General features: G+C 41.3%; 1 protein-coding gene across 1 annotated transcript; it reads right to left on the bottom strand.

The window, feature by feature from the left end:
• Window positions 1-4,945: 4,945 nt before the first annotated feature.
• RASSF3 (Ras association domain family member 3) lies at window positions 4,946-58,267 on the bottom strand. Its single transcript, XM_068998516.1, has 5 exons — window positions 57,933-58,267; window positions 11,086-11,193; window positions 9,372-9,639; window positions 8,180-8,295; window positions 4,946-7,800 (listed from the first exon to the last, which is right to left on the bottom strand). The coding sequence occupies exons 1-5, from the start codon at window positions 58,059-58,061 to the stop codon at window positions 7,651-7,653; spliced, it is 771 nt and encodes a 256-aa protein (XP_068854617.1). The 5' UTR covers window positions 58,062-58,267; the 3' UTR covers window positions 4,946-7,650.
• Between the last annotated feature and the right edge of the window lie 2,699 nt (window positions 58,268-60,966).

The raw sequence follows: 60,966 nt of genomic DNA, 5'->3' as shown, positions 1-60,966 counted from the left end.
GAGGGAACAAACTGAAATGCAACCCTTACTTGCTTGCAGTTCCTTGGAAACTGGTGCCATTGAATAAATGGAAAACAGAAAGCACAGTGGAGAAACTGCTCTTCATAATTAAGACCAGCATCTGCTGCCCCAGGAAAGAGGAAGAATAAAATCCCACATAAGGCTTTTTCCAAAATGGGAACTGTGACCAACACTAAGATAGATGCTACTTCCTCACCTCAATCCCTGTTACAGAGTTGAATTTCTTTAATGATTCTATTTAAAAATACTCCATAACTTTCCTGAACTACAGAAGAAGGTGACTTGGTACACCTTTAACCTATTTAAGTCTGAGGCTTTCACAGGCTATTAAAACATGTATTTCTGCATTTTATTTGCATTTCTGCTTAACCAGGTGGTAGCAGTTTAATTTCTCCTTCAGCAAGGAGGTAGCAGTGTTCCATTAAATAGACAAAAATATTTAATGGGTGCCTGAAACATTGCTATTATTCTTTTGATGTTCCAGCTTATGAAAACTGTGAAGTTTACTGTAGCACCACAAAAAAAGGGCAGCTCTGTATTACTTAGATACATGTTCCCATCAGCCAATTTTGACAGCCGCAATGACACAGCTGTCATTGTCATGGAAGCTTGCCACATCTCCTTGTTGTTAATTTCTAAGAACAAGCCCTGTCTGTGAAGAAAATTGCTGTTACAAGGCTAAAGGAATCACCTGTTTTAGAAAAAGACATACACAGCGTTGATACTTCATTCAAGGGATGGGGCAGGGGAATGCCATGATTAGAAAGAAAGGGCAGTGCCAATGTATTACATTCCAGATGCTGCTGTAGTCAGATTCAGCTGTCAGTATTTTGATAATATCCACCAGACTGTGTTTAAAGCTGTAGTCCAGTAATTGCTCACAAATCTCAAAGTAATCAGTGTCTGCTTTCTCAAGGTGTTAGTTTGAACTTATTCCAGCTGCCAAAATCCCCCCATTTTACAAAAACAGGAATAAGAGGGACTTGATAGAACACAACTGAATCACCCAGTTCCTCATTTTTCCTGTGCAAGTTCTAGGGAAAAGCCAGGTCCATGACTCTTGCTAGATTCCTATGGGTTGGCAGTAAAGGCATCAAGGATGAGACTAAAGATTCATGGGGATATTCTCATGCTGTTGATGAAAATCAGTGAAAGCATCAGAATTCATGTGATCTATCTTTCTGTCCTGAGGGTTCTGCCATGTTATCAGCTAACTAAAACAGGCCCTAGATGAAAGAAAAACATTACAATGACTGATCCAAACCAAGAACATAACTCTTCTCCTACAACATGAAAATCCTGAGCAAAATAAAAGTGTGTTGTGGGTTTGTTTGAGCTGTGATGTTTTAAGGACTAACCACATTTTTTACTGGATACCTGCTTAGTGTTTTTCTTCTCTGCTTTTAAAGTGTTCAAATTAACAAGACAAAAACCTCACAAAAATATTTCAAGTCTTTTGAAATGGTATAGTAACTTCAAAAGCTTCTCTGTCAAGTATTAAAGAAAAAACACCAGCAGCAATTAAGCCCCACCTTTAGAAAAATGTCTTCCTACCTTTGGGCTGCTCCAGGCTCTGAAACAGCACAATGCACATGAGCAGTCCTAGAGCTGCTGTTAACAAAGCACACTTTCAGTGTTAAGTCTGTTAACTTCTGGAAACATTCCTCTGATACATCTTTTATTTACATAGACTGAACTAAAGTTCTGGGTTTTTTGCATGTGAACTGCATTTTCACTCAGCCTTGTTTACATTTCAAAATGAGTGCTGTCACTTGGCAACAGGTTAAAAGATACTCTGTACAAGTTATGCTGCCTTTCTGTGCCAGTATTACCAAAAACCCACAGGTTCTGACTTTAAGTGCTCATCAGACAAACCAGAGCAGATAAAAATACAGAAGTGTCTAACATCTGCTGGCTTACATCTATGGAAAAATGTTGGAAGCAAAGAGGGCAGATTCTGAAAGTATCAGCTGACAAGTTTAGATTAAAAGAACTGTCTAGGATTACTGGTATACAGAAAGCACCTGCTTAGCTGAAGGGAGAGCTTCAGAGCCAGTGTTCTAATACAACAACCCAGCCTAGGAAAAAAAAAAGAGGCTGAACTTCACTGTCATAAAATATACTGGCATTCTAATTCCTCCTGAGACATGCTGGAAACAGCTGAAATGTCTGATCACATTCCAGATTCTGTATTTAAAGAGAGAAATCTTAGACTTGTAATGCTATTTTCTCTCATGCTATGTGCGAGGCCACACACAGTGCTATATTTAGGTTTACAGAGTTAATGAAGGGGGTTTTGCACTCCTCTCATGGATATTCGTGGTAAAGTGAAGGCAAAACAGAACTACCTTATCTGTAATATCCTGTCTTATTCATATGCAAAATGTACTCAAGAAATACAGAACCAAGATAGTACTTTACACAGCATCCTGAAAAGTTACATTTGGCAACACAGAGCATTTGCAGGATTAATCCTTGGATTTAAAAAAAACTTTTCAAAATTCCAGTTGTGAACACTGCCCTTCCAAAAGTTGTAGAGAGAGACGTAGAGAACACAACGTGCCAAAAAAAGGCACTTTTTAAAAACCACCTTTGAGGAAAGCAGGAAGGAAACAGCTTGAGGAGCCATTTGCTAGTACTGGGTGCCTCAGTGCAGGGTGAGGGTCCCTTTCAGACCTACGCCGCTACAACTGAAAACACTTCTAATTTCAGCTTGCACAAGGGCAAACAAGGACACTCCAGAATTACCTCTCACCTTGCTAGCACATAACACAAGAAGGTGCTTTTCAGATAAACATGTCCTTGCCTATGTTATATTTCCTTGAAAAACACCACAAGACTAGTGCCAGCAGCCTGGCTCGGCCTCTGAAGTGCTCAGCTCAAACTGCTCTGGATTGGGCATTGCCTACTTCTCCATACTGGCTACTGCAGCAATCTCTCTTACCAACTCGCACATCAAGAGGGAAGTCCTCAGTTCACAGCACTAAACCTGTGTTGTAAACAGCAGATCACAGCGTGTCTCCTCTGTCTGGCTTGAATTTTCACCACAGTCCCTGCTTCTTGCCCAAGGAGATGTAGCAGATGCATAACTTCACCCATTTGGAAGTCATGCACTTGCCTTCGTCATCAGCAGGAAGAGGAACCCTTTAGTTGTCCTGTAAGGATTCTTTGTTCACTCTGCAACTTTTTATTCACTTGATCCAACTAAGGAGGAGGTGACTTCTCAAAATGACACCAAATTAATTACAAAGTAGATGTAAGAAACAAGGTAACATTGGACTAGAAAGTTAGTTAAAGTAATAGAACTTTATTCCAGATACAAGTAACAAGGTATTATCTTTTTTCTTTTTTAAAAGAATTTGTTAAAACTAGTACTTCAGACTAAATTAAGGATTCTGTGGAGCTTTCAGGTCCAAGCCAAAAGTATACAGACTCTTAGGAGTTTTTATTTTCTGAAACGAATACAAACACAAAATTGCCATAATCCTAGAGAGCTTTATTCCTTATTAGTCTGAGGTATACTAACATTTCCCTACATGAATGTATGAATACTGGACTAGTCAGCATTGTTTTGCTCAAAAGTAATTTGTTAAAAAAAGTGTTTCTATTTTCCAGTTTTATAGGAGAAACAATTTCTCCTGCATATGAACTTATACAGTGTAATTTATATGCTCCTGCAAGATGAAAAGTGTAGGAAAATTTTTGAAAGCACAGTTACTTCCCAAAAAATACAAGTATGCTATTGAACCTTAAAATGAGGAGGAGAACATACCTGAACAGCTCTAGATCAATGGGAGATGGTAAGAAGTGAATGCTGAGAAAACTTGCAGGGACTGCAGCTGGAAATCCCCATGCTGGGAACCTGGGAAGGCAAGGAAACGGTTCTATACTCACACACTCAGGAGGAGGGCAGGAAGGGAACAGAGTCTGGTGGGGTTTTTTGTAAATGTTAAATGTGAGTGCTAAAAATTTGGCCTGCAGGAAGACAAAGCAGACTGACAATCTGTCCATCCCCGCCATGGTGAGGAGTGGCCCCACTGCTCCACGAACACTGCTGCTGTCCTGCTCTGCCTCTGCACTGAACTTGTCAGTCTCCAGGTGGATGATTCTGTCCCCAAACCACCAAAACACACGAGGTTTCTTTTGCTGAGTTGTATTTCTAGTAGTACATAACTGCCACAGGCAGAGCCCAGTCACTTGTGTGGTCAGCAGCTTCACTGACTGCAGTATCGTTAAGGCTTTTATCCGTCCCACCCTGCCTGAGTGCTGAAGTATTTGCTGTTTGCAGCCCTTACCAAGTGCAAACATAGCCCTAATGTGGTTGTGGCACACACCAAGCTGTGAGGTCTCACATGAACCAGCCTTCAAAGCCAATGGCTGAGCCAACTGCCATCTCCTCTGCTGTGCAGCCACAGTGCCCAGGGAAGTGCCACAAGAGACCAAAGCAAACAGCTCAGCAGCTCCCTCCTACCAATTCAATCAGGGAGGAATAAACCACTTTTAAGAAACACTAAATAAGTAACCGGAAAATTAAACATGGATGCTACCAAAGAAAACCACTAAATCACCACTAAAGATAAAAAGGAGTGAAAAGCATTTCCTGGGGAGGGAAGACCAGGGTATCACCTCCAGCCTTGGTGTACTGGCCTCATTCTGCAAGGTGTTTTTAACAGAAGGAAACCACTCGCCCCTGGGCTGTCCCACCCAGCACCACTGCGCTCCCCTCTATGGAGGGGTCAGCTCCGTGAGCCCTGCCACCCTCAGCTCCCTCCCTCTCTCCCAGGCAACCCTTAATTTGTGCTAAAGGCCAGCTGTGTCTGCCCACAGGCCTTACTGCTGCTTTACAAGGAAATCCATTTGGCCTCAAAGAGATCACAACACCGTCAGGTAAGGGAAAAACCAGACACACGTCACGTAACCGAAGTATTGCCAACTTCAACTTTAATAATGGAACCATCACTTTTTTTGCCATTTCAGTAATAACTTTAAGGGGAATAAAAACTTCCCTACAAAAATAAAACTAAGCTTGTTAAAATTATAAATAGTTTAAATGTTTGTATTTAAAGACATACATTTTAATGTTTCCCTGCATTTCCCCTCCCTCATCATTTCATCATTCTGGTACCATCATATAGTGACAAGAAAACAGTTTTGCAACAAAAGCTTTGACAGTTCAATTTGATGCTAAAATTAAAGAAAGATAATACCGACCAGGCACGACCATTTCTTTTAAATTAAAGCTGCTGTAACCGCCAGTGTGTAGAACAAAAAAGAAGAAAATTAACTCCACACACGACATCTTACAATAATTAACTGTGGACTAAGACAAAATTAAAAGTTTATTTTGGTCCCCCACCCCCATCCCCTTCACCCCAAATCAAGACTCATAGTGCATACAACACTGATTGAGGTTTTTGGCTAAAGTAAATGCAGATGTGCCTACTTAAAAAGACTGATAGTTTAGTTCAAGTAAAACCAAAATTCACATATTTTTATACTCAACTTTAAAACTCAAACAGTGTTTAAATCTGAGCAACAAATGGTTCAATATTGACAGCAATTATGCAATGATTACATAGCTATGGGCAGATACATAAATTAGGATGTTAACAGAATACCCACCAACATGCTGCTGCATTCCTAGAAAAACAAATTGTAACAAAACACAAAAGCATTCCCTGAACCATTATAAAGTGTCTCACTTGAGGATAATGTTACTAACTCACACATGCACTACGATGTTACATGTGAAATTAAAAAACAAACAAGATATGCCTTAGATATATTTTATAGTTAGTCCTACTCTTAATTTTTCTTAACCCTTTAAAACATTATGATTGTCTCATAACCTTGCAAATTCTTTTTACCTAAAAAACTTGTGAAGAGTTTTAAAAATAATCTTACTACGGAAAGGAAACAAAGGCACAATTACATAAAATTAAGGGGAAGAACAGAAGCATCTTGGAGTTTCACACAGTATCCATTAGATGTCACCAAAGTTTTAACAATTCCTTGGGAATTTAAAACTAAGACATTAAGAACAGAGGGGAAAAAAACCCCACCACAACTTCTGCTGCTCCTCAATCCTTAGCACTCCTCCACTCCCCCAGCCCCCAGTATACAACTCATTTCCTCTCCAGCATGATAATGACTACGGTATCAGTCACTCAAATCTGCCTCATGCTTCCATGCTTCTATTGCACACCCACTTCTTTGGTTTCTTTTGAACATGCTTTTTTAGATAAATAACTCTGAAAGAACAAGAACTATATTTACACTAAAGTAAAAAGTTTTCTTGCTACATTTTTCCTACTTTTAAATCAAGTAAATCAGCAGTCTGCAGAATTTGGTAATCAGTCTTTCAATTAAGAGTTTAAAAACCATAAGAAAAAAACCTTTTGAATTATTAAAAGCAAGAGTTACTAAGCTCAGTCACCAACACAGACAATAAATATTACCTTTCTGCTGGGCTGGAAACGGGAATACAAAATTCTACTTTCTTTGCCTGACTGAGCCTTTAACAAACAAAGAAGCAGAGGAAGCTATTTCTGTCTTTTAGATATGATAATTCAAGATTATCCAGCCTAAAAATGGGTCACTGAGCCAGAGGAAAGACCTGACTTACAATAAAAACCAAGCGCATCTGTAGTTGCAGCTTATGTCTGAGCCCTCGCTAGACGGGTATTTCTCACAGAGTTATCTGAGACATGGACCACTTTTCAGAATTCAAGTAAGCAGCTTTTTAGGTTTGCAACACTTTTCAAACCCTGACTATGCCTTTATGGAACCAGCTTCTCCAAAAGGGACCTGTATGTGCAGCTCCATTTCCATTCTTACTTAGCTTTTGCTTCTCGTTCCTTCCCACTATTTCTATTATCTTTATTTCTTTTCCAGTGTGGATTTACGCAGTTAAAAACCATAAAACTTATTCACAATATTATAACATACTAAAACTTTAACCTTGTAGAATTAGTATTTTAACTATCCTCTGTGTAAATACTATTTTCATTTAAAACCTCCTCTGTCAGCTATTAAGAGTTCTTCTCCCCCAACTCTTGCCTTCTCTTCAACTTTCTCTTTACCTTCTTCAGAAAGACCACTTTAAAGCTTTCCACAAATTTCACAGTACAAACCACAAGATCTCATATGCCTTCCACCTATAACAGTTCTTTCACAAATTATACAGTAACTATTTGAAAACAGAAAGGTAGTGCAAATCAATTTCATCTCTAAGATAGTGCTCCTACTAATTCTCATCCAAATGGCTTTAATAATTATCAATTTGCACATCCTTACTTGTAAAGATACCATTAAGCAAAGAAGAAAAAAACATAAAATCTTATAGCATCCTAGGAAATTGCTTACAGTTTCACAGCTTGCACCAAGATAACTTGGGAAACTCTCTAGGCACACAGAGGGTTGCAAACTGATGTACAAACATGCAGAATCCCTTACTTGTGGGTACAAGATGCTAAGTGACCTGGCTTATGGAACTAAGTCTACCCTGGCATCACAAAACCGTCTTCTGAATAAAGAAAACTACTCTCTGCTGCTCTTTGTACGTTGGGTTTGGCATGCTCTACTGACATTTGGTAGCACACGTTTTCCTGAGAGTCCTTTGGCCCCCTTTTAACCTGGTTTCAACACCCCACGAAGGGCTTCTTCAAGTTTGCCCCTGTAAGCTGCGTAGCGGTTCTTCAAGATCTGCAGTTGGTCATTTTCCTCTTTGTCCAGTATGCGCAAGAAGTTTTGCAGTTCAGGAATACTAAAAGCTTCCCACTGGAAAGACAAAGAGCAAAGAATGGATGAGACAAACAGAAAATACATAAATCTTTTATATATACAGTATTTCTAAACAAAGTCTCAGACACTGTAGACAATTTCCAACTGAAACAGTATCAGGCGCCTTCCTTGCAAATCTTAGGGCATCTGAAAATATTTTACTCTTTTAAACTGCTTTTTTCTTCTGCAAGTAACAACAGGTCAATCTAACCACAAATGAAATGCACAAAGAAAATTAACACAAAGGCACAAAGGAAATTAACAGGGGAAAAAAGTCTGCTTCCAAAAAATGAACTGTCTGGTCAGCACAGCTCAAACAGAAGCCCACTCATCCACGAAGTTACACAAACACTGACCCAGCACGGGTGTGACATACCATGACTTCTCCAGTTTCATGCTCACGTAGAACAAAACTGAGCATTTCTGTTTTGGGGCCTGCCACCAAGCGCAGGTAGAGGGGATGTTCTCTGTCTGACAGCTTGCATGTATAAACTGCAGAAGGAAACCACAGTAATTATCATCTTTACCAGCAACATTTCAAACACTTGGAACGACTGACGCTATGACTAACGCTTGCTAATGCTTGAAGATTTCAGAAAGATGCATGTGTAGCCAAAATTTACACACTGTTTGTCTATCAGTCTACAGCCTGGTTTAGAGTGGTGAGTTTTAGGGAGGAGCTGAGCACTGACTGATGGTGACAGTGCAACACTGCACTTACACAGGAATGAAATGGCCTCCAGTCAACACAGTACACCAGGTGAATACGTGCAGGGCTGGGGTGGGGAAAAAGCCCACAAGAAAAATATACAACACACAGATCTGTTGCTCTATTTAAGCACTTACAACATCAGAGCTGTGTATTCCTGTTCAGATACCTTTTCCACTTAAAATTTCACACACAAAGTCTAAAAGACAACTCTGCCTGCCTGACAGCCAGAAACATCTGAACTCCTGAAACTGCTCTCAATGTCCACAGAAAGAAGGTGGATTCTAAATGCAAGAACACAACTTCAGTAAAATGCACCTTTCCCTAAAAAAGCCCTTTTCCATCTTCTGGTATTTCCATCACAACATAGAACAAACCCCTAACAGCAGCCAGTGCCCAGGGAGAGCCATGTGCATTAACACCCAGGAGCACAACACATGTGCCCATGGTCGTCACCTTGAGAGCGGTCTGCCAGCACCAGTACCTCAGGCACCACAGACACCTTTTCTTTTTAAAAACCTGTCCTGTAACTTAATCTCACAACTCTGCAGTGTATCAGGCCAGCTGAAACGTAGGGTCTGAGAAGGGAGCATAAAATAAAATAGGATGGACTGCAAAGCACAGGAGATCTGTGTAAATGTTTTAGCAGGTGACTTTGTCTTGGATGAATTATCCTCAAATACCCCCAGATATTTTGCTGTCTTACCATGCTACTTTGCATAGGGAAAAAAGACACAGTAGGAAGATTGTCCACCCCCATGTATCTGAGTTCTTCCACCTGGCTTATTTCAAGTATTACTGTAGCACAACTTCTTCCCCAAACCCTTCCACTACCAAAATGCCCAAGCTCAGCTTATACCTTGATCTTCCTTGTGACAGCGTTTATAAAGTGCAAACTTCGCAGGGTTGTCAGCCACAAAGAACTTCTTGAGCAAGGCCTCGATAACTTCCCGAACAGTGTTGGTGCTGCTGATGTGAAGGGTGTTCACGCAGCCGTCCGGCAAGTAAAAAGCCGTCTCCGTGTTGCTGGGAGCACACCTGCCCTGGCTCTGGGAGGACTGCACAGTGATGGGTCTGCATAGTTCCATCTGCACTTTGATGAAGCCAGTGTAAATCCCATTTGCGTTCTGCAGGGAAGGAAAGGCCTGAACTGTTAACATCGTCAGCAATGACCAGCTGTGACACAGCAATGGAGCAGCCACATGGAAATGCTCACTGTGGTGAACGCAGTTTAAATACCACTGCAATACACGACATCTCATAGGAAAGGTATTGTTGTGGTCGTTCAGACAGTTATTCTTTCTGGTATATCTTCTGAATATTAATTTTGCCTATTAATAACTATTGAGTATTAATTGTTTTTTAATAATAACCATTGAATTCTAAGTATATTGGGACCTCATCAAGCAACAGGTACAACATAACAGTGATAGGTTTTAACTTTAGAAGAGAGCTATGAAGTGAAAAAGATCACTAACACCCATCTTTGGCAACAGATTTACTGCAAAAATACAGAAATTATCTCCCACACTTTAGCTGTCTTTGTCAACTTTGTATGAGGTATTTAGAAGGTCAAATCATGTTGAAAAAAACCCCCAACCAACCAAAAAACAAACCAAAACAAAAAAACCCACAAAACCAAAAAAAAAAAAACCCCAGACAAAACCCCAGAATAAATGCCAATCTAATCAACATCTGAAATTGTTTATTCCAGTTTCTTCTGAAAGACAAAATAATAAAGCAAATCAAACCTTACTGAGCTAGAAAACTTTTGACAATCTGGTTTTAGGCATAGTAAGCCCTGATCCACATGCAAACACGTAACAAAGATCTTCTCAGTACATAGTCATGCTTACATGGTTTAGGATATAATGGAATTTCAAAATTTCCATATACACCCATGGGAATATGTCATGTATTAGAAAATTTGGACAGCATGACAACTGAATAACAGCGTGTGAAGCAGACAGATGCGAATTTTATTAGTATGGTCCTGAGTAGACTGGACTGAATATCAGACCTGGTTCACAATCCTTGGAAATTATGAGTCTTATGTATTCCAGTTTGTACTGTCTTTGTTTTGAGGACAGGGGGAAGAAAGCCTCTTCATGCTGAAATGACTACTCTGAAAGTTAAGTCTCCTATAATAAATATTGAGTGTTTTAATTTTTATCACTCGTTGAGCATCCTTATCAAAGAAATCTGGCAAAAATTTATCTGCAGAAACAAGATAAATATACCTTCATTTTTACCATCTGAACATTTTCAGAATTTGTCAGAAAATTCTGACAGATTTTCACCTTAGTGTCAGCTGACAGTTTACCTTAAACACATTTCAAATTACACCAGTTTGTTTTTACAACAGTTTTTTTTGATCCATATAAAAGAGTTACATGGATAAAAAGCATTTCAGACATGAGATTTAATTTGCAGATCTAAGGAAATGTCACTTAAAAAATCATTAAAACAGTTTCATATGTAAGATGCTGAGAATAAAGCAATTCACAATGCACTACAAAGTTACAGCTCAACTGCTTGCATTAAAAATTACAGGAATCCTATGCAAAACTTACCAAGGTCATCTTTAATTTATCAGTGACAGATGAATTGTAGCTTTGTATCTTCTCTTTAACTTCTTCTTTACTGAGATAAATGTGAGGTTCTCTCTCCTTCTGAACATCCTTCAAAAACAAGACAGCAGTTTTAAAATAAAAAATAAAAATAATTATTTTATGATTTTGGATATGAACATTATTACTCCAAATGGTAATTATTCCACAAAGGCTCAACATAACAGTAATTAGCTGTGCAGCAACAGAAAGGATTAACACATTAAGCAAATCAAACAGAACGTTCAGACTGAAGGGAGATGGTTTAATCAACACAGCCAAAGACACCTGTGCCCTTTTGTTGCCAACTGTTTTCCTTCTAATATTTTGCAGCAGTATGCAAAACAGCTCAGCTCATTTTATGGCTTGATTTCCTCCTGTCAGTGCCATGCCATCCTGTTAAGAACACTTAAAATTTTCATGAAATATTACTTGGGGCACAAATAGGTATTTCTGAACAAATGAGGAGTACATCTGAAAATAGCAGCACGTCCTAACAAGTAACCCTGACAATCCCAGCGTGTGCCAACAACACGATGGCATCCCTGCATTCCAATGTGACAGACAGGATGTTACACACAGGGTCACTGCCTACTACATAAACCATTGCAAGTAACTCTCCAGATACATAATGTTACACCAATTGCATGTTTTTTCCATGGGGAAGGCCTATTAAGATTTTTCAACTGTTGCTTTTATGAGATTGCTATGGATTTCACGTGCAGCAGTAAAAGACGACCCTGGAACTGGATTTTTTCCAAACAAACATTTGTTCCCAGTCTGTATTCCCACAGCAAACCAGTGTTATAAATACACTCCAGTTTCCACCACTAGCACAAACGCCATATATAGTATGAAAGAGTTCCAGCTCTCAGCTTTGATGATTTAAGGCTTCAATTAGACAAGGGAGACGCTTTGAAGAACCTCGATGCTTTCAGAGAACACCTGAACACTTTCACCCTATGGACAAACCAAGTCACAGTTCCATCTGTCCTCATAAACACATTCCAGTGGAGCATATCCTGAGAAAGGACTTCCCTGACTTCAGTGGCCAGTCCTGTATCCCAGTCTATTGGACACCACTCAGCACAACTCAGCATACACCTTTGCAGGCACTTCAGGTTTGCCAGACAGGACCCCAAAGATGAGCACATCTGCTGTGGCATTGTAAGCTTCCACTTGCCAGAAAGAATCTGCTGAACTTTTTGTGTCTCCTAATTTAAAATCAAATATTTTTAGCTCTTTTAGGCTTAGTTTTGCTTTTCCTATATGGCATTTCACTAAATGACATGCTGGAGCAGACTTATTTTCCCATAGCTATAAAAAGAAAGGTGTGGTCTGAATGGAGAACTTGAAGCCAGAAACCTTGAATTCTGATCTGGGCTCAGATACTGATTTCCTGCATACCACAGAGAACATACCTTTATTCCAAAATCAGGAAACTGAGGCAAAAAAGGAACACCAGTGAAAGACAACTCTGCCATTAGTTCCTTAAACACAGTTCTAAGATTGTGTATTGCACACTTGCCAGACACCACCTACTATATTACAAATACCAAATTACTGAACATTTTCAGAATTCAAATCTCTCTTCTCCCTAGAGAAACGAAGCCTTGTTGCCCCTCTATTTTTCATCTTCCCCCTCCCCCAAACTGTCATAATAAAGACAGACACAGCTTCATCTAAACTGCCCACTTCATCTCTCCAAAGGCTATTTCAGCTTTATAGTGTTCTATTTGGGGGCAAACAAAGTGGACACAAAGGAAAAAAAGCGGATACTAAAGGGACAGGAAAGCCTGCAGGCCTCTATTTACATCTGTATGATACATTTCAAGAACCCAAGCTTTAACTTGCAACATTCCCCGTAAGTGCAGACAAACTCCTTCACATGGATACCAGCCAAGACTCACCTCAGGCAAGCACATTGTAGAGGTCATATCTCTCCAATCTACCAACAGTATTGATACTGAATTTCCAATACTGGACACCTCAGCTTTAATGTTTATTATTAATTAATTTCTGATTGTTCAGCCAGGTACCTACCCAGCTGGAGCTGACTGTCACCATGATTACTGAGGTCACCCACAACATCCATTATCGTTAAGCAAAAACACGAACCAGGAAAGAGGAAAAAAACTCAATGTATGTTGAAACATCAACCTTAGTTTATGAAAAAACAATAAACAAACAAACAACCACTTCACATTAACTTCTGTGCACCTCAAGGTTTAATTTCACAAAAACAACTTTTAATAACTGTAGGTGACAAAAAGAACCTATTGCCTTTAATGGCAATGGCACAGGGTAAGCTCACAAGGCTGACAGCTAGGAAATTATCTGTATGCATTATTAAGGAGAAAAAAAAAAAGAGCAAGAAAAAAAACCTCAGTGAATTAGTAAGTATAAACAGACAGCAAGAAACTTTCTCCTATTTTCACATAGGATACTTTTCATATACACGTCTGTTCTCCCAAAATGACAGAAATTTGATCTGGTTAGAAAAGACACCACCCCACGAGATCACTCTAATCCTGGGGATTGCCATGAAACCAGGCACGACAAGCAAAATCCAAGCACAGCATCCAAGCCAGCTGATTTCCCACAGGCTTGCCCTGGTCATGCCCCTGTAGTCAGCCTTCTCAGGTGCAGCTCCACTATAGAGCTGTGAGCCACAAGGTATCACTGGGGCAGCTGTCATTCCCTCAAATGAGTCAGACATGATTCCATACTTGAACGTACCAGAGAAATTTCTGCCTTCTTGCACTAGCACTAGAGGCCGGACAATTTTGGCAAAGCTTAATTAAGCCCACAAAAAACACATCTGTGTGTTTATGCAAAAGCAGGGATTACCTCCTTCTGTAGCAAGCATTCTGCCAACAAATGTACCTCTAACTCATTTTCTAAACAACCAAAGCCTGTGCCTCAATTAATTTTAACAGCATGTAGTTCATAGCAAACCTCTGAACTGAATACAAAGAGGACTACTAGGATTAAAACAAACAAATGGACCCAAAATCATTCAATAAAAATACCATACATAATAGGCAGAAATGCTGTTTATGTTTACTTCAGTCACCATTTTCACCCTACTCCACCATCTTTCACCATCAAGACCACAGGCAGTGAAAAGTGAAGACATGTCCCAGAAGAGGAAAGAACTTGATGCCACTGGAAACCTAAGCCCGAGGTCTTCATGAATTATTCTGGCGATACCATCCTGCACCCCAAAAAAAAGCTGAGAGCACTCCAACTACTCATTCATCAGGGCACAGCTTCAACCAAGCAAAGAAAACCTCCTCACTAGATACACACCAGGACTTACAGAAAACCACACTGCTGTCACACAGACTGCAGAGACAGTAAATCCCACATGACTGCTGTCAACAGAAAGCTAACAAAGGAACAACTCACTGGGTTTATTATGAACAAGAAAGCCTCAGCCCGCCATGATTCACTGGGTCAGGTGCACTCTGAGTATCATTAAGCAGGACACACAGATTTGAGGCACCTGTGTCTTTTAATTTTCCTAATTATGCTTAACCAACATGCAAAGAGAAGCTGACAAGATGGTATACAGGTTTTTTTCCCTGGTTTTTTCAACTTTCCTGAAGCTGAATTGCTCTCAGTATACATTAGCACTTAAATTTTGCTATACAGCTTTGCTAGCCATGTTGGAAGTTAAAGTAAGTCTTCTTTGACCAGCATACTGAGGTGGGTAGAGGAAGACTTGGCAAACTCATTTCCCATAGGAAATAACAGGTCCTTCATAACAGGACCCACTAAAAGCCATCCCCTGCTAACTCTGCTTTTGTCTAGCAGATCAAATTCCACTTTGTTATCTCAGCAGGTAAATTTATTACCTGTGAAGACCTTGAGTCATCCAATACAACAGTAATACTTAGTCATCTCTACCATGCTTTACAACGTGCTTCTGACATCTTGCTCTTGCAATGGCCACTAAGTGGTTGAAGCTACACCTGCTCAGGGTGGGACTACTGGTAAAGTAATTACTCCTAAGTCAGCTGTTTCAAACAAAGGAGCAAGAGCACTTTGGAGGTGAGACTGGGCACAGCTTCTCAAAGTCAGTGTGTTGCTGAGGCACAAGGGAAGCATGATTAATCTCTAGGCTGATTCAGATGCAGCTGATTCAGATGCAGCTGATTCATCTCCGACTCCCTACAAAACGCCCAGCACGCACCTCAGAACAGCTGTATGTCAGGAATTGTGAAACCACCTTTCTTCAAAAGTTAGGCCTGGTGGTGAGTTTCCTAACCACAGATCCTTGCATATGTCACAGCAGCAGAGTCAAGTATAAACACAACCAGCAGAGCAGTTCACACTGGGTCTTCTTCCATCAACCAACACCTAGATGTTCCTAGGCTTAATCATATAGCACTTCTGGATGCTAGTGTGGAAAAAATGAACCTTCTCTATAAAACAATGCACAAACATTTCCATGCTATTTCTTGTAAAAATAAAATAAAATATATAGAATTGAACCTGAGCTAGGTTCTCTTCCATCACCTAGCCAAATTATATTCTTGGTAATGTGTCTGCCATGTCAGCACCCCTTTCTCCTCCCAGCCCACTTCAGTGTTTTCCTCATCAGAGCTCCTGGTCTCCTTCCATTCCCTGACGCTAATGTGATCTGCTACTTCCTCAGACCAGCAAAGATGGGAAAGATAAAAACTAGTCCCAAGGTGACAGCTGAATACATCAGAATCCGTGCAGATATATCTGGGTCTAAAGCACTGCTTTTCCAGTCTGAGCTATTAATTGTTAAGAAAATCATTCTGTCCTTCACAACACTTACAGTGCACACCATTGGCAGCCATTTGTGTTAAAGCCATTTCTCAGGTCAACCAAAGCAGGATTTCATTTTCAAATTAAATTCCTAAGCAACAGCTGTCCCTAAGAGGGAAATGAGGCAAGTGCTTTCATTTTCCCAAGGGGAATAGCTGGTCTTTCATTAGAGCTCATGATGCAATGCCTCTTCACAGTTGAGCTTCCTCCCAACAAAAAGAGCAGAAAATGATTTTTCTTTATCGCCTCCACCCCCCATGCTCATCTCATTTATTGTAGCACAGATGTTTCGAGAAGCAGCGCTCTCTTTGTAACATTTATGCTGATTGCAAAGCCCTAGCTGAGACTAGCTCAGCATGAATCCTCAAGAAACACAACTAAAACTGCACAAATTACAATTAAAGTGAACTGCAAGTCAAGTTGTGGTCCCAAAAAAAGAAGAATCACATCACATCAGGGGCTTTATGGAAGTCTAAGTCTCACGGTTGCTGCCAAAGCCTAGTCTTGCATGCAGTAAGAAAGCACTAATAAATTCAACAGCTACAAGCTGCTATGGGACGAGGATGAGAAAAAGTTTCACAAACAAAGAAAACTCCAAAACCATCAAGTCTGTATCCTCAGGATCCTTGCCTTGAGTCAAATGCCTGGTTTCCCCAAACTGCTACTGTAGCCTTCTATTCATGGAGAGATAAAAGGTCTCTCTCTTCCATCCAACCTGGTATTTTCACAAAACTTAAGAAATTAGCATCTCTTGAGGAATGGAGAACTAAAGTTCCTCTTTAATATTTCAGCCTGAAAGACATAGGAAAATATAATGAACAAAAGGTTAAACCTATCCCGGGAACTTATATAAAGCATTTTTATGAGAAATCTGAAGAACCAAAGACCTCTGGGAACTCAAGCAATCTTTTAAAGACACATCAATCCCTATCTCAGCTCTCATGTTTCACATTAATCACACACACACAGTGAACATGATTCAGTCAGATGAATGAAGATGTCCTGATCTTGCTGTAAATTGTGGCTGGAAATTTCTGAAATAAAGCACTGAGAGGTTGAAAATGAGAAATCCAGACTAATCTAAATAAATTTTTTTAAAAAGTCTTGTTTAGTCATAAAAATTTCAGCTAGTGCATCCTATTTACATTACATTTGCATTAAAGAAAGGATTTAGCTAACAGTGCTATCATACAACAACAAAAAAGCCCAACAGAGAATACAGGAAACAAAATAAAGGGAATTCTGATCTCAATTGTTACTCCTCCTACAAGCAAGAACACTCTTTCCTACTGCCTGCTAGCATTCCCACAGGAAAGACAGCAACTGAAACCTTGAAATTAAACTATTTTGAAACAAGCATCTTACTTCTCCCTCATCCTAACTCTTCTGAGAGCAGAGCAGCTTTCCAAGTGACAGCAATCTCTCCTATCCTGGGGCAAGCCTGAACTCAGGATATGTGCTCTTCCTTCATCTGAAACCCTGAGACTCACCAAATAGAGACACTGTTCACAGCCAGTCAGAGATACCAGTAGCCATAAAGATGTGAAGACCAGCTAGGGGCAGGGCAGCCAGGAGGAAACATTAACATCCAGGTACCTCAAGGCTTTGACCTTATCACATAGCTGAACCTTGAAATGTTTGCATCTTCCTGAACAGGGTGAGGTTGCTTTCTGGGTCAGGGAAAGGGGAATTTTTCTCACAGGATGGACATGGGCAAAAGAATCTATCTTCTTGTAATACCTTTTGCTTTCTGCACTCAGGGAGATCCAGTTCTCACAGTGGCACACAGGGCAAGGAAGCAGTCTCTTTTTCAAGAAAAGATTTTGTTTTTCTAAGCAGGTTCGGCTGATCTGAGTCTTGAACAATTATCCTGACAGTCAGAGAGAGTTCAAGAACAGCCCACACCATAAACCCCTGACAGAGCAAGAGAAGTGGCACCCTCCCAGGTCAGGTGTACAGGGCATCCAGCCTGATATTCTGCCTTTGACAGCAGCAAAAACAAAGGCTATTTCGAGCAAGCACGTGAGCCGTCTCTGCAGCCTCTCTGCTGGCATCCACAAGTGTGGAAGCAGGAATTCAGACGGCACCTCCCTTCCGAGTCTGTTCAGTGTCCATTTATGGGTCTGGTGCCTATGCATGCACATAAGCCCTTTCTGAACCTGCCAACACCGCCTGTCTCTACACCTCCTGTGGCAGCAAGTTCCAGAAACTCATGACTGCAGTGTGAAGAGGTACTGCCATCTGCTTTAAGCTGATCTTCTACTAAGATAGAAGATAACTTCTGTTAAAAACATTGAGTGCCCTTCAATCCCAATATGGCAGGAGCTGGTAAACCCAAGTTTCACATTCAGTTTACTTATCACCTTTGTGATTTTGTAAGCCACAGTCACACATACCTTCTTGTTCCTTCTCCAAAGTGAGAAGCCTTGAACTCCTTTGTCCTTCCTAAGGTAGTTGCTCCATCCTCTCAGTCATTTTGCAGCCGGGTGACTAAGCACAAAAATGGGATATGGGGACCAGACTGGGACAGAACTTGTGACATAGGTGCACCAAAGCTTAGATGCTCTTTGCTTATAAATCTGTATGCTACAGATCTATGAAAAATCTTTACTTTTATCCATGATGCAATGTGGTCTCCCTTCCATACTGGTTAAAGTAATCCCCATGCAACACCACAGTTTATAATTTTATCATAATTTTACAAGGTACAGGCATTACAATTAATACTTGTTACTTTCTGACTATTTTCAGTTTTTCCCAAGTACCACCATGTGATTTGGCATGCTAATGAAAGCAATGAATGAAAAAGTAAAACATTATGGCTCCTGTCTGCCCCCTCTGATGTAAACACTCAGATGTTTATATGATGAATATTTTTAAATAGCAGAGAAACAAAACAAAAGTTGTAACTTCCCTTTATTCCTTTTAACAAATTATTTTCCTTCAAACAGAGGCAACATGAACACAGTTTATATTCAGGCATTGTGGAAGTAAGGATAGAAAACAGAATATATTTGTTGGTGACATTAACATTGCTGCTTAAGTTTCATTTAAGTTCATCATGACCTCACCTCTGAAAACCCCTAGTTACAAACCCTGTCGTACCCTACATGGTTGTACTTTAACTACTGGCATGCAACCCAGTTTCAAAAAATCTGTCATCTGTTTAAAGTGAAAACCAACTGTACAAATAATAGCAACTCAGGCTTAGCATTAGATTTTGTCCCTAAAGACACAACAGATTTTACACAGATTTGTACATTTTCCCCTCTCCATACTATGACATATTTTTAAAGAAATATATTACATGATTTAAATAACATTTAACAGCCGTTTCAGTTTTGCAAATTTTAGTAAAACTAGATGTAAGAAATATCACAGACAGCAAATCATTTCCTTCAGGTCTCCTCTTCAGAAAGTGTGAGTTTTAACTGCTGGCTATTTAAGCACATAAGATGTTTAATGAACTAAAATGGATTACCAGCCCCTGTGACCTGTACAACAAAGTCAAGCTTTTAAAAGACCATTAGGAAATGAGCTTATACAAGATATTGTATTGAAAACTAATTAGTATATCTTGAAGGTTAAGTATGGTCTGAAGCCCAGGGTACTAACACAAGTAGAGATGAAACAGATAAGTAACATTAGGGCTCCGGGTTATTACACCACAGTATTTGCATGTGACCCTGCAATGCAAGAATCCAACATGTTCCATCCAACACAGGGTAGGAAGAGGTGGTTTACAATGACAACCTCCCAGGTCTTCAAATGCAACTATCTACATTTTACTTTAAACACTGGAAACCCCCCAGCCATTCCTGGGGAAGCAAGCCCCATGCCAGGCCAAGGCATAGAGTCTTCTCCCCAGGCTTACTGCCAGCACTTCCCAGTCTGAAGCAAGCTCAGTCGTGGGCCTTGTCTCAGCAGAAGCTGGGTGATGTGCCAGCTTTTGCCAAGTGTGTCAAACACCATTTTATCTTTAGAGCAACATTCCCTTCCTGGATTTGGTTGGGTAGTTCTAAGATTGTGTCACCAAATTACTTTTAAAACCTTCTGACAAAACCTGTCTGTATCAAGAAAAGACAACAACTACTTCATAACCAGGCCAAGCCTTAGGGCTGGTGTTAGACAGAAATGGTGAGCCTGCACATGGTCACAACAGTCCCATCAACCAAGTCATTTTTGTTTGGATTTGTTCCACATAAAAAACACAAACCTCAAAAATGCACACTAACAATTCTCATCTAGGAAACATCACACACTGGCTCTTTGAATATAGAACAACTCTGACAGTTTTCCCTTATCACAGACACAACACTGAAAAAAATCTTCGGAAAAACGAATGGCCTTCTCAAAGAAATTCCATGGTCATGGGGAGGATGTAGTAGTTTGTTTGAAGAACATAAAGTTCTGCAAATTCAAAAAGTCACTGTTACTGTCTCTATCAACCTGGTGGTGAACTCATATTTGAAACTTTTCTGAAGGAAAAATGCCCTCCTCTACCACACATGCATCTCAAACCCCCACAAAATTAAGGAAGTACATCTATTTTTCAAATGAAGTCTGCATTTGAAAGGCCTCAAAAGCTCATACACAACCTCTAATTAAAGTAGCAAAAATATCTTCTTAGTATGTTAAATATGATCATGATAAAACCATCACATGCATTTACAGTCAACTTATGTAACTGCTGCTATATATATATATACACACATACACAAAACAGAGCTAAAAACTAATCCCATTCAAAACCTAATAAAGTTCACACTGACTGTAGCTCTACTTCAAAACAAGTTAGGTTTTCATTAAGTAAGTCCATAGGAAGTATTTTTACAACACTATTTGTCTCACTGCAATTTGTGCAATTAAGTCTCTACACAGCTTCCACAGAAATATTAAAAACCAGTCTCTTCCAACAGATATCCAAATTACGTATTTCACAGTGCAGACAAAGGACGCACCCCTGCAGTCTGGCCTGCATGAAAAACTTCCTCCTTCTTTCACACTCCAGAAAATTTATATCACCTGACACATTTCATTAACAGTTAAAACTGTAATGACTGTACCCTTCTGTATAGCCTTTATATTACCACATTAAAAATCAGATAGTATCCAAAAGACATTTCTAAAGCAGCATAATACAATCATCAACTTTACCTACTACTCCCTAAGCTGATCTTGCAAAAATTCAAGAAAGATAAATGGATGGGGGCAAAGTAGGCAACCAAGTAACACTGTAGTGTAAACTTAAATTGACCTTAATGATAGGATTTACCTCTATTTTGTATCTCCAGCCTTGAGAGGTCAAATGTTGAAAAATGAAAACCAAAACCTCTTAGGCAATTATCTCAAGGCTGCAGCAAACTGAAACCTTCCAGTTCTTTCTCCACCTTCCTTCAATTTGACTGGAATTCAATTTGAACTTATCATGACTTCAGAGCTCAGATTTGACTGCTGTTCCAGTAAGAAAGAAAATAAAAGGCTTGAACCAGTCTTGGATTCAACTTATTTCTCTGATCTTGCAGATGAGGGATGCAGTAGAGCATCCACGGCTTAGCTGAGAACAAACTGGTAAAAGGCTGCTGGACCTTAGCCATCCAGCCCCATGGCACCACCCACTAATGCCCATGTCCCAGTGACCTCAAGACCACACCAGTAAGATGGTACTCAACCCTCAGATTGCTTCATTGTGAGGAAACCAACCAACCGAGTCAGTAAGATTATGCCTTGAATAAACTCATCAGCATGGTAATGATAACCTGCTTCCGAGGGGTTTCAGTCTCGTTTTTCTACCACCTGGATTTTATCAGTCACACACATTTAAGGCTACCAAGCACTTCAGTTGTAAGCAGAGTGGGACTGACAAAAGCACAAGTGTCTTCAAAACTCCTACATTCTCTAAAAAGAAAGACAAAACATACTATTACCATTACAAAAATTGAAAACTGCCACCATCTTGTGTCTCAACCCTTTTTGCAAAAATATACTTGCTGCCCAGTTTCAGTATGAATTTGTTTTCCAGAATACACACACACACACATTAACTTCTTACAAATCAATTCAGGTGCCTCTCATGCTGAGACAATTTTAAAGATGACTGCTTTTAGCCATATGCCCAGTTCTCTGTTAGATGCTACCACTGTCTGAGAAACCAGTGTCAGCTGTCACAGCCCTCACCCACTAACAGAATCACTACAAGGCTGCAGGTGACTTCCACAAATCCAGGAGGCTTCCTTCTTAAGTAGGTTTTTTTTTTTCTTTTTACAGGTGAAAAAGAACAAAATAAACAAATTGAAAACAGAAGAACTAGCAAAGGAAAGCCAGGGTTTTAATTTTGTACAGGTTAAAAAAAAAAAAAAAAACAGAGATAACATAAAAAAGCATTAACCAAGCCTGCAGCAAGAGAGAACTACAGTGCAATAAACACCTCATGGCACAGGTCCCAACTTACCCAAACACTGTGCTAGCCTGGTGCCATGTATCAGCAGACAGTTTACACCACTAACATCTCCAGTGCTTATGTGAGCATGCTGCTCCTTTCTCATCAACTCACCACTTCTGTATCTGGGCAGACAATTCTGTAGCAGTGAATCACTTCAGAATTACAGGACAGTTGTTACACTCAAACATTTATTTTTTTAATAACATCAACAAAAGAATAGGGTGATACCAGTGGTGTTTAGATCAATACTGGCAGGACACAGTGGAGAGAGAACAGAGTAGAAGGCCACAACTGGTAGGCATTCCAGGAAGGTGTGAACAGAAGACTTCAGAACATGGTTAATGAATATCTCACTGAAGAAGCTGGATAAACAAACTCTCCATCTGAGGAAAGGTCAGGAGAACAGCAATTAGGCTGCACTGGAGAACAGGGCTTGCTTGCTTACAACCTGATGCTATGGCCCGACTCCAAACACAAGTTATTTTGCCATGCTGGAGAATGGCCACCAGGAAACCAGAGAAGGGGGAAAATAATTACATGCTTTGTTCTTAAGCAGCAAATGGGAGAATGTGTTGACTTTACAACAGAAAGTTCAAAAAGTTGTTCTTTTTTCCTTTCCAAACAGCTATTTCCCTGCTTTTATGGGCAGGATGTTACAGGCACAAGGAAGCACTGCTGCTACTCCACCTTTCCTTAAGCCTGACTTCTGCTTCAGGAAATGTAATTATGAAGCTTCTGAAGGTATGAGATCTGCTAGAACTGATAGGCATTTCAGGTGGAAGCAGAAGAGTAGAATTTTTTGTTTTAAAAAAAATCCCTGTTAATGTTAGAGGGAATAAGGATAGTCAGTACTATCACACCCTCTGAGAAAACACGCAGAAGACAGAACACACTGAAAAGGATGGGTCACCTTATGGGCAAGCATCAGATAAGAAACCAGTACAATCAAAATTTCCTCAAATAAACAACAAATTCTCAAAGCAAAATCACAATGGCCTTTTTATTAAAAGTATCTGAAATATTTTGTTAACATTTCCTGTACTTTAACAGAAAATACTGAGAACTCATGGTTTTAGCCAATAAAATGAAGCATGCAACCAGATAATTTAAAAGGAGATCAAAATAAAAGTTAAAAAATAAAAACCAAACCAAAAAACCATCACCCAACTGGAAACAAAGCATTTGCCTGTCTTTAAACTTACAGTTGTTAAGTTACTAAGTTATACCATTATCTTATTAGAAGTTTATAGATCACAGGAGCCATTCTTAGTTTACAAATATAGACATGCACACTTTATACATTAAAGTGGAGTCTTTTTGAGAGCTGGAAAAATTAAGAATGTATCTGGAACCTGTGACACACACAAAAGCATTTGTCGTGTAATCAGACCAGTCAGTTCACATCCACTCTTCCACTGAGCATATATAATACAAGTCCGCTAACAAGACCTCTCTAATTGCCATATGTGAAGGGCCTCAGCTTTTACACCTCAATCAAACATGTAATTAATTAAAGGTTTGGTATTTCTTCTGTTCCAAACCTGTACAGGCAATTTTGTCAGAACACTGAAATTCAAACAAATTTCTACCTTTGCATAATGTGATAGCAAAAACTTTTCATATCGACAAACATTGAGGGTTCACATAAAAAGTTCTTCTGTAATGCCTGGTTGCACAGGGTAGGGAAGGGGGAGAAGAACACATGGGTGTTTCCCCTGTGCAGCATCCTAGCAAGCACTACGATATTATAACACAAGGAGCAGACCTGGAAACTACAGACAACAGAACAGTACAGAGAAGGCATTCAGTTTTTTTAAATGCATTCATTTAGCATCCAAACAATCACTTCTGACCCACATTATCAATATGGAAAGTTACAGTAGCATAGTAGTAAACGTCACTTTTACACAAAAACTACAAGGTATCCCAAGTATAAGGAAGTTCTCTCCAAATGGCATAGTCCTTGATTATTAGGACCATTCATCAGGAATTCCTAATGAAATCAGCAGAATTCTTCATTTATTAATTAGTAAAAATTAATGAAAATCAGTGTAGTTACTTACACAGGCTAAGGTGACACACTGATGCCCACATATGCACACATGCAGGAAAGATGTGTTTTCATAAAAAATGGCAACATCAAAGTGTAGAAACACGAGGAACAAGGAACAAAGGAAGCTTACTACATGCTTTTAATCAAATAATTTTTATGATGCAAAGCGGGAAGAAGCCAGACACAGCTTTTCAGCATTTCATAAAAAGGGCACAGGCAATCTAAACAAGCAAACTACAAAGGATGCAAGCGATCCTAAGAAAAGATAATGCTGCAGGGTATACAACCTGAGGTACCACCACACCTTCCAGTTTTGCTTCAGTAATCTGCATTTTGTTTGCAATTTCTCAATCTCATACATCTAACTAATTTACATCATTGAACAATTAACAAGACTTGCAAACATCTTATAGGCTTAACCAGACTAGGAAATACCACCTTTCTAGCGAGTCAGAAGTCTAGTTCTGTCCTGAGGAAAGAGTGATCAAAACCAGCAACATCTTGATGTTACTGCTAACATAAGGAGAGCGTGTTCTCCTCTTTTGTACTCCTTAGCAGTTTTATGTGGCCACATAATTATACTAGAAATGAAGCACACCTGCTTCCAGCCACCCTCCCACTGAGACCATGTGGTGGTTTGGGTTGCACAGCACATACACAGGATAGCCAAAAAGCCTGCTCTGGGATGAGGCTTTCCAAAGTACCCTCCACATCTTCTAACGGGGGGCAGACACTGTGCAGACCCTGCACTGTGTTGTCCTCCTGCCACCAGAGTCACAACTCCATGCTCCAAGATGTAAAGGATGAAGCTGGGCTGGAAATAATGTACTTTTTCCAACAGAACTAACCCCACTGCCCCTCCTCTCCTGCTTGGCATGTCTCAGGAGACCACCACCCACCACTACCTGTTTTTCCTGCCCACCAGAATACCTGTGCCCAACCTGATCTCAAAATGCTTTGAAGGGAATTCATGTGCATGTAAACCAGCAGATGTAATATCACCAAGGGTCATGCTCTTGTTTTAGCTAGTTCAGGGGTTGTCACTAAAAAGGGAAACAGAGTAATTTTCACCACAGAAGCAGAGTCTTTTATAAATTAATAAAAGATAATAGGTAGATGACCAACTGACTGCTATAGCTGGTGACAGGGCCAGTGGGTGAAGAGAGGCTCCCCGCTGGTAGGCTCTGGATTGCCAGCCCTTTGCAGTGATTGCCCACAAACTGGGAGCATGAGACATGTTCCTGTGTATTAGGACTGGTCATAACTACACTCCTACTCCCTCTGGGATCTCTTTGCAAACTACTACTGGTTAAGAGAATAATTTGCCAGCACAACTGTACATTCCTGGGAATACTTTGCAAATCAGTTGTAAACAGTAGGCTTATCAAACCTTTTCTAAACTTTACACAGAACAAGGAAACATTATCCCTGCACCCATAACCTCAGCACTCTTGTGTTTCAGTTTACAGAGTCCCATACATCTATTTAATGGGATGTTTTGAAATACCAAGTTATCAGGAATTCTGGCACTAGAATACTGATTCTCACATTAACTTTTCTAACATTGCAAGATCTTCCAGATCTGACTGCTCCAGTTTACAAAGACTACTCCCACTGAAAGGGCTACCGCCACCCTCCACCACAACAGCTGTTTGCAGAACGTGATCTCTCTTTCTGTCCAAACCCTCGCTGATATTTGCTGTCTTGACTCAAGCTGTTGAAGTGACTACATAGTTTTGAAGTAAAAAAGCACTGAACAAATCCAGTTGAACAAAATTAAAAACTAAAGATTAACATAAGAGCAGCCAAAGGAGCACAGCAATGCTCATTTAGATTTATAAATAACAGAACGCAACTCTCCCCATACCCAGACTGACCTAGAAACTCCCAATATCCAGCTTACTTATAAGAAACAAGAGACATCAAAATGCTGCCAAGGGACACCTGGCCCCTTAAGAGGCCTCCAATTTACTGTCTCTGCAGCTGGATAATGGGAAAAGTCCATATTTTTCACTCCAGCACTCAAACCAGGAATGAAGAGCCAGTTCAGATTTTGCCATGAATACACAACGTAGTTTTAAGATGAGGTTTAATCTAGGAGTTTTTAATTGTGTGCCCTTTGGAAGTGAAGTAATGAGCAAACATAGGCTATAAGCTTTACTATGAACTTGAACACAACCACTAAGTAATGGGTTTAAGTACATTTCACTGAAAATAAAGCTAGGGAAAGGTACTAAAAATGCTTTCAGAAGATAAATACAGCACGCATCCAAGTGTGAAATTTGCAACAATAATTTAAAAATATTATTTTAAAAGAACACAAACCATTACCTCTGTGGCATACAAGCATGTACTAACTGAAATTGCACAGATGGCAACGGACATTTTTCAGTTGATCACAACTGCAACTAATGTTAAAAAGGTTGAGCCAAGGTTCACAACATTACGTATTAAGAAGACATTTATCCCCTCTCTCAAAACTCCAGCCAAACAGCTCCATTGCAGCAGAGGGAGAAGCTGCAGGGAAACGGTGTGTTTGTCCATGACAGAAATTCATCTGACTGCCCCTGGAGCAGCTGCAACTGCAAAGGGAAAGCTGTGGAGTCCAGGAGGATGACAGGGAACCAGTGGGGGAAGCTACCACAGGCACAGCAAGTCAGGACCACGTGCTGAGAGATGCATTTAGCACTATTTCAGAACCGTTGCTCAATTCAAGGTCCACCTGTTCTTTAAATAAATGCATCCATCTTTTTGAGCAGCATTGTTAGACTTGTTCCCATCAACAACTAAACAGAATTACAGAACAAACTAATTCATTTATGGATTACCATCAGTATATTATTCTCCACACTATACGTAGCACTATTTTCCTCACACACTTGCAAACACAGGCTTTTTTAGGTGTTCTGTGGCAATATTTTCATCAAGCAACTGAAACTGTGAGGCTGGGTCTGTAAGAGCCCTTGCTGCAGATCCTGGAAGGAGCCCAGCAAAGAAGGAAGGAACAGCAGGAGGAACCTCTCAAGTGAATTTGGCTTGGCAGGAATAGGTTCTACCCCTGCCCTGAATAGGAGTTTAAAGTACAAAAATATCCACAGATGATCGCTAATGGCAGGTTCTCTCCTTTTAGGGGAGCTGACTCAAGACCTGATAGTTATTAGGATTTGCTGAGTCATGAACATTCACATCTGCAAGCAAAGCAAACACAAGCAGGACAAGTTCTCTGCAATGTGAGATACATGCAGAAGTCTGTCACAGTTGTAGATCTAACCAGATCAGAAGCAGAGGACAATTCTTACTACACAGAGGAGGGAGCAAAGCAGGAGACAGGACAGGACAGGACACGAGACACTGATCTGATCAAAACACCTGAACAGTTTAATTCCCATGCCAGGTGATGCAGTAAGACAGAGGAGCCAATCCCACCAGATAAACACAAGTGCCGTATGGGAGAAATCCTAGCACATCCAAGATGCCTGCACAGGGCTGGCAGATAGGTCAGAGGTTTAGCTGAATGCCTGCAACCTAGCAAGTGGCAACAGGAGATAGGGCAGGATACACATCCAACAGTACCCAAGACAACATTAGATACCTCTGGTTTAAGCAACTGAGTCCCAAAGCACAGGCTGACTTAGTGGTGAGCAGAATTGCTCTTAGCTGTGCTGCCAACACTGTCAGCGAGACACTCGCATTCACCACCTGCACATGGGTGCTCAGTCCAGAGCTGAATCCTACTCCAACAACATCAATAAGAGGCAGACTTAAAAAAAATAGAAAGGCAGAGTGGTTTTTGCAAGTGGATCTGTGGAATTCCATGTAACAGGACTCTGGGGATGTTACAAGTTTACATGGGTACAAAAGCAACCAGGTAACTCCCAGGAGAAAACAACCTAGCCTGCAAATCAAAGAGGCTAGAAGCGTGTTCTGTCAGGACACCACTTCATAATTGCCCTGTTTCTTACTCTTCCCCAGCACATAATATTATCAATTGCCAGACACTGCTCTAGGCAGATCTTGCTTTTGACTTCATATGGGTATCCACACGTTTCTTATGTTTCAGCTTCCATATGAAATGGGAATATCATCATCACTGCACAAGAGAGAAACAGCAGGTCCCAAAGTGAGGCTGGCCAACCAAGGTGACTGTCAGGCATGCAGAGTCCAAGGTGAAGCAGCTAGGGATCATCCAACTCAACCACAACACAAAACACACTTTAACGTAAAGCCAGAAATATGAGCAGTGGTGTACTTGCAAAAGGAAAGAAGTTCTTGTTAATATGTTGTTATTATTGGAAGGCACATTCACAAACATTTGTGAAATATCATAGTAAAAAAAATCCCTGCTGAAATGATTAATTCTCCTTTTAAAGCAAGCTTTGAGTACCACGCAGGGAATTTATGGCCTTATGCCATATACTCCACAATAAGGAGAAGGGGAAAGACTCATCAAGATTAGCAGCATATATTCTGTGTGCTGGATGAGGCAGAGAGTATGTGGGAGGGATGCTGGCAAGTGATAATATAATTAAAAATTTTAACTTAACCCAGAGAGACAAGCAGGAATAATAACACTGGCTTTTCCAAACTTAGCTATCAAGTGTTTTTAAAAATAAACACACAAACACTTTAATGTGGTCATTTATAAAAGAATTATTTTATTACCTAGAAAGCACAATCCAGAATTGGAGTACCACAGACCTAGGATTCATTAAGTATCTATGAAGTCTATGACAAGACTTTACACTTAAAGACAATGACATGTTTTCAGATTAAACAGTTACACTTTATGATACTAAGCCTTGGCATGCATATATATATACACACACACACACACACACACACACACACACACACACACACACACACACACTTATACCTGGACAAGAATTCTGCTAAACAACTATTTATTTTCACAAGATTTATGATAAACTAAAAGATGTGGAAGTTGAACCTGAATGGAAAAATAAGCTCATGAACAGACGAAATACTGCAAAAAGGAATCATGTTTTCTTGCTTACTTTCTTATTAAAATAGACTGCAGCATAGGTAACAAAAAAGACTTTTTTCAAGAGCTCCTCTCTTGGGGAAGAATTTATTTAGGTCTTTCTAAAAATGGTCTTTGAAACATTTTCTTGCTTTAGATATTTTAGTTATCACTCACATTGCTACTTCCAATTGAAACACAGTAATTGCTTTCTCCTTGTTAGTAATGCTCTCCTCTGTTGTATCTCAGGATCATGTTAGTACACTGTCCAGCCACCTGACAAGATGGGAGCTACCTCAAGTTTAGCAAGACCATAACACTCTTCTCTCACTTGTTCAACTTGCAGCTTTCAAGCACAAGTCTTGAATCTGAAATCAGTGTTTTAGTATTAACAACACCCTCAGCTTATTTCAGAGCTATGTGAAGCCCACAGGAAAAGCAGTAGTACAAGTTTTCTGCTGCCCCATCTTGGAGGAAGTATGCAACCCACCACACATACAGAAGACACTGCACAGAGTAGCTGTTCCAGGGTCTCAACTGAGGGGAAAAAAAAAATCTGCCACAGAAATTTCAATTCTCTCAAAGAAAGCCTGGCATTCCAAATAGCAGGACAAACTTTAGAGAACCCAGCTCTTGTTTCAACCCACAAGACAGATATCAAATTTTTACAGCTGGCTTTCATTTTGACAGGTCAAGAGTGATCTGCAAATCCTACACACTTAGGGCACATGAGAACTAATCTATCTGGCCAGGTCAAAAGAAAAAAAAAAAGAACTACCCCCTCTGTTTACAGTCTTTGAGGACAGAGACCTCTATTTTGTAATACTTGCCTTTCAACTGCAGTAAGCATTAATAGCCTGCTATAAAGGACAAAATTGAAAAAAAAAAAATACCAAAAAAAGGTCACCATTTCCATTTCCACCTGAATATAGGCAGACAAAGAAATAAGGGGAAACATGGGAAGTAAAACCCATAATATGTATGATCTAATCTAAGTAGGGATACCAAGTAAAGAGTAACTAAAAGAAAAATCAGTTGAACTACCATCTATCTTGCTGCAAAGGATATTAAATAAAAATAAAACTAAAAAAAAAGCCATGAACAACAACAAAACCACTTAAAAGGATAATAAATAAAAATGTGAGCAGATAGGGTATCTGGTCAAGAGTTCAAGACCACATTCACATTTCATGGGGTAATCAGATATTGTATGGAAGTCAACATAACAGGATGCCCTCCCCAAGCAAATGAAAAATTAGCGGCTGGAAACTAATAGAACAGCTTCTATGTTCTTGGGTATGGGGGGGACCAAACCCAGTGTGCCAGGCAACCCTTCAACAAATGTATGCATTAAAAATACACAGAGACACTGTAAAACCCCACTTGCACACTTGCTTACGTGTCCCTAATCTGAGTAATATGCAGAGTAGCACTGGTAGAGGACAAAGAACTATGCCTGGCACCACTGAAAAAGGACACTAAAGGTCCTACAGTGTTTTCCTTGCAGCTGCAAAACAAAAACCAAAGTCAGCCTTCCCGTGTTCATTTTCACACCTTTTCCAAAAACTTGCACTGATAAGGGATCAGAGGGGGTGGTGGGGAGCAGGGTAGGATAGCTGTTTGAAAGTCATGTTTGAATAAAAATCCACCTCAAAGAATCCCACCACCATCTGTTGCCATTTATAGCAGGGGTGTATTTTAAACCATACAATCCCCTGAGGCAATGCTGCTCCTCACACTGGCCTCTCTCTTGTAAGATTCAGAGAATTCTGCCCTGAGTAGCCCCAACACACAGCTACAGCACAGCTACAGCCCAGGGAATTAGAAGATAAAGACAAGTGTCTTCCATTTTATCTGAAGTCAATGAGTTTCTCTCAACACTTCGTAAATTCAGCTATTACCCTGATGTTACAACTTTCTGTTAGAAAACCCTTGGGCTGAGGCATGCATGGAGAGATATATAATGGAACATTAACTTTTTGTGAAGTAAAGAGCAGGCTACACTTCAGGTTAGGGCTGCTGCAAGCAGCTGATAGCAGATCAGAAGGGCAATATATACTGCCTGGGGTCAGGGTAAAATTAAAAACCACCCCCAGTGAGGGCAGCTACAGAAAGAAATGGATGAGGAATTCAGAACACCCCTCCACTCCCGCGGCAGGAAGGGAGTGGAAGTCCCTTTGACAGCATCCCTGCATGAAAGGCTTCTCATGTCCCATCTTGTTTTTGCCAGCAAACCTCTGAAGGACAGCTCACAGCCACCCACAGAGAAACTGGCTCAGCGCCCACCTGCTCTGAGCACATCTGGGGAAACCCAAGTGTGGGTGTCTCAACCTGTGATGTGGCTGCACTGACACTACAGGTGCAGGCTCCGGCAAATTCATCTGGTTGAAAAAACACAGTGGCCTCCTACACAGAGCTTCTGAAGGGCACAGACTTGATAAATGTAAATTAGATAGTTGTACCAAACTAGAGTGGGTTAGGAAGAAAGTGCAGATGATCATCTGACCTATCCCATTGGGATTAAAACAAACATTGGCATTTGGGGAAGGAAACAGCTACAGAGAGTAAATACTGAGGGCTCTAAGTACCTGCATGGAGAGTAGGTTAGTAGCTGTGGTATCTGACAAAGGAAAGAAATGGCTCTAGGAGGTACCAGAGATCAAAGAAAAGTAAGTAGTAGAGCAGGGAGGATATTAAAGGCTTGAGCTGCAGACACCCACCCAACCCAGGCTTGGAAACAGCTTGGAAAAGACATGGGAGTAAGTACCCAAACCATGGTGGAAAAGGGAATCCTGCTGCACCCAGGAGATGTGCAAGCAGAAGTCATCACAGGGAGCAAAAAAAAACAGCTAAGGTAGGGTTGGGGAAGAGGAATCAAAAACAGATGCACACCACTAGTGGAAGGCAAACACAGTCACTGTTCCTACATCATGAGCACTTCCCTGCACCGCAAATGCCTCAGAAGCAGGGTGCTCTTTGGACATGGCAATGGCTCGCCATGACAAACAAAACTGTGTTCTAGTAAGGTCACATCACCACAGCCTCCATGCCCAGGGAGGAAACACTTTGGAGAAGCAGTTGGGAAGCCATTTATATTGTATATATAGTTGTATAAATGTCCAATAGTCCAGGACATACAGATAGCTCTCCTCAGTTCCGATTAAGGACTTGCTTTAGAAGGCCAGGAAACAGACTGCTACACTTCTGACTTCCAGCTTTCCAGAAGTCAATACCACGCCCAGGAAGGCTCAGCCTTGGTTTACAGTTTACCCTACATCTGGTTTAGTACAACAAATGTGATTTGATATCCCTGCAGCAGGTGCTGTCTTCCTGCCTTTCCTGGGCCTCTCAGAGAGCATAGATGAAGGTAAGCTATAGCAGCCTGGCCTGCACAAACATCACTTCAATTCCTCCTTTCCCTAAGGATTCTATTCACACTACATAGCAAGCAAAAAAGGAAATGGAGATAAGGAGCCAACTGCAACTAGTCAGCAGATTTGTAAGTTAAGTAGTATAGCTTCCTTGGTCATACAATAAAGTAAGTAAGAAAAAGCAATAGAGGCAGTGCAGTTTGGTGATCTAGAGATACCAAAAAGAGGAGCAATGTTGGTTGCTGCTAACTGATAATTAAGATCAGCCTGTCTCTACTCACTGTGAACGCCATGGAAAAAGGAAGCAGCACTTTACTTTTCAACAGTTAAAAAAGTTAAAGGGATTTAAAATGCATGTTAAAAAGGAAAGGGAAAGACAGTTCTTTTCCTACAGATGTGCACTTTAATGCACCAAATGTCCTCATGTATCAGGAGGCAGCCATCGCTGCACTCACTGCATGTCTAGGAGGAAGCTGCTGGGTGCCACTGACTAACTTCATATTAAAGCCTAAGTCAAAAGGCAAGGTTGCTCCTATTGCTACATGGAAAGCAAACTTCTAGGGAAGCACCACTGTCAAGTCCTGGGGTTTTTTTCTGTAAAAGTACCTGTCACAACAGCTAAGCCATTTTAGGAAGTGTTTATGTAAAAGTAAGCTAAATGTAGTGCCAAATTTGAGGCTTACAGACCTCGAGCCTTTTTCCAAATTACCTTTCATTTCAATATCACATTTAACAGTCAGGAGATTGAAAGGTTTTTCCAAACTTCAAGAGTTTGAAGTCTGATTTTCACAGGTGTCAAGTGTTTGCAGTTGTCATCATCAAGTATTCTGATGGTGTAGGGCAAAGAGCTGTCAGTTGCATTAAAGAAAAAAATCCTTTAATTCTTTCCATAGCAATCAAACCAGTAACAAAAAAACTTATTTTCACAATAAAGTCCAAAAGAACTATGAATTTAAAAATTAATGCTTAGTCTTGTCTTTACATTTAATACTATAGTATGTCTGCAATAACACAGAAAACAAAACATCCCTCATCACTTGCTCCAAGCTTGATATCACTGCATATTTGATTTTTCTCAAAAGGCATTTAAGCTTTGGCAGACAGATTCAGTACATTTACAAATTACTTCTGAATAGAGCAGATTACCTGCCTAAGTGTTTTCTAAGTACTAAGCAATAAATGGTTAGACTTCAACAAAAATTAGCTTCCATTTGCAGCAGCAAAAGTGAGATATGAATATAGGAAAAGATTACATGGTAGCTTTACCTAAATTTTTTTGCTTTAAAATAAAAAAGATAATTTTTTCTGCCACTTTTGACACATCATCTATTGCCAATTTAACAAAGCTGAAGGAAGTGTCCTCTAACCAAGAGAAAAGATGGAGAGCACTTACAAGACTTGTTTATGAGATGACAAAATGCATCAAAGAACCTATTAATTATGCACTATAATATCAATTCAGACTAACAATGAAAGGTAGTTCTGGAAAAAAGACACTCTTTATTAGATCTCTCCAAAAGACAGATGACATCTTCAGACTTGAAGCCTGTGCATCCAGTTTTAGATTTCCCAACAGCAAGTAACTTAGAATTGTAGCTACCATGTATTTTCTTAATGCTCAAGACTTATGAGCAGTAGGTGGCACTTCATGGTGTAGTGTGTCACTTTAAATCACCATCAAAGAAAGGCATTTATTTTAAAAAACCAACATTGTCTAGTCAATCATCTACTGTGGGGAGCTGGGGGAATAATTAGAAGAGAGGCAAGCACAAGCACCCTTCACAAGGGAATGGTATGATACAGAAAACCCCCACGCAAGCTCCCTGTGTTCTGACACAGCTAGTACCAAGCTACTGCCCATAAATTCTGCTGAACCTCAACCGGCTCCTCCTCAAACACCAAGGCACCCCTGCAGCACACGTCACTGCAAAGAGCTACAGTGCAGGACCCAGTCTGTGCACTGCAAAACTCTCCACACACCAATCAGCCTTCTCACATCCCAGGCGCCTTGACTGGCAAGGTTAAAGCGCCAAACAGAGATAGATTCTTTTCTGCTGGCACACTGTATTCAAACAGCCTCACTCCGTCTTTTTTCCTAGATGAGTCATGGTACGGGAATTCTCCGATCTCACACACTACAGCCCCACCAAAGGCTGTATCAGCTTACGCAAGGGACAGACGGAACCAACGTTAAACTGGGCAACGCAGCCATCAATTCATGCTGCACAATAGTCCTAATAGCTTTCATTTGCTCTAGGGAGCAAACACTACAGCATTATCACCCAGACTTGGTCAAACATGAGTGTTTTCTTAGGCGTGATACAACCCAGCAACTTGCTACTCTCAAGGACAAATGGAGTACTTCCCTTCCCTAACAGCTGTGGGGTCTCACCTCCTTCCCTGGCTCTCCGCATTTCCAACAAACCCTTGGTGAGTGAAACTCAGCTCATTACTGTGTCAGGAAACTAACTCCAGAAGAACAACTAAGCTAGCGAAACAAGGTGAATGCAGTACAGGAGGCAATACACAGAGTACCTTAAGATTTTTCTCCAGCAGCTTCAAGCTGCTCTACCAGTCAACAACTTCCTGACTCACTCACACCATGCATGCCAGATGCTCTATTAACAAGTTTCCTAGGGTTTGGGTTGGTTGCTTCTTAAATGCAAGAAATTAAAGGCATTTCTATACAAACCTCGAGATAACATGCCCTACTCTTTGTTGGAATCCTTTACACTGCCTTACTCTTAAAAGAGTCTCGCCTCCCCCACTGGAGAAGTGTTCAAAATGCTCCCTGAGTAAATAGTGTAGGCAAAAACCCAGTATGTACAAGTTCAAATCTAAGGCTCTGGACCCATCAGATCTAGAAGAAACCCAGACTTCAGGAGTATTAACATGGGTTTTGAAAGAAGATTTGTTCACGACCAGTGAAGCTATTTGAAAAAGTGCATCAAATTAACTACACATGCAAATTTTCTTTCTACCTATTTTTATTTTATTCTTCATTTTGGTGAGATTGAAGGCCTTAAAGAGCAGATCTAGTAGGAAAGTATGACACCAAGACTGCAGATGCTTGCCTCATCAACAGGAAACAGCTCAAGAGCCCAAATAATAATGGAAGAGTACATTGACTGCAACAATCCCTGTGCATGGACAATCCTTTTCCAGAACTGCAAGCAAAAAACTGTAGAAGGAATTGTAATATTGATGCCAGAGCCATTAGGCACACCTAAGCAAACAGCCAGCCTTAGAAATTCACAGTGTGCCTTTAAACTCGTCAAGCCCCCATCCCCAGCCGAATTTTTTTCCACTGGGAGCTAATGGACCTCACAGGTTACTTCCATGCCAGAGCAGAGTCAAGCCTGTGTGGCTTTGCCCACTCTAGACTGTAACAGTTCTTCAGTCAGATGATGCATTTCCTCTGCACCCCAAATGAACTGTTGGCTCTAAAGCAAGGCACAGCTGTGAGGTTTATTAGATAAAGCACCATTCAAATTTTGAGTCAGGGCCTGTAGTGAAGAGAATTAGCATGGGAAAATGCTACTTGGAATGACGCAAATCACCATGTGCCCTTTGTGATATTCCAGGGTCACTGAGATAAGTTTCATGCATGCCAAAATCTTCACACTCACTTAGAAGGATATGTATTTAATTAAGGTAAATGCAAATCTCTCATGTCCAGTAGTTGACTATTAATAAAAACAATGGCTACTGGAAACAAATAATGGGAAAAGTTTAGCCAGAAACCATTTTAAAATTACAGAACTGTAAATGTCACGCTGTCCTTCCTTAAGCATCACTTCTGCATTACGAAGAACTGTTTCCTTTATTAATATTTCTAATCAGACAATGTTTAAAAAGTTTCCTACTGTGCTTCACGATTTCCTTATAAATCAGTTGCTTATAATCCACCCTGCAGAATGAACCATCTTTCTTCAAAGCATGAAAGTCATGTTATGCAGCTACTGAGATGAGGCAAGGAAGCAAGACATCCTCAGAGGGAAAGGAAGCATCTCTGTAAAAGGCAGACATCCAAAAGACACTGAAATTTAGCCTTCAGATGACAAACCGGAATATTTTGTTCTTCAAAACTATTTTCCTGCTTTAAGGTATTTTCACTAAAACTACAAATATTCCAGCTTTCCTCAACAGCCTATCAGTTTATTGACATCCCAGAGTACAATTAAGAGTAAGGTAAGAATTTAACATGCTTCCTATCAACTTGCTGCTAAGGCCAGAGTCATTTGCATGTTCCATCTAAGACATGTAATCAGCTGCTTACAATAACGACATATAGTGCTTATCATGTATGACTAAATCCTATGTCCTACATGAACTGTAAAATGAAAACTTTTTTTTCCCATTTCAAAATACAAAAGATTGTATCAAATGGAAGAATGTTTTGCTTAGAAACCACGAAGTTCTCAACCCTGTCCCTCTTACATCAACTTGGTTAAGGAAAATAAAACACAAACCCAAAACACCACAAACAAACTTATTCAGGTCAGAGAATTGCAAAGACCAGAACATGCCATTCCCTTTGCTTTATTCTAAAAAACACAGATGTGATCAGTATGAAGACATATTTGATCTGCTTTTCCTAATAAAAGATTTTCCAGTGTTTGCCTCATCTGGAGGGAACTAGACTGTTGAAGAGCCCCTCAGTCTCTGCCATATAATGCAGAATGGATCTAGAAGTAGATTTTTCACAAAAGTTATCTTGGGTTGTTTAGTGTACCAATGACAGATTTAAGCTGTTCCAGAATATTAGTTCTGCAGAAATAAGCCACATCACTTATAAAAATCATTCCTAAATCCCACTCATCATTGGAAATCATCTCCAATAAATATCTGCAAAAGGTGAGAGTCAGGATGGACCACACAGGGATTTTCAAGTAACCAAGGGAAAACAAAGTACAAAATGCAAAGCCAGATGCCTGCTTTAAAAGAAAGCCAAATCCTCTGAGGCTTATAAATGCATTAAAGATGCATCTGTCCATTTTTATCTGTGTCTCATGATAAGAATGGTTAGGGGAAAGCACGCATTCATAATCCTGCCAGAATCCTGAACAGGCCCACTGCTGAGCGCAGCTACCTCAGGAGCTTCCCAGCCAAAAAAGCCCTTTGAAGGAAGTCCTGCAGCACTTTATTCCAGAAGAGGAAGCACTGAAAGGCAGAACTGGGGGATGGGAAGGATGCTCAAGTATCCACAACTCCAAAGGGAAAGGGGATAATGGGATAACCTCTGTACTGCAGTAAATACACAAAAGTCCAGGGAAAAGGTAATACAAAGTCTCCTTTACTGGAGCATTCACAGCTCTCCACTGTTTTGAGACAAAAGCAGATTGCCTTCTCTAACTCGGCAGCCCCTGGACTGTCTAGGGCAAACTGAACTATGCCAAACACTGTGTAAGAGAGTAAACACACTTAAGATGTTGACTATTCTCTAGATAAACACACAGAACTGACAACACAGCCACAGTCAGCAGAAGTGGACACAACCCATTTCCCCTTCCCTACACTGAGCAACTCAGAGAGTGCCACCAGTGCCAGAGGGAGAGCCAAGACAGAAATGCAGAACAAAGCTCCTGCTATACTCCCTGCCATGAAGAGTCCAGGCTGCTACAGGCCATAAAAACACATTGTTATTTATCCAACTTTTCAAAACTTCCCAGTCCTCCTTTGTTCTAAAAAAGCAAGGCTGTTCTAAAAACATTTTCTGATTCAAATGACCCAAGGTCAGGGACAGCATCAGCTCCACTCAATACTGAAAATTCTTCCAGTAGCCTCTGAAAAGGCAACAAGAAACCCCCAAGTGGTTTGCATGCAAAGGAACTAATAAAGGCCCATTTGCCTTGATCTTGCATACAACCTACTTGTGAACTAAACTACATGACACTTCCACATGGATGCCTCCAAAGAGGCAAGCTGTGTTTCAAGTTGTTCTCCCCTTGTATGAATTGTACAACTTGTCTTTTGAGCTGTTTTCCTGATGTCTCAAATGGCATTTGCTGACCTTCTGGCTGGAGCACCAGCAGGGTTTGTTCCTCTGCAAATCCTTCTTAGAGCTTAGCTAAAGATTGGTAGAATCTTCAATACCTGCTTGCTTCCAGACTTTTGTGAGCTCTAGTCAACACATTATTTAAGCTTAAGAGAGGGAATGGAAGCATCACTCCTGCAGGAAACAGAGCTAAAAATTAGCTAAAAAGTAGTCAGACAGTTTTGAGATCCTACCACAAGCAGCAAGTCAGAAAAGGTTTAGTGTTAAGCTATACCTCCTCCACAGCAACAACTAATTTTGAAACAGCTACGTACTACAGTGAGAGACAGCACAAACCCACTTGTAATTCTGCCACTCATGTTTCTACTTGTGCCATGCACAAAGAGCTTTCAGCCTCCCCAGGCACCAGCCAGGGGCTCTGCATGAACACCACAGACCTTTTATGCCAACATGACTCTCCCATAGCAATGAAAAGGGAGTTCAAGAGTTTCACAAACACCACTCTCATAGCAGCCTCAGTAGCTGACATCAGTAACATGGATGCAAAAGCAAAGATTCTTCATGCACTCCTGTTAATTGTGCAACTATTCAAATAAAAACAGAAGACAACTTGGTTTGCTCGCAAAATTAATTTTTCCTCCAGAGATGAATGTAAGATGACAGGTCACCTTGAAAATAAGCCATAAGATTAACTAAGAAAATTTTCAAACTAAGAGGAAAAAAAGAGACACTATCAAGGTTCAAGGGAAAAGAACAAACTGGAACTGAAGAACGAGACCTTTAAATGCATAGCCTTGGCAGGGCAGGAGGAGAACTTGAAATGAGACACAGAGCTGTAATTGCACGGGCATTTGCTAAGTAGGTCTGCATTTGCTAAGCAGGTCTGTGTATTCTGTTGTGCAAAAGAAAAGAAAACACTCAAGAGATAAGCACTTCAGCCTGCATAGGGCTTGGATACTTTCCCAGAATTCAAGTCATAAGCAAAGACTCTCTTAAGCAATGAAGGGTGCCAGAGCAAACACTTCCACGCAACTGGTCTGCATTTGCCTCTCTAGCCAAAAACTAAATGATGCACTTTTTTCTTTTTACTGGCAAACATGTGATACAAACGTGCAATTAGTGGACAGCAACTTTACAAATTTCAGTCTCTCACCCACTTTCACTGTCTGTCAACACCCAAATTTTAAATACTGTTATATTTACTGTATACTTCATTTATCTGTTGTGTTAACTCAAGAGAAAAAAATGATGCTTTCTACATTTACTTCCAAACAAGTTCTCTGAAGTACAGCCAAAGCATCCTGAAGGCTGTTGGAGAAAGTCAGTTCGATTTCCAGCACAGTCACACTCTGACAAAAGGACTTTCACTTTTAAACTACATCCAAACTCTTAAGTATATCCACCTAATACTGCAAAGGAAGTCAATGGACTAGTATTAGGCTGTGGTTGCTGGACTTCTGCATGGACATTTAACCACCTATCTACTATCAGCAACCATCCTCAAGCCTCCAAGCAGCAAACAGGAGGGATTTACAGTTAATAATTACCCAACAAACCAATGCTTATAAATAGGCTTGCTTAAGAGATGTCTGGTAAGTGGTCGTGATAAAAATCATCTGAAAAGCATTTGTATCCAGCCAGGTATCGTTTTATGACCTCTTCAGGCATCACAGCCACCAAGGAAGAGGTTTAAAAGAACACACAAAAGTTAAGTTGATGGTATCAGCATAAAGCTAGTCCAGCCAGTCCTGACACACAACAAAACAGTCACTGGAAGAAAAGATGTCAAAAACACCCTGCACACCTTTCCTCATACATAAGCTGCTATCATAAACATCACTGTTTGTATAGCACAGACTAGACTCATCATTCCTTTCAGATCAGGTCACCATCTTCAGAGCATCCACCAACCCAACACCTGCACTGCTGCAATACAGACCACCACCTCCACCTAGCCACCAGCTCCACTGAGGTCACCCACAGCACCCAGCATGTGGGCAAACCTCCGCTCCAGTTGCCAGCAGAAGCTTCCCGAGACATCCTCCTTGCCGTTCAGCTCTCTGGACTCCTCTCTCTTCGGATAAGGGGCCCAGCATGCTGGCTGTCCAGCTTCCTGCACTGCTAACTGGAATGAATTAAATACTCAAACTACAGGGCTACAGTCCAGCATCCTCTCTACTCCAGCATCCTTCACCTGCACAGAAGCTGACCCAGAGCTCTCCCTTTCTTTCCAGGCAGCTTGGTCACCCAGATGCCTTATCCTGTACCCAGGTGATGGTAGAGGTCTCTGGAGAGCAGAAGGGCCTTTTCCCCAAGGCCATTGCAGGAACCCCCCATCAAAGCCAGCACACAGCACTGACATGAGGGAAGAGCCCACTGGGAACAGAGACTCCATCACACCGGTGAGCTGGAGCACTCACAGGGGTTCTTATACCTGCTCACATCAGCCCTTTGCTAGAGGAGATCTAATGCCTCACATAGGTGCTACACACAGAGCACCTCTGAGCCAGGGAAGGAAGAGACAAGAGGCCATACACTGTCACCTGGGCTCCTCACCCTGACTAGGACACTCCACGTCTCCTGAGGGCTAGACACACACATGCTGTTCAAGTCCAATGGCTTCCTTTTTCAGCTCTCAATAGAATAAAACAAAACAGACTTAGCAATTACTTCCTAAAAAACACTACTAATTGGCAGACCAAAACTCATTATGCACAAATCTAAGTACACAGATTTCTCAATGTCCCAGTATACCGCATTCATCTAAGGGCCGAGTTCAGAGACTATTACAAAATGAGATTGCCTCCAAAGAAGCATCAAATGCTTTCAGGTCTTGGCAGTATCAGTCAGGTTTTGGTCCTTCTGCTCCCCAGTCTGCGGGTAGCTGTCCATACTTGTTTCTTGTTTGTTTTAACAAAGTACCTGACGCAGATTCACACATTTGTAAGAGAAAGATCTAAGAGAACAAGGAAGGGAGGGAACATCTAGTGTCTAATACAATAAAAACAACCAAGGTAAAAAAATAGATCTAATCTCCCATGTAATGAGGTATCATTTTACGTATTTTTAAACTTCACACTTTTCTTACATTAATAGCATACATAGCTCTGCTATTTACCATGATCCTGACAACACTAGTGCCTTACTCATCTGAATTCTGTCCTACTTGTTATCATCAGTCTTGTGGGAGAGAAGAAAAAAGAAAAAGAAAAAAAAGAGAAAAAAAAAATCATGATGTGGCCTTCCAGTTTGCCCAGAAGCTAATCAGGTGATTTTTCTCCTTCTAAAACAAGCAAATTAAGTTATTAAACAGTCAGAAGTCAAGGTGCTCAAATGTCCCCATTCTGTGATTAAAGAAAGGCAGAAGCAGGGCACAGGCCTGCCTTCTCTTCTTCCAGTGGTCCACCGGCAGAACAAGGCCTCCTGCTGAGAGCAGCTGCCTCCTTCCCTTGTTGTGGCTTCTTCACCTGCATTTTTGTCTTCCATCCAGCAAAAGAAACTTTCTTCCTCTCAAACAGCTATGTCCAAAAAGCTGCCCATACTTACACTTGTGAAAACAGCAGTAACTGTTCATGCTATAACCAGCAAAGCCCAAAACAATGAAACAAAATCATGGCAAAAGGTCGATTACAGCAACCATTACCACAGGCAGATAGTTTCAGCTGTGAAACTTTTTAAGTGGCATGAAAATAGATACTGATGATACATTTGTCAAACAGATTAATAAATCCCTTCTCTCAAAACTGGCAAGCAAGGCAACAAGCAAAAGACACCTGATTTCCATTAACAGGCTCACACTTGCAGTGGAAAAATCTTTTAACAGCTGGAGACTGAAGTTGGTCAAGGCACAGGAAAGAGTGCAGTTACCTTTTGGTATGGCATAACATTTAAAATACATTTCAATATGTTCAAAATAGTGCCCTTAACTTTATTCTCTAAGTGGATGAGCTGGCCTGTTAAACCTGTTACAGGGAACAATTAAGGGAGGATTCTAAAGCCACAGAAAATACAAAGAGCTAGAAATACACAAATGCATGTATTTTGAAAATCAAGAACCTGCAAGTAAATCCAAGGTTTACATTGCAATCCTATTTGCTGCACTACTTTCTGTCAGATACCAAAGCATAAACCATATTTTGCATTCAAGAAGTTCTACTGCTTTTGCTCAGAACCATTATTCATTAAAAGAATAAAAACAAACAACAAAATAAAGGCCAAACCAAAACCACACAAAACCAAAAAGCCCAGACTTCTCAACCTTCTACCTACCTGTATCATATCTATCCAGTTAAGAAATCTGTCCAAACACTCTAAGGCATCTCCACTGCACTATCAGCTCAGGCTTTCCCTCCCAAAGCACAACTCCACAAACTAAGCCCAGCCTCTTGAGGTCCCACCCTCTCAGTCAGTTTCCTCATCTGCACATTCCTCCATCTGCTCCAGCACCAGAGCTGTTCCTCTTGCAATCACAGAGAGATCTGATTCAAGGAAGGCATCTGAAAAAAACCCACCTTTATTAGCTTAAACTGAAGCTTCAGTGGAACCACACCCTGTGCTCAAGCAATGGCAGCCACACTGAAACAGCCTTCAACCTGTGGCACCCACCTTGTAGGTGTATGGCTGAGATGACAGGGCATGACCAACAGAGGTAGGATGAACAGCTTCGTGATGATCCCTTTCTGTTCTACCTTCTGAGACATCACTTGTTCCCCTTGCTTCACAGGATAAACCTAGAAGACTGGAAACCTGGCTGTACTTGGCACCCTTCTACAAAACACCCAAACAGAACCAGTGCTGTAAGTTGCACTAGGCCTGTGTTTTTACCTTTTACATCTTAAAACAACTCACGTTTGACATTTAGTTTATCATGGTTTCACCAAAATGTTTTGCAAACATCTGCTTCACCAAAAGTGAAGTATGGTGAAGTTGTGAACTATTTATGGATAACCTGTATGGATTAGCAACCCAATTACTATTGCAGGTTAGAAGATCTCCTTGTGTGCATGCAGCCATGGAGCTGCACAGAAACCACGAGAACAACAAAGAGGGAACAGAGCAAGCACTGCCCAGGAAAGTTATGTTCTGGTGTTACACATCTGAAAGAGAAGGGGATCCAATTCCAGCCCAGTTTCAGCATGGCATCCCCACCATATTTAAGACTTTTTCACTTGTCTGCTGGGAACAGTCAGAACAAAGGTTGGATTCTATGGAAGGGCAGTACTGAGGTCCATATGGAAGCACATAGCAAGGGGACAGAGAAGAATCACAGAATGGTAAGGTTGGAAGGGACCACTGGAGATTATCTAGTCCAACCTCCCCACTCAAGCAGGGTCTCCCAGAGCACATTAGTCAGGAGCTCTGCAAGTACCTAAAAAACGCAGCTCCTTCCCACATCCAGGGAATGGCACCACATTTCTAATGATTGCCCTAAGCACACTGTAATGCCCATACCCACAACATAAAATACCAATGCTAGTATTAATAATCCTTGTAATAAAAAATACTCCTCTCCACTGCCTTTTGTTTCTGACACAATCACTACACAATGTGAAATATCTTCTAAAAGGTTTTTTTTCCACTCTATCTTCCAGATAGATCTCTGAAGATGAAAACATATAGTTTACTACTTGTTAAATCCAGACAAGTAGCATGGAGCTCCCATCCTATATCCTCCACATAACATCTTCACAACTACTTAGTGCAGTAAATCTGTATTACATGATACATGATTTTTCCAGCATTGGCCATAAAGGCTGATTTAAAATCTAACTCATTTTAAAACAGGACCCTTCATTAGAATTCAAGGGCGGGGAGAGGAGACAAAAGAAAAAAGTGAAAAAACAAGGGTAGCATGCCAGCATTCCATACCATGCACTTCACCAAGCTGCTTCAGGAGCTAGTTTAAACTATAAATCACTAAAAAAGAAGTGTATCATGAACTTTGGCTGCTAGAAGAAAAACCACTAGGTTTATGATTTTTTTTTTTTTTAATACCAGGCTATTTCCACAGAACATGTCACTGTACTGTCTTAGGAGGCAAACACCTACTGCACTAATAGTCTATTATCACTGCAACTCAAAGCTACATCTTTATATGTCAGTGGCAAGTTAAAAAAAGCCTCAGGGAGGAAATCACCAAATCATTAAAATCAAATATGCTTTGAAGAATATTTGGGGTCTGCATTCAGGGGTGGGGAAAGATGTGCCTTTAATTATTTTTTAATTAAATTAACTGTGAGTTTTAAAGTTCAGAGCATTAGAAACTGCTTTGATGTTTCACTTCACATATCAACCCTTTAGCACAATGTAAACAGTCATGTTCCCCCATCCTGAGATAAGCTTCCCACCATGTGAACATGTAATCAGTTCAAAAGCAGCTGTCAGTGTAGACAAACCCACAAACTCCAGCCATAAAACAAAACCTGTGATATAATTTTATTAATCACTCCTGCCCATGACTGGGAAAACGCAGATCTTCAGAAGGATACTTGTAAATATGTAACTTCTGTTCTATTGGAATAATGTGTAAGTTATTTAAATCCTTCATGATTTGTATTAAGGCACATCTTATCACCCCTCAGTCACAGGAGCATGTGGAACAATGGAACAACAGTTTGGATTCAAATCACCAACTGCTACGACCATCAAAGCACAGATTTCCACTGTAAGAGTACCTAAAGCTCTCCTTGCTTGCAAGTGGGATGACCCCTTCCAGGGGAGCATAGTAAGAGAAGAAAATTGATTTGTCTGTAGGATTCAGCTCAGCAGGTGTAAGACTCCTCCAAAAAGCTCCCATGCCCGCTGCTGCCATTGCAGGGACAGGGTAACAACAACTGGAAAACCAAGGACACCCAACAGGAGTGAGCCAAAACAAGCGGGTGCAGCCAATAACTTTGCTGCCTGAAAACACAATTCACAAGTTCATCTCAGGTACAGGTGAGCACAAAGTGGCTTTTTGGTGACAAAACACGGAATTAAACTCCCAGGAACTGTGATTTGGTGATCATAAAGAAGTCAAACAAATTTGCATTACACGACCTGCCATGTTTCAAGCCAACTTACTTGATCTTCTGAGAGCTGGACGCTTTGGAGTTGCTGTTTTACAGACAGTTCCACCCTTATTCAGAACTCAAGAAAGGTGTGTATCAGGAATTATTTCTGTATTTTATAACAACCCTTCCACCACAGTATCAAGGCAATTACAAGTGCCCTATGGTTTAACAAACCAAAAGAGAAACCCTGATGGAATATGCCCTGCTGGCAACAGAGCCACTTTGATTTACAAAGCATCGCTGGTTCTCCACCTTGCCTTAATATTTGGCATTTATTTAGGATAATGTTACATAGGCTGCGATCAGGTCTAAGATGTAGGAACTGTCTACACTGTGAAGGGTAGACAGTGGCTGGCTAATTGGCACCCAGCCTAATCCTGAATATAAAAATCTCACTGTACTAAGCACAGGAGCTGTCTGCTTCATTTTACAGAGCAAGAAATCTGACCAGAGCAACAAAAAGCCAGAAACCCACAGTTTAATCTACTTCATGAAGTCCTGTTGCTCACAGGTTTGAGTTAGCAATAAGAACATTCTCCCAATTATTCTACTCTTTGACAACATAGTCTACTGAATATTCATTCAAGAAAAAAGTTGTAATTTACAGTACAGAATTAAAAGTCTTATAGAAGATATTTTCTTTAACATACTTTAATTAAAACATGGTGGTTTTAGTTAAGCTGAATATTATTTTGCTAACATTATACTATTTTTAAAGCAGTAAAAATATCTCCTAGGCAAGCAAGGGACCAACAAAAGTTCACAGTAGTAGATCACATGGTCAGCTGAACACTAATACCATTTTTCAATTTCTATGAAAACAAACTTGTTCCCATGAATCCCAAATCAGACCCCAAAGCAATACTGTACAGCTGATAATAGTGAATATTTAGAGAAGGTATTTAGATTTATCAGCAATTCTTGTTATAATTGTTATAAACCACAACAGTGAGTCAGTCTCAGACTTAAAGAAGAAGAGGAAGTAATTTGTACCCAAAGAATAAAACAAGTTCTTGCTTGGCTAGGACCTTGAAGAAAAAATAAGGAGGGTGGGGACAAGGGGTGGTAGGAAGTTTTTCAGGAATAATTTTTTACGTAGTAATAGAGCCCAAAGAAAAAAACCTAAGAAAGGCAACTCATCATATAAATTAATTCAACTTTATATTCAATGAGAATAGAAAAATGAAATTTAAAATAATGTGAGGATCTGATTCAGAGGTTTATCTGACTGATGTCCAGACTGACATCCATATGCATATGCAGTAGTCTCTTACCACTACAGTGAATCAAAAGGTAACCGAAACAATTCAGTATTTTAAGAGTCACTTCCCCAAGGAAATTACTAAATTATATTACCAAATACAACAAAAGACATTCCAGTCTTTGAACTCTACAACAGCCCCACTCCATAAGACTATCTTAACTAGCTACTGTGAATCCATTTACGTAGCTACTGAGATCCACCTACTGGGCTGTCTAAAGCAGCTAAATGATTTTCATTACAGAAAGAGTTGACTCAGACTCCTGTCATTAGTCATCACCCATATCACATATTATTGGAAAGGGAAAAAGGCATTCCCTTAATTCAACAACTAAAGCACCCCTGAATATCAAGTTAAATATTCCCAGTTCATCTTAAGCTGACCTGCTAACTCATGCAAAAACTGCAAATTCTCCTTAATATTAGATTTTTACATCAAAAATAACTCAAAAGATCTGGATACATTTCTAAATACAGAAAATCAGACTTTAGAGTAACAAATTTATGTAGACACTGCATTAGAAAAGTAACACTGTGCTAAGTTAGGCTCCATGAAAGCTGTGAGTATCATGAGCAGAAGATTTCTGTAATGAAAGATCAAGTTCCCCTTAATAAAGCAGATTTCTCTCGTGCAGATTATATGGAGTCTGGTAACTGCTTGCATCAGGTTGCCTGCACAACTAATGTTCCCCTGACTCTGCTGTTCTTACGCTGCCAGCACTTGTACGTGGGTACCTAATGGAGCAGCTGCCTCAAGCATGAACTTTTGATTAAGCTGTAGATTTTTCCACAGGACATAAGACATCTCTCCTATGTGCAGAAATCTGAACAGGCAATTTTTCAGCCTGCACTTACAGCAGGACAGATATAATACTTCATCTTCCTTCTTTCCTTCACAGCTCCTAAAAGACAACAGTCACAAATCAACTCCCCATCTCAAATTACTTTTAGCATGCCTCACATGCATGCAGAATAATTTACTCCAATTTGCTCTCAGCAGTTGATAAGTGCTCATATTATCATCCTGCAAGAGATGGAGCAAGTCTTATACACAAAGATTCCTTCCTTCTCCTCCTCCTTCACTCCTTAACTATCAAATATAAAAGTTATACCTACTTCTAGCTTTCAGCTGCCAGGTCCATGCCACACGTACAGTTAGGGATTTATTTTACCAGTTTTCAGGAGCGCCCCCTTATTGCAGCATTTACCCCTGGCTATATCAGAGTCATCACATGGGTCTCATTTCTGGATCAAGGTATTCCTGGTGATGGAAATGGGGAGCCTGTATGTTTGACAGGATTAAAAAGAACTTTCCTCCTGCTCATATTTCTGTTCCTTGGTCTTCAACACCTAGGTTCAACAGTAGACTGTTTATCCTGACGCATACAGAAATGCTTCTGCAAAAACCCTCTCTTTCCATTGCTTTTCCAAGTTAAACACATATGCATGGTAACAAAAAAGGGGCTGGCCATTCTTTAAGTCACCAGTCCGGAAAGCTGGGGGACCAGTTCCTGCAGCTGGCTACAGCACATACCTCTGCTCACTTCAGGCACAGCCTAGGTCACTTGCCACATCAATTTTTCTACTACTTACAAGCTAATCAAAGACACAAAAAAAACTGGGTTGGAGGTTTTTTTACACATTTTATCATAAAGGGTAGCGTAAGACACCTGTCTATGCCTATACTACATAACCTTTCCACACATCAATAACATAATAAAAAATTCTAATATAGTAGTTCAAATTACATCTATTGTGAAAATTTGTACTGACTGCTATGCTAATCTCAGTAATACTGAACCTTGAACTTACTCATTTCAAACATGAAGATAAACAATGCAGGCCAGTTCTCCCATTATGCAATGCAACACAACCACCAAAATTCTTAATCTTTCAGGCAGTGCCAAAGAATATGCCAGTTTCTGTACACACAATCACAATGGGTCATGCTGAAATCCCTAGTGCAGTTGCTGGAGTTTATACGGCTTTACTAGATGCTTCTCAGATGAACTATGAAAATATTTTACAATTAAATGAGCAGCTCTGAATAAAAAGACTTCCATGATCTCAGCTTATGTATCTAAGTGAACACACTAAATCAAGCTGCTGGTGGACTAAACAGAAAGACAAGCGGGCTTTGATCTTGAGGAGACCAATTCTTCAGAAGAGAGGAACCCACTAAGAGAAAAGTAATGCTCTAAATGAAAGCTCTGAACTAAACTCTTCCAAGTTTACAGGCTAGTGTGACCAGCACAACTGTACATAAGTCACTAAGAGGAAGTAGTCTACAACAGAGGTTATTAGCCATCAATAAAGGTGTTAAGCTACCTGTGAAGAATTAAAAAATTTATTCTATTACAAACTTTACTTCAAGGGGGACAAGTCAAATCATGGGATTCCTGCTTCAGCAGAAATAAAATTAAGCACTTAAGTATTTGGCAAACAATTATCATCAGCCAGAGAAGTACTTGATATTCAGTTTTTATTATTAAAAACCAGGGTTTAGAGAGAGACTGTATTGATTGTGTTCTGCAAACACAAGATACAAGGACTGTGCTCTATGAGGAAGAGTATAGCATGGTTAGACTGTGCATCCATGCACTTGACCACACCTTGGATCAGTAAGGAGACAGATCACAATACAAGTGGTCCTAATTATGGACAACAGGGATATCTGTAAAAGATTAGAGACAACTGCCTTTGTAATTTGCCCCTAGTACATTATTTTATATAATTTCTAAAAGAAACACACTTGCAAACAGCATTTTCCACCATTACTTAGTGGGTAAAGAGTGAGACAGAGAAGTTGACAACCGGCACACCAAGTACTACATACCCAACATCAACGTTTGACGCATCCTCTGAGGCAGATGAACCACTTCTGCTTTTACTATTATTTTCAGCACAGCATAGATTCCTCTGCATACAGGAACACAAATTCCTCTCCAACACACACACAGATGAGTAACCAGAAAGCATTCTTAATTGCTACATAAATCACATGTGGCTACTTAGCATAGCCAAATACACGTCTGCATAGGAAGCACTCTCCTCAAAACTGTCTGCAGTATTTCATCAACCTCACAGAAAAGCAAGCATGCCAAAAGGAAAGCAGCAATTACTCACTCCAAGTGAATTCATACCTGTCTAGAGAAACATGTGGGCTTTGTTACAGGAACCCGAACCCATACAAAAGCCTGACAACACTGTAGGCAGGTGTGCTGCACTGAAACTGGGGGGGGATGACAGCATGCTGGGCTAGCTTCAGTCCCATTGGGGCACACCTCTAACATCTGTGGGTTTTAAGACCTTTCCTGAATATTGGTTTCCAAAGGTACAAATCCATATGTGTGCATGTTAGATTTATACATATAAATCAAAATATTTTGTATCTATATATAGATAATATGTAATTATTTTTTTTAAATGTGAGCATGCATCCATAACAGCCCTACTATTTCTACCTAAGAATGAAGTGCTGGATATACTGAATAGCTTGGCTCCATGTGCTGCCTGCAGAAGCCCCCCAAGTTTTACCTGTCTATCCATGAGGAGAGCTGGACAAGAGACCTGTCACTCTCATGTCTTGCTTCATGAAGCTTAGGCTGCTTGCCTTGACTCACTAGTATATTGTCACAGGCAAATGCTGTATTACACATCTAGCACTTCACCTGAAATTCTCTGTTAATCAGTTTATTTAGAATCATAGAACATCCTGAGTTGAAATGGACCCATAGGGATCACTAAAGTCTAACTCTTGACCCTACACAGGACAACCCGAGAATCACACCATGTGCCTGAAAGCATTGTCCAAACGTTTCTTGAACTCTGTCAGGCTGGAGCTATGACCACTTCCCTGGGGAGCCTGTTCCAGTGCCCAGCCACCCTCTGGGTGAAGAGCCTTTTACTGATATGCAACATGAACCTCCCCCTGACACACTTTCAGGCCATTCCTTCGAGTTCTGTCACTGGTTACAAGCGTGAAGAGATCACTACCTGCCCCCCCCCACTTCCCCTCACAAGGAAGATGCAGATGGCAATGAGCTCTCCCCTCAGTCTCCTGTTCTCCAGGTTGAAGAGACCAAGTGAGCTCGGGCACTCCTCATACACCTTCCCCTCAAGGCCATTCACCATCTTTGTTGCCCCCCTTTGGACACTCTCCAATAGCTTAGTATCTTCCTTGCATTGTGACCATTCCTTACAGCTTTGGGCAATATCTTCCTTACACTGCCCAAAACTAACTCCAGCACTCAAGGTGAAGCCGCTCCAGTGCAGAGCAGAGGGGACAATTCCCTCCCTTGTCTGGCTGGTGATGCTGTGCCTGATGCACCCCAGGACACAGGTGGCCCTCCTGGCTGCCAGGGCACTGCTGACTCATGTTCAACTTTCCCCTGACTAGCACCCCCAGGTCCCTTTCTGCAGTGCTGCTCTCCAGCCTCTCATTCCCCAGTCTGTCTGTACATCCAGGGTTGCCCCATCCCAGGTGCAGAATCCGTCACTTGCCCTTGTTAAACTTCTTTAATATGGTTGGTGATCGCCCATCTCTCTAATTTGTCAGTGTCTCTCTGCCCTTGAGGAAGTCAACAGCTCCTCTCAATTTAGTGTCATCAGCAAATTCATTCTGTATTCCTTCCAGTCCTGCATCCAACTCATTAATGAAGATGTGGACGAGCTCTGGGTGGAGGATGGAGCCCTGCAGAATTCCATGCGTGACCGGTTGCCAGCCTGATGTTACCCCATTCACTTCGACCCTTTGTGCCCGACCCATGAGCCAGTAGTGCTTGCAACTGTTAATGCAGCACTGGTGCCACTGACGTTTTACAGAAGAGACAAACTGTAGCATCAGTTTCTACTTTAGTTTTTCTTCATCATTTTGCTCTTGCAGTAGCTAAATGTTAATCAGCAAGACCCTCTTCCAAAATGGTCATTCTGATACTATTCTTACACAGTGATCTACAGTTGAAGTAACAGATCACGAGAAGATTTTCTCCTTCTTTAAGTAACTTTTTATTGGGTTTTTTTTAATCTCTTTAGCGTGTTTAGACGCTCTTCAGTTCTGCTGTGTTGCAGAGCACTTTCCTGAATTCACCAGACTCTTCAGTTAAAAGAAAACTCCTTGTGTCTGCATGTCTTTTCACACGTGTCTAAAGAAACCTAAGTCTAAACATTTTGGACCATAAAGCTATAGATGCCCAGTACTTTCTGATTTCAGCAAAACTCCACAGCTCTGCCCTTCTGCTTTGCACTTAAACCTACATGATTATCCCAACTCAATCACATCACTTAATTCACAAAATACCCACATTTACTAAGTGCTCCTGATCTTACTAATGTGAAGCCTAGCTACTGTACTCCAAGACTCCGATGGGTGAATCAAAACCCTTTTTTCTCCAACAAAAGGAAAAAAAAAATCAGTGTTTCTCCAGTGATATTTAAATAAATGTCAATAACAAAGATAATAACACATTGTTTGTGCTCTCAAGGTTTATAGAGAAGTAACTGCCTGAGATGCACTTAATACAGTATTAATACAATAAACTAAAGAAAACAGTGGAAAGGTTAAGAGTTATTCATCTAGTCTGAATATTACCTGCTGCTGGTGCTGCACTCATGACACTTAAATCGCTGAATGTAACAGCACTCATTACATGTTTTAGTGACTTGAACTCTGCTTAGGACAGTACATTAACCCATCTCTTCTAAACCTGCTTCTTAAATTTTTATCTATGCTAGTAGTTACCATTTCATATAGTTAAGCCCTCAAAATTTAAACCAATGACTCCAAGAACCAGCTGGGATGATAAACCAGTGTAAAGCAATCAGCATCCTCTGCACAGAGCATAAATCTCATCTCACCTCCAGAGGCTGTCAGACACCAGCAGGGGACTTAAGAATTCACCACAAAATGGCCATCAAACCCCTCCAAGTTACTGACGCACACATGCTGCATCAAGTGCTCCAAGACAAGAGTGAGACAAAAACACAAAATAAGGACCACTAGTTTACTGTCACAATGATGTGGGCCTTAAAATAGACACAATCTCTACCCTGCTCATTCCTTCAGCTCTTAACTTTCAAGTATTTCAGTTGCAACAATGTTTATCCCCTAATATTCACTGACTGCCAAATGGATTAGAAAAAAAAGAACAAAACATTACTGGGTATTTTTAGTTGCCTTTTTTTAAATAAGTTTCATGACTACATGTCAAACACAAACCTAAACTTTTTGGCTCCAAAGCAAGCCTATAATTAGAAACCTCATTTTTTCTGGTAGTCAGGAGAGCCATTTTCCCTAGGGAATGCTACGGAAAGGAAACCCAGGAAGAGTCGTAATGGCTAAACAACGTGAAACATTAATAACGGACACTGGTAACACAAAGACATCCTAACTAGGCTTGAGCAGCTACAAATTGCATTTTACTGCTAGAAACTGTTTTCTTCCAAAGTTAAATGTTTTTTTTATGGTCTCTCGTCCTCTCAATTACATGCCTCAACCTACTGGGCAAATTCATGCGGAAGAAACGTAAAACAAGGCGTCTGTGCCCAGAAGTTTGTCCTACTTCCTCCCACTTCCACCAGCTCACCCATTAAAAAAAAAGAAAAACAAAACAATAAAAACTGCTACACCTTTCTGGTCAAACCTCCTCCTCCAACAGTGAAATGAGAGATTGCTGGTTACTTTGTCAGGACTAGTTAGGGATGACACTGACACCCTCTGCCTTTTGCCTTTCCCCTTTACATCTCCTCTGCTCTTATCTATCTGCTTTTCATTTCCAGCTTTTTTATGAATTTCCTTTCCCACCACCATTACCACACCTGCAAATCCCACTGACATGCAGGAAATACAGCCACAAAGCCAATGTCATGGCAGGGGGCACTGGGTGAGGGTACAGGGGAAGGAACTTAGCAGGTCTGCAAGTTCTGAAGACCAAGACCAGTAAGGGGAAGAGAGAGGGAGAAATCAGACCTCAGACAGGGAAGGACCAGTGTTGACAGTGAGGCAATGAGGACATTCTTGGGTGCAGAAGGAACACATGCATTTTTGGAAACTGCCAACAGAAGAGATTGCATTTTTCTTGCAAACACTTTTACAGAGCCCTGTATGAAATGGTAGAAAAACAGAGCACACAGCAGCATTTTGGGTTTTTTTCCAAAGCACAGAGCAGCATCCAAGCATCAAACTTCTTATATCCAAGCCATTTTGTATGAGACATCAACCAGAACTCTCTCACATTTTGTGTGCAAACTATTCACGACTCAGATGCGGAACAAGGGCCTGTAGGACAGGCCCTCTTCTAGCAGCTGGGATCCATGACCTCCATAGCACTGCCAGCTTCTAAAGCAAGGTTTCCCAAAGCACAGTGGTGTCCTCTCTCACAGATCCTTCACACGTAAGGGCAGAGAGAGATCCTGACCACAGCCTCTTCTCATGTTTCTAACCCTTACAGTTACAGTGGAAGGGGCCCTCAAACATAGAGCAGGCAGAATCAAGTACAGGGATGTCCTCAGGATTTTGCAGTCATCCTGATATAAGACATGAGCTCAGCATGGCTTGGAACTAACCATATACAATGCTTGAAAAGCCACTGTCCATCGAGACCCCTGAGAAAGGAAAAGTATTGCAAGGATTTACATCGACCCTGCTCAAAGTGGGATAATTCGGGGAACTGGCGTGTGGAAGGAAAGCACAGAAAACATACACAGGAAGATGCACATCCCTCCAGCATATGGTGGGGCTTGCAGCAGCAGGCATGACTGTTTTCAATTTTCCTGAAGGATGGGGGTGGGTGGGAGGAAATAGGGAGAGAAAGGGGTCAGCTTTCAAAAGTTTGCCAAACATCTTATTTTAGTATTTTTTTCTACAGGGAATGGACAAATTCCAAAGGCTTGATCATACAGAAGCACTGGTCTGATCTTGCAAAAGCCTATGTACATGGATAACTTTACCTCACATGAGTAGTCACACTGGCAGGACAAAAATATTTACAGTTCTGCCTTTTTCGTTTATTAAATGACTCATTGCAAACATAAAGCAGGGCCACACCGAGCTTAATCTAGTTTCTGACACTTAAACTTTAAAAGAGACATGGATGATAAGAAACCTTAAAGCTAAACTTTCAGAAGCAATAACACAGCATAAAGCAACCTGCATTTTTATTCACACTGCTCTCAGATTGAAGTATTTCTTCCTTAAGAAATAACTTTGGGGCTACTGCTCATCCCCAAAACACCATACCGTCTATTATATGCTGCAATGGTTTTATGCTGCAATTTTTTTTAGAAGTGGTACAGAGAGAGGAAAAGTTGTCTAAATCTTTAACCACTCTAGAGATCAGGCATCCTAGGCAAAGACCGAAGGTACTATCGCAAATTTTTTACACCAGAATTGCTGTCAATTCATTAATCCTGTCTCAGTTGCAGCATTTGATGTATTTAAGCCCACCCTTGCCTAATTAAATGAAGACAAAAATTCACTATTTAAACTAGTGAATTTCCTTTTTTCTTTCTTTTCTTTGGAAATCCATACAAAACAAGACTAAACACTAGTAGTGAGTTTTTCTGCAGGCACAGCTGCAAGCCAAATGCTCTAAACCATTTCTTCCCTGCAAGAAAGGGGGCAGAGGGAGCTAAGACAGAAGGATAAACATAACTGCCAGCATTTAAAGTCTTCTACAAGAAGAGAAACCCACACTGCAAAACTTAATATTTGTGTAGTTGAGAAAGACACAGAAACAATAACTATCAGCTCCCCTCTTTTCTCTTCTCTTCGCTCAAGGGGACATAGTATGCATTTTTTGACTAAACCTCAAATACAAACCAAAAGTAGCATCCTCATCCCTACAAAGAGGCTTATTATGGCTGTTATTGCTGGAAGGGGAAACTCACTCTTACTGGCCACATGACTGTTGAAATCTACATTCAGCATTGTTTGGAGATTTTTTTTTCTTTTGCCTATAAATCCGCAGTTGAGAGCAACTGGTTATAACTTTATGACTAGAAACATTAGCTGAGTATTTCTGATGCTGCAGAGTCAGCAATACAGATTAATTTTTTCCAGCCTAGTAAATACATACTTAAATATGCACCCTGCAACACCTCACTGCAGTATTCTTTTGGGAAACATTACTAGAGCAGAATATCAAATTTTAGTTATGGGTTTTTTTGTGGTTTTTTTTCCAGTCCCCCTTGCTTGGAAATGTTAACACCACACACAAAAATTTTCCAAAGGTTACTACTTATACAGCTAACATTTAGCAACACAACTCATACAACAGCACTGGAAAGACCTGTATGTTTTCAGGATCTGAATCAAGACACAGGCCTTCTCACATGTCACGATACAGCAGCTACACAGAGGCAGACAGCAGTTCTATGACAGCAGACATCTATTCACACAGTACTGTCACACCAGAATCCTCCTCCATAAGGGCCAGGTGGCAGCCAGTGCTGGCCAAATAGGTTAGCAGATGAAGTTCAAGGACACTCCACAGCACTCAGCAGCTTCCAGTGAATACCTGAGGTTAGTGGGAGGCTGAAACTCAAAATGGATGAGACAAAACCAACCACTGAGGAGAGGTGTCAAGACAAGTATCCTGGAGAAGCAGCCACAACCTGATACATAGCCGGTCCCAGCCTATTTGCTCCAAGTGCCCAAGCTCAGGTGTGGACAGAGGGTGTGCCCAGGCTCCCTGCCAAACTTTGCAGAGGAAGTTAAAGCTCAAGAGAGCTCTTGCACTTCCTCAAACGGGAGCAGAAGTTTCCTAAGGGGCAGCTAGAGGGTTTCAGTTTTAAGCAAATCACAAATGGAACATAACCTCAGAGAAAAAGAAACCAAGATTGGCTTTCTGCAGCAGAACACAGCCTACAGGAATGGCTGTGGGTAATGAACGACATTTTTTGACAAGTGCGACAGGTGGACCAGAGGGCAGCTGAGGTATCCAAGCTTTGAAAAGCAAGTTTATAAGCAGGTCCCCATAGCAGCAGTAATACTAACATTGAAATCCAGTGGGGAAAACTACGGAGAGTTTGTAGAAAGAAACAGACACTGAACAGAAAGAAGGCACTGATGCTGGTGGGAGCAGGTGAAGAACTAGCATAAACAAAACAGGCTCACTAGCTCATAGCCAGCCTTCTCTACAATGAGATCCTGTGCATTGGGAAGAGAGGACCGAGGGGGGATAGACTGCCTGGCTAAAGAAATGTGACGTTTACCCTATATGGTTTAATAACTGCTCTGGGTCGGACAGGTCCTCCATTGAAATTTCAATGCTGCCCACACAAGGGGTTGGTTCGGGGTTTTTGCTTTGTTTTTAATCAATTCTTCACTTCAAAGCTCCACTTGCATGAGCCTGAATGCTTAAACCAAGCCACTTAAACACTTCAGAGGGCCTTTCCCTGCCAACAAACCAGCTGAAGAGGCTGTCATTCACCTCGGAACGAGCTCCGAAAGAGCGAGGAGGCAGACCCCGCCGTGCCCCGCAGAGGCTACAGCGGGGCGAACAGCGCGGTTACTCTCCGCACAAATAAGCGATTTCTGGTCACGTCCCCTGCCCACCGGGCAATGGGGGTCCCTCAGCCCGGCTGCCGAGCGGGGCACGCCGGCGGGGGCTCCTCCAGTGACCCCGGGCCGCGCAGGAGCCCCGCTGGAAGCCTACCGAGGGAAGCCCTTGCCGGCCGCCTCCTCGCCGCTCCGTCCCGGCGCCCGGGCGGCTCCGCGGGTCCTTCCCCGTGGGGGAGGGGGCGGCGGACACGTGGAGGCCGAGCCGGAGGGAGCCGGCCCGGCCCGGCCCGGCAGCAGCTGCCCCGCGGGGCGCAGCCGCCCCTCCTGCCCGGCGCACGGCACTTACTTGTGGGGCGGCGCGGCTCTTGCCTGGCGGCCTCCTGAAGAAGGAGGTGCGCGCGGTGAAGAAGAACTCCTCGGACTCTTCCTCCTCCAGGCTGCTGTACCCGCTGCTCATGCTGCTGGTCCAGGTCATCGGCGGCGGCGGGGGCTGCTGGTGGTGCTGGGGCCGGGCGGCGGGGAGCGCCGTCCCGGCCGCCGCATGGGGCCCCGCCGCTGCCGCTCCTCGCCCAGCCCGCGGGGTCCGGGGCGCAGGAGGAGGAGCCGCGGCTCTGGCGGCCCCGCTCCCGCCCTCGCTCCGCTCCCTTCCTGCCGCGCGAGTTCCCCGGCAGCGCCGCCCCCGCCCGCCCGGGCAGCAGGTGAGGGCCGGGGGCGGCTCCTTGCCGGCCCGGGGCCGGACGAGTCCCTGACCCCCTCCCGGTCTCCTGCCGGCGCCTCCGCACCCCCGTGCTCATTACCAGCAACGAGGCAGCTAAGGGCGGCCTTCTGTAGTAAGAAGTTCCCAACCTTTTCCCTAATAATTACCCGATTTCAGTCTTCTGTGCACTGTAAGAATAGTCATTAAAAAAATGACCGACGGCAAAATAATGGGGAGAGCTTTTCCCTTACAGTTCTTTCAGCAATCCGTGAATTCCGGCTTCGCGACCAGGGGCAGCAGCACGGCACTGAGCAGTCACAGCCTCCAGTTCCGCAGCTGCGGCGGTGCCCGGCCGGGGCCGCACCATCACCAGCCCACGGACTATTAAATCAATGGAATTCATCGCCCCGGGGTGTAGCGAGGAGGGAGGCTTGCACTAGCGAGGAGACTCACCAGGGATTAGATATGTGTGCAGATAGCAGGAACATCCAGATCTGCAACTGGAAAACATTTAAAGCACAAAAGTCCTGATAAGATATAGGGCAAACATCAGATTCATCACTACTGGGGAAAATTACGGACAATGCCTGAAGGTCAGGTCACTCCGTAATTACCTGCCTCTGAGTCTCATGTCTTCCCTTAATTTATCTAAGGCTGATCACTGTCACCGACAGGATACTGGGTTTAAGGTACGGCTTCCTAAAGCTATGCAGCTGCCCATAAAAGCAGACTTGCCTTTCCTCCACGCCCTTAGCCCGGCGCTCTTGCTGTCCCCTGTACCACAGCGGTGGTCCCATGGGGGGAAGTGAGTCACTTGCTGCCGGAGCAAACCCCCGAGACATGGGCGTCAGAAAGGCGATACCTTTCAGCAACAGCACAGCCTTAGATTAAACATATTTGAAGTTGCGCATTTACACATCAGTTCCTGTGGTCTCAGTACTCAGACACAGATGTATCTGGGACACCATTAGCTAACATCTCCTTTCCCTCTTCCTGATCCCCATTTCGCTGGTCCCTCACACACTCCTCATCTGCTGTGCATAGCTGTTCTATCCCCGTATCCAACCGGCGATTGGGTCTGTTTCTGCCAGTAGGTGCTCTTCCTGGACCGGTATGCCTTACATGTTGACAAAGTCACCTCAAAACCAGCAAAACAACTCACACTGAGAACTAAAACTGGTCAGTCAGTTTGGGAAGTGTTAAATCCTTACTTTTCCATCAACTGATTCTTCCAGATTTTTGTATGGAGTTTGGCATCTGGGAGATTAGAAGGCTGCATAGCTTTTAAAAACAAATAATTGAGTTTAACAGGATAGATGCTGATGTGTCTGATCTTGAGCCTACTTGTTGGCACTGCAAAGCCCTGTGGTATGCAAGATAGCTTGAAGTTGAATGCCAAGTTACTTGAATGCAACTAAAACATACTAAAATGCTTGCTGTAGACAAACAAGCTTTGTGTTACCTGGCACACTGAGCACAGACCCATGCCAAAAGGAAGTCACACCAGAGATCTGCTGGGCATGCCTCTGAACCTGTCCAAGACCCAGTAACTCCAGTTTACAAAACTTTTGGAAAAAACACCCCTGTCCATTATCAGAATTAAGGTGAAGGATTTTAAGTGGCTCGGGTGTGATTAAAAATGGCATTTGTGTTTTCAAACTACGAAAGCATTTTTATATATTATCTGCTGGCACACTTGATGGACTCCCCAGCAACCAGAGGCACTGTGTGTATAGCTTGTTTGCTTGGCTGCAGTCTCAAACCTGATAGTGGATGGGTGGAACATTAAGCTGGCAAAGAAGATCATTGAGACAACAAGCTGCTGCAAAAGAGCTCAACTTCATTTGTGCAAGATCAGTTGCAAGTCCTGGGCTCGAGTTTATATATTCCCTGGCATCAAGGCATGGCATTCACCTCATCTGTAAAGCATCATTTATATTGGTAACACCAAAAAATTCACAGTATCATTTTCTCCTGCTGCAACAAAGAATGATGAAGAAAACATGTCTGTTTTCTGTGATAGATCTTCCAATATTAGTTCATTCCTCCACTGTAGCTCAGTTTTTAAGCCTACTAATTTTGACAAGAGATTTTTCACTTTATTTTTTTTCAGACGTGGCACTGAACCAAACAATTCATGTGAAGGTACAAACAGATATGAGGCCTTTCAGTTTTGTTTTGTTTGGTGCTTGCAAGTAATGTACCCAAAACCAAGTATTTTTCAAGGTACTCCTGTGGATTTCACTTGTCCCCTGAAAAGTACTCTTCCACGTTCTCAAACTGACTTTTTAATCTTACCTAGGTAAGATTCATCCAAGGCTCTTTGTTAGGTGCTGCACTGAAACCTCTATGCTACAACACTTGCACTACTTTTGGTTCATTCTGACAGGCCTCTTAAATAGTCAACCAAAAAAAACCCAAACAGCACTGCAGAATGAAAAAAAACCAGCCATGTCTCAAGATAAAGGTAGTAATAAGCTTTCTGAAAGCATATTTGTTCTTAAGGAGAATTATGGAAGAATGATTAGGTAAAAAAAAAATAACTTAAAAGCCAAGGAATATGGCACAGGAGTGAGATCTGAAACACAAAGCATTATGAGGCTTTCAATAAATCCCTCTGAGAAATAATTCAATCTGATGAGAAATTAAATCAACTGTCAATCAGTTATCATAGGATCACACA

This window comes from Aphelocoma coerulescens, chromosome 1A (assembly GCF_041296385.1).
Source record: "Aphelocoma coerulescens isolate FSJ_1873_10779 chromosome 1A, UR_Acoe_1.0, whole genome shotgun sequence".
In the NCBI taxonomy this organism is placed as follows: Eukaryota; Metazoa; Chordata; class Aves; order Passeriformes; family Corvidae; genus Aphelocoma; species Aphelocoma coerulescens.
The sequence above is the reverse complement of the archived record's forward strand: the minus strand, read 5'-3'. Positions and strand labels throughout refer to the sequence as shown.

Excerpts from the sequence above, each read along its gene's own strand:
- RASSF3 (XM_068998516.1), bottom strand. The coding sequence starts at position 58,061 with ATGACCTGGACCAGCAGCATGAGCAGCGGGTACAGCAGCCTGGAGGAG. Across the intron at positions 11,194-57,932 it reads AGAGCCGCGCCGCCCCACAA|GATGTTCAGAAGGAGAGAGA; the intron begins GTAAGTGCCGTG and ends TTGTTTTTGAAG. Across the intron at positions 7,801-8,179 it reads ATGAAACTGGAGAAGTCATG|TGGGAAGCTTTTAGTATTCC; the intron begins GTATGTCACACC and ends TTGTCTTTCCAG.